At 36.0% G+C, this 72,089-nt stretch overlaps 2 protein-coding genes across 7 annotated transcripts in view; one reads left to right on the top strand and one right to left on the bottom strand.

The window, feature by feature from the left end:
- Positions 1-1,784: 1,784 nt before the first annotated feature.
- Positions 1,785-41,466, bottom strand: LOC138695039 (protein phosphatase 1 regulatory subunit 21). Of its 4 annotated transcripts, none has more exons than XM_069819370.1 (17): positions 41,393-41,466; positions 39,481-39,567; positions 39,180-39,374; positions 37,272-37,397; positions 35,581-35,703; positions 33,159-33,354; positions 29,804-29,991; positions 26,641-26,831; positions 22,667-22,803; positions 18,324-18,416; positions 15,462-15,589; positions 14,659-14,808; positions 12,172-12,357; positions 11,973-12,089; positions 6,387-6,533; positions 5,814-6,047; positions 1,785-2,785 (listed from the first exon to the last, which is right to left on the bottom strand). In XM_069819370.1, exons 2-17 carry the CDS (start codon positions 39,541-39,543, stop codon positions 2,759-2,761), a joined length of 2,301 nt encoding a protein of 766 aa, XP_069675471.1. In that variant the 5' UTR covers positions 39,544-39,567; positions 41,393-41,466; the 3' UTR covers positions 1,785-2,758. The 4 variants fall into 4 exon arrangements, with proteins under 4 accessions (XP_069675471.1, XP_069675468.1, XP_069675469.1 ...); XM_069819367.1 differs by lacking the exon at positions 41,393-41,466 and adding an exon at positions 41,230-41,357; XM_069819368.1 differs by lacking the exon at positions 41,393-41,466 and adding an exon at positions 41,180-41,306.
- Positions 41,467-49,621: 8,155 nt separating this feature from the next.
- Klp98A (kinesin-like protein 98A) overlaps positions 49,622-72,089 on the top strand; it is a 150,963-nt gene continuing 128,495 nt past the window's right edge. For all 3 annotated transcript variants that reach the window (XM_069819371.1, XM_069819373.1, XM_069819374.1), the window contains exon 1: positions 49,622-49,758. In XM_069819371.1, the coding sequence (XP_069675472.1) occupies positions 49,691-49,758 (68 nt within the window). In that variant the 5' untranslated portion in view covers positions 49,622-49,690. The remainder of the gene's footprint in view (positions 49,759-72,089) is intronic.

Genomic DNA, 72,089 nt, shown 5'->3' on the forward strand with positions numbered 1-72,089 from the left:
TACCAGAAGGAATCCGCTAATTTCTTGGGGGGGGGTAAAGTGACTCTGACTGGTTATCCTGCTTAGAATTTCTCGTTGATTTAACAAACATCTGAATGATTTTAACAATGTACTATAAGGCAAAGATAATCAATTATGCTTGCAATACAATGAAATCATTTCAGGTAAGTTTAAGTTATTCAAGAGATAAAGTTTATTTGCAGACGACCGGATTATTATTGCAAGAACAGAATCCAAACTCCAACGTGCCCTACATAACTTAGAAAATATTGCTTCCAAATTTGATATGACAATCTCAACACAGAAAACGAAAGTAATTGCATTTTTTGGCACAGAACCAATTCAAAGTAAAATTTGTATAAATAATGTTTTAATAGAATGCGTTAATTCATTCAATTACGTTGGTTACAGTCTCTCATTTGCTGACGAAGATGATAAGAAAATTAAAATTTCCAAATTCGCCAAAATCCTAGGTGTAATCAATCAGATTCTTAAGCCTTCTCAAGTCCACTGACACACACTAGACTCACGGTATATGAAACTCTTGCTCGACCAGTTCTCACATATGGAAGCGAAGCCTGAACCATCAAAAAGGCTGACGAAAGGAGACTTACAACAGCCGAAATGCGATTTATAAGAAGAAGTGTTGCTTACTCTCTCCTTGACCATAAAAGAAATGAGGACATTCTTAAAAAATTAGAAGTAAATTCAATTACCCAGTACATAGAACAATACAGACTGAACTGAAAAGAACATGTTGCCAGGATGCCCTCCAACCGCTTGTCAAAATTGATCGTATGCTATACTCCAAGATGCCGAAGAAACTTGGGAAGACCTAAAAAGCGCTGGATAGAGATCGTAACAGACCCTTAGGTAAAATGGTTATGATCATGATGAAGAGAGAAATTTCTGTGAAAAATTGAGGGGAATTTTCCTACAGTCAATGATCTACAAATCCAATATAGGATGTAAGGGGTAGTGATGCGCCTCCTATAGCCTCTCCTACCCAATTCCCAACCTCAACCTGCCCGTGGTACACCCTGCTTTTAACAGATGAGGATCTGGAGACCGAGTCACAGCGGTGTAACTGTTTCATCTAAAATGGAGGAGATGCCATTTACATATGTGCTGGCCTATCACAGCACAACAGCGTCCCTCAGCGGCACATGAGGGAAAGGTCGGTGGATCTAAATAACATCTATTTAGTCCTCCCGGCTAGGTCCGAAGGACCCGTTGACCGACAGGTGCGGTCCCCCTTGCATAATGGGGGTTTATGTCGGGTGATGTAACTGCCACATTGTAAAAGGTGCCCGTTAAGAAAACAGTTACATGAAAGCCAAAAAGTGGATTACACTACTTTCCAACCCAGATATAATCCCCCAGAGACCAAGGAAAACAGCAGTTGCAGCCTTCAGACTATTGACAAATCATGACTGTCTAGCAAGTCATCTCTACAGAATAGGCATCTCAGCTTCACCAATATGTGTCCTGTGTAACGATCCAGCAGAAATGAATGAAGATCACTTGAAGACCTGTGAAGCATTAAGATCAGAAGAAACTACAGTTCACAAGTATTGGAAAGCACGACTGCTAATGGCTTCATTGCCAGATGCAAGGCACTAGACAACAACAACAACAAATCCAATATTTTGAAACATCTTTCAAAAGTTATTCTTTGTGGAAGATACTGAGGGAATTGAAGAACAATTCATTACAAAATTTGTAGATTTTATGAAAATGAAATTTGTGTATCGAGGAATTATCTTTGGCATAACATGTGGGACGTGATTATCATCCTTGTAGTTACTGGCCTTCCAAATAAAAAGTTTGGGCACCCCTGGGTTAGATGAATCTGCAGTGGACATAAGTGCCACACTTGGTGTATATTACTAGTGTCAGAAGTTCTGCAAGATATACACAATTATGACACAAGGATAGTATAATCATTTCACAAAACCAGATTTGTGCCAGAAAATTAATCTTAATTAGCTTCATCTAATTTCATTTCAAATGAAGCAAAGTAGACGCTCATTATATAATGATGTAGACAGAATCAATCCACTTTTCATTACCTTTTTTTGAACATATATTACATAAAATTCGCTATTGAGTGCATTGCAAAATGTCTGTATGAACTAACCTCGAAGATACAGTAATAGTAAATAGTAAAAGCTTCGTCCTTCCTTCTTGGTATGTGTATCTGATTTCTGTTAACAGATTTCACGAAAAATCTATGAAGAGAATATTATGATTACTCATGGCATCTACTCTACCATGATATCGCTTACAACCCATTTGAAGGATGTGCAAATTTCAGTTTCGCAATAATAGCGAATTATTTAGAATTTCTGAAATAATGTCGCATTTTTCACCAATGATATATGGTGTAGCTATGTGCCAACATACATAGTAATGTCTAGAAATGCAGCAATTAGTGATTTCATTGTAGTAACTACACAAGTAGCAGACATACGATCCAACGAGACACTAGGTCCAGATAACTTATTCAATGAAGAATAAATGGACTCAAGTTTTTTTTATCCCCTTGGCTTCGCATAACCCTCCCAAGCATAACAGTATTGCACATTTGGCGTTAGCAACAATCACCACTCTTCCCAAGTCCTTTGCATAGCCACAATTTTGAAATATAATTTAAAATTCAACTGTTTCTTGTGGACCCATTCACCGCACCCTGGAATGTCTGCAGTGGTTACTTGTTTACCTGAGTTGTTTTGACGCAGTTTTCTTGCTGTAGGCTCTATTTCTGCTTACCCTTCCGGGTAGACTGAAACAAAACAATACCACTGAGTATTACATAACATTCATCAATTATCGAAGGACAAAATGAAGCAGGAAGAAGTTCCTCACAATATAATACTTTAAGTATGTATTTAAAAAGAAGTCTGTACCATAAGTACGACACATTAACTATTGGATTTGTGCATAAGTTCGTAGCATAATTAAATACTTGGTTGCTATGGAAACATGGACAGCAGATGAATGAAAGTACAGAAAAACGCTACGAATTTATGCACCAATCCAACATCTATTAATAATGGAATTCCTCAAGGATCACTATTAGGTCCCCTACTTTTCCTAGTGTTCATAAATGATCTTGTCCCCTTAACAAAAAATGTAGGTCGTCCCATATTATTATTTGCAGGTGACATAAGTAATATAATAATAATAATAATAATAATAATTTTTATTTATTTTATTTATTTATTTATTTTTTATTTATTTATATTTAATGTGCTGTACAACAGCCAGTGGCCAATTACAGTTCAGCACAAATATAACAAAAAAATAATACAAAAATAATTATTACACATAAATACAATTACAATTAATTACAATAATGACGATGAATGGATAAATAATGGACGACTTTAAAATACATAACTAAGAATATTATGAGACAATGATAATTGAGTATTATACCTAAAAGAATACATAAATGATAAATCGTTGCCAAGAGCAAACTAAGTCTATACATTGAAGGGATCGAATTCGCAGCCATGCATGTTGGCAATTTTAATGCATCTGGAGACTGGTGAAAGAAATTTCGAATTTCTAATATAGAAAAGTTTGTGGGCTCTCATATCTTTTGTTGGAATACGTAAGATGATAATAATAATAATAATAATAATAATAATAATAATAATAATAATAATAATAATAATAATAATAATAACTGCCTCCCATTGGAGGTAGCCCAGAAGGACTCAGTATACTCTCCTACATGAATTTTACAATATTAAATGTTTACATAAATTTTGTAGAAAGAAAACTAAAATAAACAGCCAATAACTCCAACACATTCCAATCTTCAACAGAGGCAATTGTCCTCAAAATATGTGACTGGTTCTCAACCAACAAATTATTATTAAAATGTAACAAAACTAACATAATATGGTGTTTTTATTAACATTCTTATAAAATCTTCGAAACGTAATTTTTTCACAGCTATCCAATTTTTAACAAGCAACAAGTTAAATTTCATACTGTGTCGGCTTCATTTTGTTACCAGGTCGGTACTAGGTTGTAGGTCTCTCTATAATAAAGCTAGCATTGTTATAACTCGAAAGTGCCACAGCACCAAGCACAGAGATTATATTAATTCAGAGGTAGGAGTATTAAGCTTTATGTCAATGTAGATTTTGTTACTCTGACGGTGAAAAATTAGATAAGGGAAAACGATTATGGATAAAAAATACCCAAATATAAATATGTATTTTTTTTTTTTTTTTAAGTTCAAGGGGAGTTTCAAACCCAGTAACCCTGTCTTGCATACGCCTCTGAATTAGAATAATAATAGGTCCCAAATCTAGGAAATCATGTAGGACCATTTTCAAAAAACTACAAATAATGCCCATGGCTTGTCAGAATATTTTTTCATTAATAAACTTCCTTGTATGTAATCGTGGAAACTTTGTAACTATTCAACAGTTCACAGCATAAATAAGCGTCAAAAAATTACTTTCATACTCCATCAGCAAGTCTATCGTGTTATCGAAAAGAAGTGCGTTATATGGCAATAAAAATTTTTAATAACCTTCCTATGGACATAAAAAATCAAACTCAAAACATACGACTATTAAGGACCAAATTAAAAAAGTACCTAATTTCTCACGCCTTCTATTCTGTAGGTGAATTTATGACATTCAACAACGCTTCATGAATATTTTGGTCTTGTATTAAGTATTGATACTAAACCTTTGTGTTGTACTAGTAGAAACTCTTCAATATACATTTCAACTAGACTGTCACTATAATTAGACTTCATAGTACTATTAAGATTTTTTTTTTTACATATTCCATATTCTAGCTGTGAAGTGATGTATAAATACCATGGAATGTAAATAAATACAATACAATACAACTTGGTTTCTTACATGTTTTATTTGCAATAATTTCGTTCCTTTAACATACAGTAGAACCTCTATTATCCGTGGTAATGAATGGGGTGGATTGAACGGTTAATTGAAAAAATCAGATAATCCATACCATAAAAGATTTTCGTAAATTTAGTGAATAATATTTACATTTTCGTAATTTCGTCCATAATCTTCTATTTAACACGCTAGATAGTGGCTGAGAAGTTCACTAATTTAACTCTTGTTGTCAACGATGGGCTATAAGGGCCAACAAAACACCTTGTAATGATTGTCTCTGGAAATATATTAATAATGGAGGTCTCGTGTTGTAGATTTACATACTTTATACACTTCAATCTCGTATTCTGATGCGAGGTGAGCCACAGTTTCTCATTCCCCAAACCACTCCATTGTTTACACTGTTTTTTACTTTTTGACACCCGTACAAGACATTTTATATAGAAGTTATACAGTACGACAATTCGAACAGTAGACCATACTTTGTAAGGAAAAAGGCTTGTAATAACATTATATAGAAAAATTAACGTGCTAATACAATGTACAGTACTTAATATATTTCTGCAGAAAAAAAGCAAGAGAAAGACAGACGAATAATACACCAATCGGTTAATAGGGTGACGGATAATCGGGGTTCTGCTGTATTGTTAATAATATTCCTGCTTGAAGTTTACTTTCTTGAACTATCATTGAAAAGACAAACTCGTTTATTTTGCACCAAAATACTGTACTAAGACAGTGTCTCAAATAAAATCTCTCACCCGACTCTGATCATATGTGATAATGTGTTGTGAAATTGTGAACCAATCTGAATTACCAATAAAACAGAAGATGAGATCCTGGATGTAATATGAAAAGATGGAGAACTGAAGAGGGATCAGTTTAGTCTTTGATAGGTGATAATTGTGGCACACTTACTTTGTTAGTCAGCTGGTACTTGAGCTGGTCGATCTCGTCTCGCTGTACCGTCAGTTTCTCATTCATGTTGGCCAGGTGCTCCGACATGATGCTCAACTGGGTCTCGTAGTTGTGTGTGGTGGTTTGAAGGTCCTCCTGTAACTTGGCAGCGATGTCCTGCATCTGCTGCAAGCTGTTCTCTGCCTGTGTTTTGTTCTGAAGACACAGCTCTAGCCGATTTTGCAATACCTGACACTAAACACAAAAAATTTAAGTGTCAATTTACTAATCAGCTACAACTCTGATTCCTTCATTAAACAAACTGTACAGAAAAATGAACTATCAACATCAAGTTTCACTTTTCGAATAAAATTAGGACATTAGAAGAAATTAGGGACACTGGGACATTGTACCAAAAAAACAGGGCTGCTCCAGAAAAAACGGGATGAATGGGACCCTACAAGAACACCGAAATCTTGAAACTGTAAAACGAATTTTTCTTAAAAAATGAAGTCACTTTCATGGGATTGTAACCACAATGGGCATTACTTTTGTCTATGAACCTAAATTGACATAGTAATCGTATTTTCTTACCTCTGCTGAGAGGGTTCCAGCTCTAGTCTCTGCACACTGGGAAGTCGCCACCAGCTCATTGATGCGACCTGTCAGGTAATTCTTTATTTCTAGTTCACGAGTCTCCATTTCTGCTGACAATGTAAATGGAGTCTCCAGTCGACCAAGCTGTAAGCAGAGTGAATGTTTCAACGTGTGATTAAGAAGTTCATTGACTTTAAATCTGCAAGAAATTGAGAAATCTACTTAAATTGCTACCTTCCATATGAGTAGTCTATACGAGTGCAATTATCGCCATTTTTTAATTTTACTGAAATATAAATTCTTATGTGATTGTTAAAACTGATTGAAAAGTTATTTACCGCTAAAATTACAGAGTTTTTAATACTCTCCACTGTAGATTGAAGGGACATTTTCTCTCTAATATATTTTCTTTCGTCACTTGTTTACTCAATCAGATATTTTCCAAATATAAGTGTAGTACAGTTATAAACAGATAACGGATTTTTAGAAAAATAAATATTTTTTCTGCTTGTAAATAAATGACTGAAATTCGAAAAAATAAGCCGTAAGTTTATAATAATATGAAATGTTATTTCTTATAAAATCACATTTTTTACAACTTTTATGTAAATATATATTTTTAAATCCTGAAAATTAAATTTAAAAAATTCATTTCAAATACATAAATTAAAGTAAATACAATGTGGATGCATTTCGTAATGTATGAGTGTGTGAGTTCTCTGTCTGTTGCACCACATTCGTGGTGACCTTGAGTGCACATGGCTACTTTGGTATGTGGGTACTGTGAATGTCCTGTTGCATCATGTGGGACACATGTGGAATTTTTTCAGTCACTCATGTTGTGTTCATTAGTTGAGATGGTATCTACGAAAAATGAGTGCTGATGTTAAAAGTAAAGTCAAATTATAGTTTTCGTTTGCACGCATATGTTGCTGAGTTTAAAGAAATATTTACAAATGAAGGGAAAGTCCTATACTGTCAAAAATTGGGAAATGTATAACAGCAGATCAGAGATTTGAAGTCACACAGCATTTGCTAAAATAGGCAATACTGTCTTCCTCCTCCAGCTATGCATTGTTCCAGTGATAAGTGACATCGATTTGTGATGGAAAACTTGGAGAAAGTCCCCACTGTCCTCTGCAACAATGAAGTATTTTCACTCATCCATGTCTCATCATGACTGGTAATAGTTTTTACTTTACATTATTGTTATTGTATCTCCAATGGGGTTAGCCCTATTTTACATATGTAAGTTAGGGCTATAGTTTTACACAAAAAAGATAAGCATAAAGATACGCGATGTAAACAAAACATAAACAATCCATAAATTAGGCATTGCGATTGCAAAATAAACATCAGGCATCAATTTGAGACATACAAAAACATTAACAACACACATACGTAACACTTCTATAACACAAATATGCAGCTTTCTGTACCATACATCATAAATTAATACACAATGGTCACACAAACACAAACTATAATTACGACATTGCGACGACATCAAGCATCCCATAACTATGACTCACATACATAACAAATCAAGCATCCGTTACAACACATACACTTCAACATAGTAACCACACTTTTAAAAGTTACAAATTTGGCTCCAAGAAGAATAAATAGGATAATGCGTTAGCGTGGATGGACTCCTATCTTCGTGAACGCCAACAGTGCGTGTCTATTAATAATCGTTATTCCACTTGGCTTACCACGAAGACTGGCGTACCACAAGGCTCTGTCCTAGGACCTTTACTATTTTCTATTTATATTAATGATATTTCTTCTAATCTAACATCCTGCCGAAACCATATTTATGCTGACGACATACAAATCTATCTGCATACTCGACCTAACTACATAAATGACGCCATAACTAAAGTTAATGATGACTTGAATTCTATATCCATATGGTCGAAAACGCACGGACTTAATTTAAATGCAAGTAAATCGCAGGCAATCTTAATAGAACATCAAAGATCGAAGTGTGACAAACAAAATTTGCCACCGATAATTGTAAATAATACTACTATTCCATACAGTACGACTGTGAAGAACCTTGGTATTTATATGGATTGTCACCTGGAATGGAATGAACAAGTGAATCACACTTCCAAAAAAATATTTTCCATTATTCACTCATTAAAGCGACTGAAGCACTTTCTTCCTGATAAATTAAAATTAATCCTTGTACAAACACTCGTGATGCCACACTTTGACTACTGCGATATTATATTAAGTAACCTAAATGCAAATTTGAGCAGCAGGCTACAACGTGTGCATAATGCGTGCGTCTGTTATATTTGTAATATTCGTAACTATGATCATGTTTCCCCGTCTTTCCAAACTCTGTCTTGGCTAAGGCTAAGCGATCGACGAGCCCTGCATTCTCTTGTTCTCTTATTTCAAATTCTGCGCACCGCTACCCCAATATATTTGGCTTCTCGTTTTCTAAATTTATCCGCATATCATCAGCTAAGTACAAGATCTCATTATAACAATTTACTCATTATACCCTACCACAAGACATCTTTATATTCTTCATCCTATACAGTTTCCGTTGCTAGAAATTGGAACTCGCTTCCGAGTGATATAAGGGGTTGTTGGACAATTGCTTCATTTAGGTCAAAATTACATAAATTCTTACTTAACAGATGAATTGCTGATTAATATTTGTTACTTATAATGAAACTAACATCTGTCCATTCTTATTATTATTATCTTTAATTTCTCTAAATAGATTTACAAAACCTCTAATGCCAATTACATTAATATTCTCATTATTGAAATAGAAATATATATATTCTCCCTGTAACATAGTCCTAGTAAGCTTATATTAAATTAATTTTCATCATTTTACTAGCTATCTCAAATATTAAATTAATTATAATTCATTGAATTAAATTAGCTCATAAATTAAGTTACTACTTTACCTTATAGATTTATCTAAATTTAAATAAATGTGTAGTGAAGATTATTGCTGGAGAACCTTTTAAGTGTAGTGAAAATATTTGTAATTTAAATTTATATATTGTATTGATTAAGGCTGGTTGAGTGGAAGAGAAGGCCTTATGGCCTTAACTCTGCCAGCGAAAATAAAACATTATTATTATTATTATTATTATTATTATTATTATAGGACACTGTTACCAATTACTATTCTTCTACAAGATCTTAAATACATCTGTAATAAATCTGTGAAATTCCTTTAAGCAACATTGCTTCAGAAAAACTTTTGTTAATGGTGGTAAGAAAGTTGTATCGCACATGCTAAGATGGGTTTCTAGCCGGTTTCTCTTGCGTTCTCTTAGCGGACACTCGAATAGCAGGTGGTCGACTGTTTGTGTGGGGTGTTCACAGGAACATGAAGAGCCGTTTGGGTTGTCAATTTTGAAACGTTCGAAATATGAATTAAATTTTCCGTGTCCAGTCATAAATTGCGTGGATATGTATGATGGTTCATAATTCTTTGCATAATTCTTAGTCTATCTTTAACTGTGGGAAAATATAGTAATTTTGTGATTTGGCCATTTGAACTATTTAACCACATTGCATTCCAGTCATTTAACATATTAACCTTCATTTCCATTTTAACGTAAGAGAGGGGTTGTTTAGAGTACGTGTGTTCCGTTCCCGAATTCGTGGCCACCTTGGCTAGATGATCTGCTTACTTTACATTAAAAATTATTTTTATTATTTAACAAAGAATAAGAATATTTTTAAATTTTTAATAAGTAATTTTCTATTTTTAATACATAAAAAATAAATATTTTAAAGTTTTCTAGCACTTAAAACTCCATTCCCTGGTTATAAGTTTTGTTCTTAGTGCTATTTTCACTAAGGTACACAACTATGTTATGGGTTGCAAGGAGTAGTAAAGTGCTTTCCATAACCTCTCCAACTTAAACCCCATCCTCACCTTCCCATGGTGCAACCTGTTTTTAACAAATGAGGTTTTGGGGACTAAGTCTCAGTGGTATAACTGTTCCATCAAAAATGGAGGAAATGCCATTTCAATATGCTGACCTGCCATGGCATGCATAAATGTCCCCTAAGTGGTGAGGAGAGGATAAGGATGGTGGAATTATCAGACAATCCTCCCAGCTAGGTAATATGGTCCCACTAACCAATGGCAGGTGTGGTGCTCCGAACAGTTTGGGGGTTGTGTGTAGGTGATATAACCACCTTACTTACTTATGGCTTTTAAGGAACGCAGAGGTTCATTGCCACCCTCACAGGAGAAAGTATATAATGATTAGAAGAAATAAAGTACTTTAATACAATAAAATAGATATTAATTGACTTATTAAAATTCTATTTCATTAATGTTACCTTCACCAAAACGTCTGAACGAAGCCGCCATTTTCAGTTGACTATCTATGCGGGAAATAAATGACGATCGCAAAGCATGTTTTATAATACCGTAAAGAATTTTCAGTTTGAAGTGTTGGCAAATAAAAACAAATGCTAGGGAAGTGATAAAAATAAATGCTAGGAAAGTGATAAAATTGTGCGATAAGCAGCCATTATTGGTTGAAAGACGTCCTTTCGTACAATTTTATTGGTCAAAAATAGTATGACGTAGTAAAAGTGTAATAGGGTCATTCCATGAAAATAGTAACCTGAGTTACCATACAAAATTAATTTATATTATTAAATTTACGCTGTAATTACATAAATTTAAAACTTGTAAAATTGGAAAAGTCATTGAAATGTTATAAAAATCTTGTAAATATCAGAACTTAATTACTTGTAGAAAAACTGATAAATACCGTAAAGAATTTTCAGTCTGAAGTGTTGGCAAACAAAAACAAATGCTACGGAAGTGATAAAAATGAACAAATGCTAGGAAAGTGATAAAATTGTGCGATAAGCAGCCATTATTGATTGAAAGACATCCTTTCGTACAGTTTTATTGGTCAAAAATAGTATGACGTAGTAAAAGTGTAATAGGGTCATTCCATGAAAATAGTAACCTGAGTTACCATACAAAATTAATTTATATTATTAAATTTACGCTGTAATTACATAAATTTAAAACTTGTAAAATTGGAAAAGTCATTGAAATGTTATAAAAATCTTGTAAATATCAGAACTTAATTACTTGTAGAAAAACTGATAAATACCGTAAAGAATTTTCAGTCTGAAGTGTTGGCAAACAAAAACAAATGCTACGGAAGTGATAAAAATGAACAAATGCTAGGAAAGTGATAAAATTGTGCGATAAGCAGCCATTATTGATTGAAAGACATCCTTTCGTACAGTTTTATTGGTCAAAAATAGTATGACGTAGTAAAAGTGTAATAGGGTCATTCCATGAAAATAGTAACCTGAGTTACCATACAAAATTAATTTATATTATTAAATTTACGCTGTAATTACATAAATTTAAAACTTATAAAATTGGAAAAGTCACTGAAATGTTATAAAAAATGTTATAAATATCTTGTAAATATCAGAACTTAATTACTTATAGAAAAACTGATATTTTGAGAATAAAATTCACTGCATGTAACCTGAGTTACCATGGAATGGCCCAATAACATAATAAATTAATCAAGCTCTTCATAACCAACTTACAAGATTCGTAACTACTGCAGGATCCATGGGAGTCACTTTGTCAGCCTGTGAGTCATCGCTGTGAGGAGTGGTGCTGCCACTCAGCGACTGGATCTGACCCTCCAAATCCTTCACCCTCTGTAACACAGAAAAGCACACCAGGTTTCACCAGAACGTTTCTCACAGATGAGCTCCTTCCATCTAGTGGCTGTCAACTCACCTTGCAATGCCGCAGCTGCAGCAGTTGGTACTCGAGTCGCCAGTGTTCTTTGTCCTGCTCCAGCTTCGTGGCTCGCTGTCTGCAACTCACAAGCTGCTCGTTCAGTGAGTCACAGCTCAGTGCATTGCTCTTCACTTCCTCATGATCACGCAACGCTTCTTCATAAGGAACAGATGGAGATTCTTCCTGCAATACATTGCATAACAGTGAGCCTCAAGGATGAAAGATCTTTTTTTTTAACAGGTTATTTTACGACACTTTATGAACAGCTATGGTTATCTAGCATCTAAAAGAGATGAAGGTGATAATGCCAGCGAAATAAGACCAGGGTCCAGCACCAAAAGGTACCCAGCATTTGCTCTTAATGAGTTGAGGGAAAACCCCGGAAAAAAACCTCAATCAAGTAATTTGTCCCAATCAGAATTTGAACCCAGGCCCGCTGGTTTCAGGATCAGGCATGCTAACCATTATACATTTATTAATTTGTCCTACAGAATAATATCTGTAATATTGACAATTAATATCTGAGGAGAAAAATTCGCTCCGGCGTAGCTCAGTGGTCAGAGCGCTTGGTACATAGAACCAAGGACCCAGGTCCAATCCCTGGCGCCAGAGCGAATTTTTCTCCTCAAATATATATTGTCAATATTACAGATATTATTCTGTAGAACAAATTAATAAACGTATAATATTCTCATAGCTGCAGTGCATATATTTGTACAGATTACTGTGCACTTAACTGCGGAATCCCGGCCAAACAAGTCACTCAACTGAGTGCGCTCCTAGTATAATGGCAGTTGACATTGGACATATACGTCAACATATATGCCGAACTTGGAGTCAGGCCATAAAGGGAAACATTGAAGGAGGAAGATCCGATCAGGTGCTGTGGACTGAATTCGGCGTAGCTCAGTGGTCAGAGAGCTTGGTACATAGAACCAAGGATCCGGGTTCGATCCCCGGCGCTGGAGCGAATTTTTCTCCTCAAATATTAATGCTAACCATTACTTCACAAAGGTGAACTGAAATGTCTACAGCTAGAATAATAATAATAATAATAATAATAATAATAATAATAATAATAATGATAATAATAATAATAGTAATAATAATAATAATAATAATAATAATAATAAGACAAAATTTAAAATATCGACAACAAAAAGTTCTAAAAAAATTTAATGACGACATCCCCATTGACATAATTCTGCGTATGTCATTGTTCATCATCATCATCATCATCATCATCATCATCCAAAACATAGGCTATATTAGACCAGGTGGTCTGCAGCAACGGCGGTGGTGGGGGGGGGGAGGAGGTGGTGGTGGTGGTGGTGGTGATTGTAACAACAACAAAATTAGGTAGCCTATTATATTGTGTGTGGATAAGCTTCAGGGCTTCTACCGCGTTGTCTTGGTGTTATTGGCTGACGTTTCGACTGCTGTGTTGTGGCCATCTTCAGAGCATCGAGACTACTATATATATAAGTACTGGCAGACTATTTCCTTATCCAACAACTGCTCTGAAGATGGCCACAACACAGCGGTCGAAACGTCAGCCAATAACACCAAGACAACGCGGTAGAAGCCCTGAAGCTTATCCACACACCATGTACACCAGCCGCGGAAGCCTACGCGAACACTTAGCCTATTATATTGTTTATCACCCACATTTTTTTACTGTAGAAAGACTCATCATGCTAGGTTTACAGTTTTCTTGAGAAAGATAAAGAAAGTAGTAGCTTTCCGTTGCTTTCTGCAAACAATCTTCCTTTCGCATTTTAAAAGACCACAGGGGGCCCCAGAGTGAAGGTGAGGAGAGTGAATTTGACTAATTAGGCCCTCCGAACTTCACTGAAATTCACCGCAAGGGTTAAATATCAGTTTTATCAGAGTTTTGACCCAATCAGAGATGGGGAAATCTTAATCAGCCATTGTCTCCAATAAGTAATCTTTATATGAAACAACGAGCTGAAAGGATAGGAGAAGAAATGCCTGAGGGAAGTAGAATAGGGAGAGGAATACGACAAGGATGCCCTTATCACCTACCCTGTTCAACATCTACTTGGAGGATTTAGTGAAGAACTGTTTTCGGAACATGGGAAGGGTAATAGTAGGAGGAGGAAGAATAAAGTGCGTGATGATGATATGGTGTTGTTAGCAGAAGAGGAGATGATGCTAAGAGATATGCTACTGGATCTAATTGACAGCTGTCAGTAGTATGGGATGAAAATAAATGCAAACAAGACAAAGTCCATGGTTATCAGAAGAAAAATAAAGGAGGTAAACGTGAGAATTCGAAATGAGGCAGTAGAGCAAGTGGACAGCTTCAAATACTTGGGGTGCACTATAAGCAGTAACATGAACTGCTGCCAGGAAGTCAAACGGAGGATAGCAATGACAAAGAAAGTTTTTAATAAGAAGAGGAGCATCTTCTGCGTATCTTTGCAAAAAGAACATCACTGTGTACAAATAAGTGTTTACTACCTGATCGAGACAAGTGACATACTGAGCTGCTCTCTTTTTGAAACCAGACACTACTGGATGCATGCTTCCTGCAATGGGCCCTGCTGACAGGGCTGCCACTCCCGTCACTTTGCAAAGTTCTGCTCGACTGTCAGCCAGCATTGTTGCCAACTGAAAAAAGTCATCTGTTACAATGGTCATAATAAAGACATTCTAAGAAGATTTTAAGAAAATAAAAATTGATAACAGACTTACATACCGAAATATAAAATATTAGAGGAAATGGGTTCGAAACTTGTCAAATTTAATATTCATCATTTTGAAATGTTCTATGTACAAATACCATTGAAAATGCATAATGACCTGATTTCAACAAAACCAGTGTATATGTCATTTTATTTTTACCGAAATCACTCACAAACGTACTGCCAGGTGACTGGATTTTCTTCAATTGTTGTGACACTCATAACAACTAATGGGTACAAACAAATGTTGATGCATATAGCACATATATCAGTTACTTCCCCTAATGTGACAATGATAATGTAAATAAAGTTGTGTTGCTGTGTAAGAGACAGTTTTAGTCTTACTGATGTTCTAAATTTGCGAAAGAATTAACAAGAGTAAAACTCGCTTTCAATATTTGTAATTTACATACACTACACAGACAGAATAAAAGGAGAGTATATGGTGTATACTGCAGTATATCTTAGACTATAATTTTGGCTCTTGTAATGGAAAACATGAATAGCTAGATATCAAAATTGTCTTAACTTCTAGTCTTAGTGTAAACTGATTTTTCAACAAGAGGAAGTCCTGCTAACCTTTCCTGTCGCTGAAACCATGGCTCCCAGGGACTTCACCAAACATTCATCTGTAGTTTGGAGTCGTTCAGTTGAAGTAGCCATTTCATGTTCCAACTTGCTCTTTTGGTTATAAGCCCGAAATAAATCTGAAACATTAAAGTAAACATATTCCGTGGTAAGAATAAACATGAGTATATAGTATAAGCTTATACTGGACTTTTTTTAGTATATACTCTTGTTAGTAAGAATAAAAACATTTGAGTATCTACTCATTTTTGATTACATATAACATGGAAGCATAGTAGAATATATTCAGGTGTCCATCTTGTACAGAATATACTCATGCTTGATAAGAATAAAAGCTAGTATATTCTCATATTCATAAGTTCGTTCTCATGTTATTCTGAGTTTGTAGCAGGCTCAATTCTGAATATTTGTTGATTTGTGTTCAGTTTAAAGTTAAATAAAAAAAAAGGCAGAATTTATGAACGCTGTAGTACCTCATGGAAAAATGTAGAAAAAGTCGTGAACTTCAGAAGCCTTTAACGCTTCACAAAAGTGAATGTGAAGAAGGTTAAACACGTATTTGTTATTCATAAAAAACATAACCTATAAAAATATGAATGGCTATCAAATTATAAGGTTAGATTGTATTGTTAAATATAATTAACAATTAGTTTATTTTGTAAAATTTGAATTGCAAAATGCAATTACTTGTAACTTTAAATTATATATATAACTCTCCATAATAAAAAATGGAATTAGCATAACTGGAATTCTAGAAATGGATTGTAATCTCTATCCAACATCCCGTAATGACGATTTCCCAGTACTATTTTCTTGTTTCCTGTTTATTAACGTCACTTATCTGATTCACTCTCTCTTTCATGTCTGTCTGTCTGTCCATTTATTTATTTATAAAAAGCAAAACACAAACCACTACAGCATGCGGATAGCATGTGAAAGTCTATAAAAAAACTGAGCATCACGATGCAATGTGGTGAAAGAGGATAGATAACACGCGTACATACTAACTTTTAAACGATCAAGAAGACTGTAGAGATAAGTATATATTCGCGTTAGGTAGAATGTCTTTATTCTTACGAATATGAGTATGTTCTAGTGGTTACGAGTACAGGAAGTGCTCATACTCAAAAGTACCTTGAGAAAGCACTTAAGCTTTATTCTTACTACCCATTAAGTTCCTAATTATTAGTAATTGATTTCCATACTGCTGATGAACCTAAAGAAAACATCAATGACAATCTGATATATCAGGATATTGTAGAGTTGTGTATTATTTTAAATAAACTTCTTCTTCTGCTCCTTCCTTTCAAGTATTAGGCCAGCGGTGCATATTCAGGCCCATACAGGCTGAAGCATGCATTGGGCAGATTGCTCTGGGGTTAATTTTCTTCCCCTACAAGAATGCACCAAAAGAGAGGTAGCAGTGCAAAGGTTGTCCATGCATATGTTAAGTAGAGCAGCGATGTATAGAAAAGGAGGCGACATACTGTCCTTAATCTGTGGAAAACACTGCATTATTTAGAAATGCAATATACAGAGACGCTAAATGGAAATTATTCAACACAAATTAAAGTTCTTCTGTCACCCGGATTCCGCAAATCCAGGAAATTTGCCTCCAGAGTTGCAGCTAAAATTGATTGATTTTTCACATACTGTACTGTTGAAATGTACGTATAATGACAGCGACTTCTTTAGCTTTTACAATTCCTTAAACTATGAACTGTGTCAGAGCCTAGATTAAAAGCCTTGATAAGCATCAAAATAAAACCCAAACTGGTAACTTGTTTCAAGCAGGATTTGAAACCGGGCCTGCTCGTTTCATGGTCAGGCAAACTAATTGTTACTCCACAACAGTGGACATTGTAGATGTTATAGAATGCACTTCCTATCTCCTACAATCCTAATTTTCAGAAAATTCTGTGGAAATAACGAAATTTCAACATTTTTCAATGAGAATAAAATATACAATTAGTCGTACAATTTCCTTCCACTCAGCTAAGAGATTGATTAAAAACAGTATGACAATCCATTTACAAGAACCCTTACAACTTGCCGGTGCAGGAAATCATGGCAGAATATAGCATTAAAACTGTCAAATTTTTAGACCCCCCCCCCCATGCAGTGAAGCTGTAGCCCTCTTTCGGTTGCATGTAGAACATGATTGTTTGACAGCCCATTTCCATAAACTATCCATATTTAGATCTTCACATTGTATTCTATGCAACAACACAGACCTAATTCAGAACTGTTCATGATATTACTATTGCTAGTATGTTAGAGAAGTCTCTAATATGGCCTTAACTCTGCCAGGTTAAATAAAACCATTACCAGTATTATTAGTATTAATAATAGTAATACTAAACTGCCCCCCATTGAGGGTAGCCCTTACGGACTCAGTATATCCTCAAAAAAATTATTATACATATGTAAACATAGGTATTAAATTAAAAAAAAAGGGAAACAAAGAAAAGAGCGTGAAACATTACAATTGCTATTATTGTTGTTGTTATTATTATTATTATTATTATTATTATTATTATTATTACATATTATTATTTCATTATTTATTTATTCAAATGACATGAACATAAGAAACAGAGGTTATAGAATCATTTTACTTCTGGCTTCCCAATATCTGCTAGTTACAGTGTTTTTTGACAAAGCAGGACAGTGCACCAGATGGTTTTTGTCACAGACTTCTTGTTGTTCACACAACGTACATTAAGGGCTTGGTGCAATTCCGAAGTGATTATGTATTTTTATTATTATTTAAAGTTTCAGCACATTCAATTGTTGATATAAATTCAGCATGAACAGACTAATGCAAGACTGAAAATTCGTAGACAGACTCACCTTTCATACATTCATGTAATGCTTTCAGGCCTTCAGTTAACTCCAGCAGAAACCTTCTCTGTGAGGCTGGTGGATGCTGACATGCACGCTTACCTGTACAAATAGAACGGATTATTCCTAAAACATCAACATATGAAAAAATGGATAAAAGTTTTATTAAAAATTGGGTTACGGCAGTCAGCAAACTGTAAACGCGATGTTTTATGTACTACATATGTTGATGTGCTCTCGATTTCATTTCATTTATTGTATTCCATAGATCTTACACCAGCATTGTTGCTTCGAGATGTGTAACAAGTAAAAAATTATACAATAAGCAAATTAATTCAATTTACAACCATAAACAATTCATCAGCTGAGTACGAGGTATGAATATGCAGAAATTTCGTTAATTCTGTTGTAAACTTTTTCATTTTGTCCTTCAAAGCTTTAAAATAATTAGACAGTGCATTGAAGACTATAATACATGAAGAGTGAACTCTGATTTTGTAACAACTGAGACTAACAGAGGGTAGATGAAGATCTAATTTGGGTCTAGTATTAAAGTTATGAATGTTTTGATCAATATTGAATGTATCTTGGTTTTAAACAAGACATCTCCAGGGAAAGATGGATACTCACAAAATAAGGTCAATATTTTTAATTTTGGAAAATCTTTTTATGCACATCTGTAGTTATCCTTATAGCTTTCTCTTGTAAAGAAAATGTTTAGCATCAGATGAGTTATCTCAGAATATTAACTCATATTTCATTATAGCATGAAGCACGCAAAGTATGTCATTTCTCGGGTGTTTATATCGTCAATGGAAGATAAATATCTTAATGTATAACAGGCAGAGTTCAATTTAGGAATGATATCGACGTGGCAGTTCATAAAGAAAACAACTCAAAATTTAAAGTTTTGATAAACCTGCATTCTAAAGCTTCATGTTGCCGTGAAAAATCCAAGGATCATTGAAATTACTCCAAATTCTGTTAATGATGTTTTATATGTACTATAAGTTTCAATACTTTTTTCACTAAATGTACGTGACCCTGAAGAACGATTTAAAAGGCTCTCTATAACACAGTCACAATCACCGATACTTTTCCAAATTTATATTAATGACCTACCTTTTAATCAAAATTTCAACAATAGCATTCTAGCGCTATACGCAGACGATTCGGCATTTCTCATGGCATCATGGAAGCCTACTGTTGCCATTAATAGGCTACAAGGCCACCTACATGACATTGAACCCATGGCTCCTCAGATGGAGAATTAAATTAAATATATCAAAAACACAAGCCATATTATTTAGCAGGAGAAATAAATTCAATAGACCGGGCATAAATCACACAAAATTAGCCATAAATGGATCACAAATCGAGTGGAAAACTTCAGCAAAATATCTCGGAGTAACACTAGACAGACGGCTCAATTTCTCCGAACATATACTACAAAAACTCAGACTAGCCAATGCTAGAATGGTGGAGCTTTATCCAATATTAAATAAAAGTAGACATCTAAACATACACACAGCTCTAACTTTGTATAAAACATTAATTAGGTCAGTAATACTATATGCTTGTCCTAATTGGGGACATGCACCTATTACAGTCCGTAAAAAATTACAAGTTTTCCAAAACAAAATTTGAAGATTCATCACAGGACTTCCTAGAGTAACTCCTGTTAGATTGATTCATGAAGAACTAGAAATTTCGACAATTCAAGAATATATTTCAAATCAAGCCTTCTGCACGTACACCAAGTCGTACAGCAGCACAAACCCACTAATTTCTTCACTAGGAAATTACAACTCTGCATTAGATAAACATAAAAGACCTAAGAGTGTACTCCACCCTCTAGCTTGGAACGACAACGTACAAGACGAATACCAACTTGAGCACTAAATAACCACTTGACTCTACACACAGACAAGTCTATTAATGCACTAATGTTATTTCTCTGTTTCAGGGTCATCACGTTATTGGCAGCATAGATACACTGTTCTTATTGTAAATATTTTTATGTACCTTTAATGTATTTGTACTTTGAATAATGATTAGAACCAAAACCTCCCACCTCAACATATTCCGACCCCACTATAGCCAATTGGCTTGTCGTCAGCACGACATCTCATCCTGCTCTAGGTTTTTCCGTGGTTTCCCTTGAGAAATAAGACAAATGTCGGGATGAGCCCTAAAAGAAATGGGCCACGGACCACTTCCCTTCCCCCACTCTTTCTCTTCTACTATCACAAAGAACTTGCTAATTTCCTAGATAAAACCTGTATTATGATAATAGGGGAAAATAAATATATTGTAAGTTCACAGGGCTAATATCCTGGGTACCTGGTTCTAATGAAGTGCACTGGTAGCAATTTAAAACATGGGGGCATGAGATAGTTACTCTGCCTGCCATTAAAATTCACTTCACTAAATCCCCAAGGTTAAAAAAAAAAAAAAAGTCACAATCATACAAGAACACATTACCAGTAAATTTATAAGCCATACTTGGGGAATGGAGGGGAAGGAAGACTAACATACATTTGTCTTTATGTACAGTATAACTGGCAAATAATCGCACCATTGCACTGAAGGTCACTGATACTCAGCCTTGATGAGTTTGCCGTTGATGCGCTGCACTCAACATGTGGCGTAAATCGGAAACACTGAAGTGTTGTGTAAGTATCAGTTCAATTTTTCGGCGCTAGATAGCAACCGTATCGTTTCTGACATGTGTTACACGAAACTGGTGGATTTAGATTGTTGATAGAAAACACAAATTAAGAACTTATATAATAAGGAATATACCGGTACTATACTGAAGAAATACTGAAATCAGAAGTAAACACTGAAATACTGAAACAATTGTCTTTAGAGACAATTAATATTAGGTACCCTCCACAAAACTGGCTTCATTTATACACTGACGGATCCTTGATCTCCAGAGAACAAGGTGCCGGTGCAGGTGTTACGTGCTGTCTCTTCTCACTTTATAGATCTCTTGGATATGGAACAACAAGCTTTGATGGTGAAATCATTGCAATAAGTGAATGTCTCAGGAACCTTCTATGCCACATCAATAAATTTAGGAATGCAGTTATATTGTCAGACTCCAAAGCAGCTATTCTATCAATCGTCTCTAAACACACACCTTCATCTCAAACATCAGAAATAACTAAAATGCTCTCTCAATTAATATCACTCAATAAAAGAATTGTATTCCAATGGATACCATCCCATTGTGGAATCCTGGGAAACGAGAATGCAGATGCTTTAGCAAAGAAGGGCAGCACTGCTACTTACAGACCTGTTACTAAATCTACGTATTACTCTGTGAAGAGATTTATTAAATCTACATACTTAGACTTCAACAAACAAAATTTGATAACACAATCCCAAGGGAAAAAATGGAACTCCCTGCATCAAAATCCACAGTTAATTCCCGATTTACCACGAAAATCGTCTGTAGCTGCATTTAGATTGGCAACAGGCCATGATTGTCTGGCCAAACACCTGCATAGAATTGGAATATATCAGTCCCCTAACTGCCCATTGTGCAACTCAAACCCTAGATCATATATGTAACAGATAGGTCGGCCTTATAGGCTTTGACGTTAACAACTTTTGTCAGGTTTACTACGCTGCCATCTAGTTGTTACATAAGGAGTCACGTCATAATTCCCATTTGAATTGTATTAGCGACTGTACTGCCATCTCGTGTTCGTTTACGGCGGACGGGTGGTGATCCTGGCGGTTGTTCTCTTCAAAGTGCTGCCGATTTTAACATAGCGATGAGTTATCTGTTACATATATGATCTAGGCTCAAACCAAGAAATGGATTCGGAACACCTCAAAATCTGTGCTTCAGTGGCTGGTTATGATAATATCTTTCAAAAATATTGGAGTGCAAGAGGTCAAATGACTTTATTGTCAAACGCCTGGCATTAGAAAACAACAACAACATATACCGGTACTTAATTTCTATTTTTTGTATGTTGCCAGCAGCAACACTGGTAATGTAGATGCTACACCCTTGATATATTTACTCAACAGTTATTTTGTATACGATAAAAACACTTTACATAGCATGAAAATCCATGGAAACAATCAAATATATTGAAATATATGTAATTTTCTTTTCAAAGTTCAAGGAGGGGGATCAAACCCGGTAACACCCTTGTGTACACCCCTGCACTGATATAGTCAACATTAAGAGCTAGATTATTTGCACTTCAGTCATTCATTAGATTTAACGATGTATTAGAAGTATATGAAATCCTACTCATAATTTCGAATTAGTATTCTAAATGCAACTTCAGACTCATATTTTATAGATATGAATAGTGAGTACTCACTCTGAACAGCCAGAAGCTTCACGTATGTGTTCAGCTTGATGAAGTGGGCCGTGAGCTGTAATATGTGGTGCAGCACCTCTCCATTGCACTGCCGAAGAGCCTCCGTGCAGCTTGACAGGGAACTCTCCTCTTCAAAGCTGAGGCATTAAAATCCAAATACATTTTTAAATGCATTGATGTAGCCCAAGTATGAAAGGAAACAGATACGTGAGAACAATAATATAATACTGTTAAGCAGTGGCGGCTTCTCAAGGAGGTTGCAGGTTTGTACACCCCCCAGTAATGTTCCTAATCTCCTGGCTTTGTTACTATTAAAAAAATATATATATTTTTTTTACAATTTCATTCATGACTATCTGCAGCTGGCGTCTTGTTTTGTACGTCTGCAGGAGCCTTCAAGCCTCTTGGTTTGCAAATATGTTGAAAACCTATGAAAGGTAGTTTATAGAGATGTTCGGCTAATGCGGGGGACAGGGGGATTAGAGGCTTTGTCTACTGCTTTCCTCATTGAGAACGGTTTGTCGCACTCCCTGACATGGACACCAATGTCAGTGCAGAAGAAACTAAATTCACTGGGAAAATATGTTTCAACTAGACATTTGTCCAAAGTAATAAGCATGAAAAATGTATTCATTCGGCTTGTGCAACGAACAGTCGCATATTTCGCATATTACTTTCTCAATCTACATGCACACAAACGGCTCAATACATAAAGAAGCTTGTATTTTGCTTTAAAGTTATAAGAGTTGTCGTTCTGACAATAAGTGCTGCTATCTCCCGACAGCCTACGAAAGCTGCATTTGAATTTTAAGAACGAAAATGTTGCACTTGGTACTTGGTAGCATTCTGATGACGATTCTGTGCTCAAATGTTTTTTATGAGGGTAAATCACAATATAGAAAGCTCTGCCCACGACCCCTTCCACTTTTGGACTTTCTGTATAAATAGGTATGCTTGTATTTAGTCATTTTACTTATTAATTACATATAAATAAGCCTTATATGTATACCCCCTCTCAGGTATACACGGTTTTATACTTTAAAGTAAAGTATGTTTAACTCCTCTTCGATATCCATTGTGCACCACCGTATTTTCAAACCACCAGCCGCCACTGCTGTTAAGACAAGACTAGTATAGAAGAAAAATACAATTTTAGGCAGAGAAAATTGTACGAGGCCTGTCTAAAAAGTATTCGACCTTTAGCCAGAAAAATATTTCAAATACCTGACGGGGTTGGGACCCTAATCCCCTTCAAAGTAGGCCCCTTGTGCTTGCACACACTTAGCCCACCGATCCTTCCACTGCCGGAAACACCTCTGGAAGTCTTCTTTTGGAATGGTGTTCAGCTCCATCGTCGCGTTCCGCATTATCTCTTCTCTACTCTCAAAACGGGATCCTTTCAGTGGTGTCTTCAATTTTGGAAACAACCAGAAGTCGCAAGGAGCCAGGTCTGGATAGTAGGGAGGTTGGCGAATGGTTGTAATTCCATGTTTGGACAAGAAAGTGTGGATCAATTGGGATGAATGTGCGGGGGCGTTGTCGTGATGCAAGTGCCAGTTGTTCGCCGTCCACATGTCTGGTCTTTTGCGCCAAACTGCATCACGGAGTCGCCGGAGAACATCGTGATAGTACTCCTTTGTCACCGTTTGTCCTTCCGGTGCATATTCGTGATGCACAATTCCACGGACATCAAAGAAAACAGTCAGCATCACCTTGATTTTGCTTCGCACTTGCCGCGCTCGGGATGCTTCCATTGCGACGACTGTCTTTTTGTTTCTGGGTCGTACCTGTACACCCATGACTCATCTCCAGTTATCACGGTGTTCAGAAACCCAGGATCAGTGTTGGCGGTGTCCAGAAGGTCCTGTGCAACGTCACGACGGAGGTCTTTTTGTTCCGGGGACAACAACTTGGGCACGAATTTCGCAGTCATTCGGTTCATGTTCAAATCATCACTCAAAATTGCATGTGTAGAATCTTTACTCACTCCAACCTCTTCGGCAATCTCCCGCACGGTCAAACGACGATCTGCCATCACCAAATTTCGCACCCTCTCAACAACAGCTGCACTCCGAGCAGTTTGGGGCCTGCCACAACGCTGCTCACTCTCCGCTGATGTGCGGCCATCTTTGAATCGGTTGAACCACTCCTTAATTTGTGTTACACCCATCGCATCTTCCCCAATACCTGCTGAATCTTACGAATTGTTTGACTTTAAGAATCACCAAGCTTTTGACAAAATTTGATGCAGTATCTTTGCTCAATTTGTTCAGTCATCTTGCGAGAAAACTAAATCCGACAAACACTTAGAACAGCACCTTACTTGGCGACCACCAGCCAGTGACTGGCACAAGCGAATGCGGTGAAAAAATTCAAGCATGCGCATTACGGTTCCTCCTTCCACCGTGCACAGTGGCGCCGCCTTAGAATCACTACTTTGCGCGGGAAAATTTAAGGTCGGATACATTTTAGACAGGCCTCGTATATACATTGTAAATCTGTAAATAAATAAAAAAATTAATAAAACACAAATAAATAAAATAAATCAATCAATCAATCTTCTTAATGTATCCAGCCGTTTGCTAACAACATAAAGTCCACTACAGTCCACTGTAGTCTTTTCAGTTCTTGTTTTTTGTGAGAAATGAGGGGTATTTTGATCGGTGTTCATTACAGATGCCTGTTGCTAGTTGCCAGAGTTGGGGTGTAGTCAATATATACTGCAGAGCTGTGACGTATTTGTGACCTATCCATAATTGTTCCTGGGTAGCTCAGTCGGTAGAGCATTTGTGTGCTAAGCGAAGAATTCCAGGATTGATACCCGGTCCCAGAACAATTTTTCCCCTGAAATTATTCAAGTCTGCTTCACAGGGAGCTTTACCTGAAAGCCAGATTTGCATTTTATATATATATATATATATATATATATATATGTAGGTACGTTAAGAGAAAACCACAATTCAAGTCAGAGTTTGTGTGCACTCAAAGTTGGGTTTCTAGTGCCTTGTCAGCCCACTTGAGCTGTGTGGATATAAAGGGAAAAATTGGGACGGTGTCAGGTAAAGTTCCTGGGTAGCTCAGTCGGTAGAGCATTCGTGTGCTAAGCAAAGGGTCCTGGGATTGATACCCTCCTGGAACAATTTTCCCTTAAAATTATTCAAGTCTGCTTCACAGGGAGCTTTACCTGAAAGCCAGATTTGCATAATATATACGTCACTGTAGGTATGTTAACAGAAAACCACAATTCAATTCAAGTCACACAGAGTTTGTGTGCACTCAAAGTTGGGTTTCTGGCATCTTTTCAGCCCATTTGAGTTGTGTGGATATAAAAGAAAAAATTGGAAGGTTGTTGAGTGTAGTTCCTGGGTAGCTCAGTCAGTGGAGCATTCGTGTGCTAATTAAAGGGTCCCGGGATCGATACCTGGCCCCAGAAAAATTTTTCCTTGAAATTATTCAAGTCTGCTTCACAGGGAGCTTTACCTGAAAGCCAGATTTGCATAATTATTAAATTACCAAATATTCACCAATATAAATAATTCTACAGTTTCATACAGATCTGAATCTATTTAATGAATGATAAAAATTTGGAAGCATTGGTACCAGCAGTTTACAGTAGTGTGTACCTAAGTAATGGCATGTTTCAGCAAGTCCTTGGAAAATTACTCGACTTAAAAAGAAAATTCACACCAAACTAGTAATCTAAATCCAATGAAATGCAATTAATTTGACTTCATACAGTAAAATTTATAAAATTCTGTTTCCAATATTTTGGTAGTTAGAGTGATAAATGTTAGCTGTAGATTCTGCATCATTTCACTGCATCCTCGTGACTATCTGCTCTTAAATAATTAATTGCAGGAGAGCAAATGACATCGTTAATTGCTCAACATTTGACACTAGCCAAGCGACATGGCTAACACTTATAATATAACTATATCAGTATGAAAATATGGCAGAATAAAATATAGTAATACCTGAGGCACTGGTAGGGTAACAGACGATGCAAGTACATGGTGTATGCTGCCAAATGATCCGAGAGTTTGTGAAGTGAAGGCATAGTCTCCAGGCTCACAGAGTTTTCACTTTCAAGTCCTGCTTGAAAGCTAGAGTACCCCTGCTCAAGGGCTCGAAGAAAGCGAGCATTCTCTTTAAGGTGGCTGGAAAACTGAACAAGTAAACATAATTACAATGACAGAAAGAAATAAAATACACTAAAACTTCATTTATAGGTCTTATGAGGGTCTGAAGAAAAAAACGCGTGAGAAAAACGTACAACAGAAATGGCATTTAATAACGTCTGAAATAGCATTTGAAGATTGTAAAGTCGCCCTTGGTAGCGCAGTTGGTATTGCACTGACCTTCTATGCTCGAGGTTGAGGGTTCGATCCCGGCCGAGGTCGATGGCATTTAAGTGTGTTTAAATGCGACAGGCTCATGTCAGTATATTTACTGGCATGTGAAAAAATTCCGGCACACCGCCAATGCTGATATAACCTCTGCAGTTGCGAGCATCATTAAATAAACTATCACTTAAATTTTTTAAGGTTATATAGGAAGAATAAGTTAAGTCAATTTAGTAAAATTTTCACAGGAGAAATTTAGAACTTCACAATTAAGCCATCTTTGAGTCTATAATACAGTACTCAAATTTACATTTACAAACGATGATGCTTCTTAGGCCTATATTACACTATCAAATTTCTGTGTCACAGAACATGACAACATTTTTGATCAAATGTCAGATTTTGAGTATATTACACCACAGTCTAGTATATACAGTCGCGAAGCTCAATACGTAGTAAATATGCAAACATTAGATAGTTGCTCACCAACAGGATCGCTAATATCGCCTCATTACAGACAATGCAAAATAGTACCATCACAGTCTATTGTTTCTAGCACCCTCAAAACTCAAGCTTCGTGACTGTATATCAGTGGTTGCCAAACATCACGAAATTGTGACGTAATAGAAATGCAACCCGCACACCACTGTCGCAGGGAGAGGGGTGGATTGAGTATCTCCTCAGGTAATGCAGCGAATAACAGTGCAGAGACGGACTGTGACTAAAAAACAAAAACAATATAATATTCTTCTACTTATTAACTACACACACTTTTTTCCATGTTATCTTTTATCCTCCTATTCATTATTTTTGTATCATTATTAAAATAAAATATATTTTCTTATTTACCATAAAAAGAACGTGTACTTCACATCAGCAGATATTTGAAATTAGAAAAACGCACCAGGCTGGTCACGAAGTCGTAAATTACACTACACACTTCAAAAAAGTCGAAGTATTTTACCCCGATGAAGACATAAAAGCCGATAATTTTTAATTGTTTGTTTATTAATGAAATATTCAAATTACATACATACGTCGAAAAAAAAAACGTCGAAGTATTTTACCCCGATTAAGACATAGAAGCCGATATTTTTTTTTATTTTTGATTTATTAATGAAATATTCAAGTTACAGGTAAGGGCGTGGTAGTGTTTATATCAAGAAGAATAATGACAACGTACATTGTTCTTTTATACTTCATTTAAAATTTTACAACAAATTAAGTATCTCATATTTTTGCCATCTGCACAAGAGAAATACTTTTGCTCCCATGCTCCTTAAAATTAAGTTTTTACATATTATCTGTTTACTGTTTTGGAAAAGATATCGAAACATAATATTATCCTACACACTTGTAACATTACATGTATACGTCCGCTGCTGATAAATGTCTTGTCTTATATCGAAGTGAAGGCAGTAAACGGAGGGTGGAGGTATGATGCCATGGTTACGCTTGAGTGGAGACAGGGGCATGTGTCGCGACACAGCTTTTGGCGATCACTGCTGTATATAGTAGACTGTGATTACACTATATCAAAGCTTTTATCATATCTTTCTTTCATTACAGTTCTAATAATCAATCTACGACAATTCTATGTATGTTGCAACTGTAAGTGCAGTAATGGTTATTGCATTAATACTGAAGAAGAAATAAAAGAAAAAAACGTAGACCTATCTGGTTAGAGATTGGGCAGGAAGAAAAGATACAAAAGGAATCCATCAAACTCTATCGAGAGAACTTCAGTGTGAAGATGTGAAATATTATACTCAGTATTTAAGAATGGATGATGAAACACTTCATGTGGCTCATAATGTGATGTTAAAAGTCGTGTAGTTTTCACAGACCATATGTACTTCTGTGCCCGGTAGGAAAAAGGTCTCAAGTCAATTTTTTGTGAAAATGAGATTTTTATATATTCTGAAAGCAGAAACAACTCTCTACAAGCTGGTAAAACGGCTAAAGTCAAATAAGACTCCAGACTGGATTTATAGAGTGTTACCAAATGTCCTAAGTACTTTTTGAATCGAACACACACAGAATAAAGGACTTAAGAATATTTAATACTTTATTCTTTACAGACCATCACATGCTTACTTCCCATACTTCCCTATTAAAAAGGTCGAACTTGTATTTTAGCCATTTTATCACATACTGATGCCCTTTCCTTTTAAAACTTTAAGAACCAGGGTAAACAGTCCTATAATTATTTAAGACCCATTTTACATTTCTAATAATTTACATTTCTCATTTATTTTGACATGAGAAAGGTCTTATGTTTAATAGTCCCTTCTACTCAGTTTGGCTTCTAGTTTTAAAAGGGCTTAAGTGCGGCTATTTTTGGAAGTAACAAAGAAGATTGTTAAATGAGCAACATTACCTATTTTAGAAGAAATATAAACAAATAATATCCAGGAAAAAACTCTTACTTAAAAAACTCTATAATTGACACAAATTTCAATCTTTCTACTGCTCTCTTGAAAAGCATAAAATTTTTACTTAAGACCAGCCACTCCCAGCCACAGACTTAATGTCCGCCATTTTCTTTCTTACTAGTCACAGATTTTATCAAAGGTATGATGATGACCATAACTTTAATCACAGAACTATGTCACAGCTAGATGTGATCAAAGATGCTATATTACACTGTAAAAGATTTTATCATATGTATTTTATCAAACTTCTGTGACACAGAAATTTGATTGTGTAATATAGGCCAAACATAAATGTATCGAATTTGTAAGGATATATACAAGGATATATTTTGTATTGCTGTTGACTGTAACCGACTCACCCTGCTAGTTGCCGGACTCAAGGAGGGGAACAGAGCGTTGAGTCGCTGCTCGCTGTAAGTGTGGTAGTCTGACAGAGCAGCGGTCAGGTCGTGTAAATGCAGGCCTGCTTGAGAGATCACGTGGAGGGCGTAGATCTGCTGCTTGCGGTCATGTCGTGGAATGTTCAGCTCATTCAAGTCTCCACATTCTGCACAGTAAAGCGGACTACTAATTACTGCTCCAACTTATTCAGATCTTTTAAGAGTATCCAATTCAGTAAATTATTGCTATTTTTCAATTTACAACAGAAAGGAGGTTATGGTTCTGAAGACTGATAAAACTAAGTAAAGTTAAATATTTAGCTTTTGTGTGCTGTAAAACCCTGGGCTTAACACACAGCACTGTGAAGGAAATATCCATTAGTGCCCTCAAAGGATCGGTTTAGACATTGAGAAATCACTTGTATGGGAATGATAATGGAAATTTCAAGTTATCTTAACCAATGGCTATTGCATCACATATTCATTATATGAGGTCTCGCCACCCTCATTGAATATTACACAACTACTATGAAGTAAATGTAGTAGTCTACAGTGCCAGTTGAACTACTCTCATTGTACTGTTCGACCGGCACCGTGGATCGTGTCCCGGCATAGCTCAGTTGGAAAGAGCGCTCAGCACGCATAGCTGAGAGGTCCCGGGTTCGATTCCCGATGCCGGAACGAATTTTTCTCAATTTAAAGGAGACAATGGTTATTGATTGATTTAGATATGAATGTCAATTTTTCTCGTGATATATGACATTCAAATCATTCTAACATATCTGATGATACTACTATGCCTTGCTTAACTGCAAATGAGCATATACGCTACTTAGGTGTAAATTTTTCTGACGTTTTTGTATACTGTATGGCGGCTGGGTAGCTCAGTTGGTAGAGCAGCTGGCTACGGACTGGAAGGTCCAGGGTTCGATCCCAGGTGGTGACAGGATTTTTTTCTCGTTGCCAAACTTTCAGAATGGCTCCGAGGTTCACTCAGCCTCCTATAAAATTGAGTACCGGGTCTTTCCCGGGGGTAAAAGGCGGTCAGAGCGTGGTGCTGACCACACCACCTCATTCTAGTGCCGAGGTCATGGAAAGCATGGGGCTCTACCTCCATGCCCCCCAAGTGCCTTCATGGCATGTTATGGGGATACCTTTACTTTTTTTTTTCCTTTGTATACAGTATATTCGATTCCCTAATCTTTTCAAATGTAAATCATTTTACCTTTTAAGTGTGTTTCTAATTATATATAATATGCTTTGTCAAATCTGGCAACCTTTTCACAAGGGAAGCTTAATTTATATTTATATAAATTGTAACACACTATTATCAGTTACTTTATACGCGGAAATGTAAACATAATTGTCAAAAAACATATCTTCACGTTTTGTAATTAAATTTTAACTAATTACTCTAATTATAACAAAAAAAGTCACATTTAAAAAAAAATGAGCATTAAGCCTTTTACCTAAACACCATCGATATTTTCCAATAGAAGTATAATGAATGTATAACAATTCTGATATGGTCATGCGATTTAATTAAATATAAATAAATTAATTAATAAATAAGTAAAAAATAATGAATTAATTAATAAAAATAAATAAATAAATAGAAAGTACATACGTAAATAAATATTTTCCAACACAAACCATTCAAACTATCACTTGTTCAACTCCATTCATTCATATTTTTCAATTAAAAATAAATGAAATAAATGAAAAATTAAAAAAATATATATATGAATCAATGAGCAAACAAATAAACGAACGAATGTACAGTCTTAGAAAAAAGTTTTGTCACACAGACACTTCATAAATACCAGAAAGGAGGCAGTGCGCATAATCAGACATATAACGAAACAAAACTAATTTTATTACTTCAGCTAGTCCTCCTCTTGTGAACCAGGTCGCTCATCCTCTGATCATGCATACTGCCTCCTTTTTGGGACTTACAAAGTATCTGAGTCCACACCTGTGGAGCAACGGTCAGCACGTCTGGCCGCGAAACCAGGTGGCCTGGGTTCGAATCCCAGTCAGGACAAGTTACCTGGTTGAGGTTTTTTCTGGGGTTTTCCCTCAACCCAATACGAGCAAATGCTGGGTAACTTTCGGTGGTGGACCCCGGACTCATTTCACCGGCATTATCACCTTCATTTCATTCAGACGCTAAATAACCTAGATGTTGATACAGCGTCGTAAAATAACCCAATAAAATAAAAAAAAAAAACAAAGTATCTGTGCGACAAAACCTTTTTCTAAGACTGTACGAAGACGTACGAAAGAACAAACAAACAAATAAATAAATAAATAAATAAATAAATAAATAAATAAATAAATAATAGTAATTTATACTATAAGAGAGTAAAATTTGATTTTATGCGCGAGTAGAAAGTTTAGCGCAAAGCTGAGGGTGATAATTTCCACGAGAGCATAAAATCTGTTTACTTTTGTGCTATACAATATTATATCCATTGCTGGTATCTAAATTTCATTACTGGTATCTAAATTCAATTTATAATAATTATAGTAAACTGCCCCCCATTGAGGGTAGCCCTTACGGACTCAGTATATCCTCAAAAAAAATTATTATACATATGTAAACATAGATATTAAATTTTAAAGATGGGAAACAAAGAAAAGGGCGTGAAAAATTACAATTGCTATTAATGTGGCACCATGTGACTAATTAGGATTTGGCAGGATTTTTTTAACACAATTATCACAATGTCATCCCTCAGAGATGTTGGCACAGCAAACTGCCGTCGAAATTCTTCGAAAAAAGCTGGTATAGTCCCTCGAGCACCTATGAGCAAGCCGAATACCTCAACGTGAATTAAGGCATATTTCAGCTTGAAATAGTTGACTGTAGGCTCATAGATCGACTTCTTCTCAAGGTGGACCTCGGCTGACGGATTACATTCTACTTCAAAACGTATCGTGGGGTCCACAATGATGCCCTGTTTAGTGTCAGCATTGTACGCTAAAATATCTACTTGTCTCGTTGACTTATACTCTTTTTTCTTTGTCATGTGTTGTTTGTGAAGAAGTTATAAATGAATGGATTTTATGGTTGCTAGTGTGTTGGTTGTCATGGAGATAAAGATTTAATTCACTCCTGTGAATAAAGTCATTATTTAGAATACTAAGGACGATGGTGAAATAAAGACCAATTTAGATACCAGTTATGGATAAATAAATAAATATTTTCCAATGCAAACCATTCAAACTAGCACTAGTTCCAGTCTATTCATCGATATTTTTCAATTTTGTCTGCATTTCTTGTGATCATATATTACCACGTATCAATATCTTTGCTCAAAGAACTGCTTACTGGAATCAACAAAAGGAAGATGCTGAGCTATTGTAGCTGTGGCAGACTGCAGCTGCGTTCCGAGATCCATCTGTATCTGCGACTTCTGTTCTGTCAGTGTATTTAATTCAGAACTGCAATGCTCTAGAGCCTTATCCTTTATCTCGACCATTCGTCTTAATGTATTCTTTTCCTCTTCTAAACGTTCAACGACAGTCTACAACAGACAAACATAGTGATAAGGCCTATACCAGAATAAACACTTGCTAAACAAAGCAAATAATTTACCAAATTAAGGTATCTAAATGTGAAACAGAAATTAGTTACTATTTCGTTACCACAACTTAATAATTTCTCATAAGCACGATGAAAAAACATTGATCACATTTCAGTCATCGTACGATCTGTCATAGTAATTTTGCATTTCCATACGGTGAAGAATCGGTAGAAGGGAGAAAAATTCTCTCCAGCACCGCGACTCGAACCCGGGTTTATAGCTTTACATACTGGTGCTTTAGCCACTAAGCCACACCGGATTCAAGTTCCGATGCTGGATTGAATCCCTCTCATTTTAAATTCTACTTACTGTGTTCCTCTTTGTCGGCCTACCCTTGTGTACTATGACACAGTATGTGTGACAGTAGACACAACATCCAACCACAAGTACAGAGGTGCAATCATTACTCATTCTTCACCATATGGAAATGCACAATTAATGCAGTGAAACTCCATATGCACTTCGGTATATCATAGTAATATGATAAAGGGTAAAGGTACGGTCACACGTCGCTACTTTTGCTGTGCAACTTTTGTACTGCAGCTGCAAAAGTTGCGTGTCGTGTTCACATGTAAGCCAAAAGTAGCGTGCTGCATGCTACTTTTCGTGCTGCAGAACCCGAGTGCTGCAAAAGTTGCAACTGGAGGTTGTGAGTCTGTTCACACACAAGGCACTACTTTTGCAGCTGCAGGTTTCCATCTCCGTGTTGACTTCTCAATATACATTTTGTGGTTATGTTCGCATTATTAAGAAACTCATGCGAAAGCTTCCTTATCTATTATTTACTTTTCTGTCGTATCTAGTATTCAGAAATTGACATTATTTTTACTATAAAGCTTTTTAAAAACGCCTATATACTTAAATGATAACCAACAGTATATTCACATAATCAATGTTGGCAACCCTCCTGTTTGGAACTACGCTACGGAAAATTAAAAAAATGAATTATATTGTAAGAAATTATGCTCAGACTGTGTTGTGTATTTAATAACTGTTACAAATAATTTATTTTCATCACATTTAACATTAAAATATATCCAAACAATAACAGTATCATTGGCACATTTGGGTGGTAACACTGGTTGCAACTGCAGCAAAAGTTTCAACAAAACCAATATCAAAAATGCTACGGCTGTAACCCTGAGAACTCCGTTCACACGTCGCTACTTTTAAGCTGCACGCAGCATGGAAAAGTAGCGGGCAGCAGGTTTGGCAGCCGCTACTTTTCGGGTTGCACCGTTGTTCACGCGTCGCAGTACAAGAGTTGCGCAGTTTTTTGCACTGCAGCACTGTAAAAGTAGCGACGTGTGACCGTACCTTAAGTAATCACTTTGTGATTCAAGACGGCACCATGTTCCATCGAATTCCGGCCATTTAGTCACTCATAATTAGTGATAATGCTTCGAGTTATCGAAAATTCGAAATATAGATTCCAATAGCATAGATTATTATTGACGACAGATATTACTGATATTGCTTAATTTTCAACAAAGAGACGTCAAGATTGTCCATAGACTGCTTCTTTGCTTTACAGGACGCCAATTTTAGCAATTCATAACTAGGTTTGAGAAGAATAATGTTAAAGACATACCATTATGTTCTCGCAGTGGTCCTCATGGTGTTATAATGTTACAGTACATACACGTGCCTGTAGTGATTGACAGGGGTAGGGTTAGTACTAAGGGGTTGATTCCTGAAGGGCACTTTCAAAAAAAGGAAAATAGTAATGTACAATGCCTGTTAAAGTAATGGTAGTTTATCACATCCATTCAATTTAACTTACACATGTGTACATAACTTCCATTTTCACCTTAAAATCGAGTTGAAGAATGTGTGAAAAATATTCGAGATATAGAAAAGATCGAGTATTACAGGGTAGGCAAAATAAAACTGGCCTGGAAAATCTGTAATATTTACATGTATCTCCGAGAATCATCTTGTGTACATACAATAGTTTAACTCACTGTTTGTGTACAAAGAGCGTTTTCCTATTAAGCAACCACTCATCTAAAAGACCAATATTACATGGAACTATGGAACTATCAGTGGTTTAATATATGCCTCATTGCATTCCATCATTCCAACCTCACGTCGTCCCATGAAAGTAATCGTCAGAATTTCTGCAAAACAAGCCAAAGATTCTAAAATGATGGAGGGTGTAATTACTTTATACTTGAGTTCCACGTCGTTGTTGACTTGGCGATACTGCTGTAGTTCATGTTCAAGCTTCTCAATGCGTTGTGACAGCATTGAAACCTCTTGTTCATGAGCAGAATCTTTATCCTGTAACTGTGAAACAAAAAAGTCAGATGAATTTTAGAGCTTTGGGACAATTAATTGTTAATACGAGGCGCATCCAGAAAGTAAGTTTCCCTATTTAAAAAAAAAAAGAACACACACTTTCAGGAAAACATTTATTGGCAACAGGTACAGCAATGTTTCAGCTATTTTTCAACATAGCCACCATCAGAACTGAGACACTTGTCATATCGTGGGATCAACTTTTGTATCCCTCTGTCGTAGAACTCTGCCTCCTGTGAATGGAACCAGCGTGTGACAGATGTCTTCAGCTCTTCGTCATTGCCAAAACGCTCACCGGAGGACAGAAATTTCTTGAGGTGCAAGAAAACGTGAAAATCGCTGGGAGCAAGATCAAACAACTCCCAGCCAAATTCCGTCAAAACAGCTGCTGTGCGCCGAGCCGTATGTGGACGAGCATTGTCATGGAGGAGCACAACACCTGCAGTAAGCATTCCACTCCTCTTGTTTTGAACGGCACATCGCAATTTTCGCAGTGTTTCACAGTAACGGTCAGCGTTCACTGTTTCACCTCTTGGAAGGAAGTCAATGAGCAGAATGCCCTTCCTGTCCCAGAACACCATGCACATCACTTTCCGTACCGACAGCGTCTGTTTGAATTTCGTCCTGACCGGAGATCCACTATGCTGCCAATGCATTGACTGCTGCTTGATTTCCGGGGTGAAGTGCGAAATCCAAGTCTCATCACCCATGACGATCCTGTCGAGGAACTCGTCGCCGTCATCGTGATACCGTTGCAGAAATGTCAGTGCTGCTCCTAAACGTTGAATTTTGTGTTCGGGTGTCAGGTTTTTTGGCACCCACCTGGCACACACTTTTTTGAACAGCAGGTGCTTAGTGACAATCTCATGCAACAAGGATCGCGATATCTGTGGAAAATGGCTGCTCAGCTCCGTAATCGTGAAGCGACGGTTCTCCATGATGCACTGCCGCACCAACTCAACACGATCATCATTGATGAGGGACAGTCGCCCACTGTGCTCTTCATCATGGACACTTTGACGACCTTCGAAAACTGCCTACACCAGCGACGCACCATCTGCTTACTCATGATGTTACAGAGCTGCTGATGAATTTAAACTGGTGCAATGCTTTGTGCATTAAAGAACTTTATCACCAACCGAACCTCGCAGGCGGCAGGAGAAGGAATAAGAGTTTCCATTTCGGACCACTGCTGCCACGCTACTGGCACCAGGCAGGACCTGTCCGGCTGGCATATGATTGATACGTCATAGATCTGTTACGCATGCGCAATTGACACGGTTAATTACGTTTACTTTCAAGGGGAAAAAATCGGGAAACTTACTTTCTGGATGCGCCTCGTAGCTAGCTAACATATTGGAGACCAGAGTTCGAGTTCTGATACTGGTGCTATGTCCGAATGTGTAGAAAGTTTTCAGATGATTACCTTGTGTACTTTTGTAAGAGCAGAACAAAATTTACCATAAAATTTACAGTGTTAAATCATCTCTTGACTAACTGTACAAAACTAACATGACTTGTGGGTCCACGACAATCACAATCAAAGAGACACTCACCAATGACAACAAACTGGCGTTCTCAGCAATCTTCTTCTGCAGTTCCTCATCTAGCACATGGTTTGTCAGATCTGTACCAGGCGGTGCTCCTGCACCCTTTGCTCTTCCCTTCCTATACCTCGCTGTCTAAAATAAGGTTTAAGAGTTTCTGATAAATATGTTGAAGTATTTCAAACTCATATGACATTAGCAGTAAAACAACCACGTTCAGTAATTCTGAGTGGGATTAATTTATTTTTTTATACTGGATAGACCTATATTGCTATTTGCAGATGAAACAGTACTCCTTGCATATTCAGTGAATTGTTTACATTTTGTTTACAGATTACTACTCATACTTCTAAAAAAGAAATATAATACAGTACAAACATTTCAATATCTAAACTGAAAGACTGTATTTAAACGACATGAATCTGTTATTAGAAAAATATGTATTTATAATAAAACTACTATCCAAGAATCTGTGTTCAAATATTCTACATTACGATACCAGTAAATGTGAATTAATTATTAAATATTCAAATCCTCACATGGTCTAGGAAACATACAAGAATCAAAGTCTACAAAACCTTTACAATACCAATGCTGTCAGATAGCAGCAAAGCCTGGAATGTAAGAAAATGAGACTGAAAAAGAATCATGGCTATGAAATGAAATTGTCAAGGATGACTGTTGGATATACAAAATTAGATAAAAATAGGAAATATGGATATTCTGCAAGAATTAAAAATAGAACCAATTACACACATCGATAATAATTAGAGACTTTAACTGGCAATATATACTACGTGTGCACAGAGCATATCTACCTCGACAGTTCCTGAATTATCAACTAAGATTTGGAGAGACCTCAAAACACTGGTATCAGGCCATCAGGTCTAATATTTTCAAGATAGATTATATCAACATCATCAACATCATCATCATCATCATCATCATCATAGTTTAACATAAGTCATATCGCATGTGTAGGATTTTTTTTTGTGTATATGAGTAAGCTGTGAATTATTGTTGAGATTCTGTTTCTATTATCGTATTATATGGCTTGATTTTATGTAACTGACTTCAGTTTTATTTTTAGTTTTGCATGGTGTATTATTTAATCAGTGCGTATTTAATAAATGTGGTTCAGTTGTTAACAATAACATTATTTACAAGCCAAAAAAGGATCTGTGTTAATAAGAAAAAGAAAAAAGGTAAAACAGTGTTAGTGTCTGAACTTGGGGATCGTGTTGCACCGTGTTTTACCCTCCACTGACGTATATTTCCGTAAATATTGCGAGTTTAAGATTAGGTTAGGTTAGGTTAGGTTAGATGAAGAGATAGGTAAGTGACTTGAGGCTGAGGGATGTGACAAGGTTAGCGTTGATTATATGAAGGATAGCTAAATGACAGGTTGTTGTAGATTGTAAAACAGTGCTTTCCACAGATGTTGAGTATTTTTTTGCGCTGGAAATGTTACAATTTGCAATATCTTATCGAATTTAAAACTCCATTCTATTTAATTTTTGATGTTGAAGTGAAAATTATTGCTTTCTGCTCAATTTTTGTAGTTTGTATGCATTTCCCTAGTGAAATAAAGGAGTTTTTAATTTTTATTTTAGAAAATGGGCCATAAGGTAAACAATAAAATTACTCAAGTTATAAATTCAGAGTGGCCACTGTAGCAGTTACTACAAAAACTAAAAAAAAAATTATTATTTGCTACATCATGTTAATCACAATAGACATACTGTAATTTATTTCCCTGAAGATGCTACAATTAACATCTCACACAATACAGTACTGGAGAGTGCAGATTCTCGAAGGTGTGTGTCATCTATGAAATACAATATCTTTTTAACTTACAGTATGCATCCTGAAAGTAGACTGCTTACAACTTTACAAAATAAGAAAGTAAGGTTGCACCTGCATAACATCCAATTCATCCTGAAGAATTGTGACCCTCTTTGTTAGCTGCTGATTACGAAAGGTCAAACTGTCCATCTCTTGCTCAGCTTTACGCAGGATTTGTTCCTTCTCTTTAAGTGTGTCTCGCAATTCCGAATTACGGGTCTGCTCCTCTACAACTGCTTTCTTCAATACTGAAGCCTGTGCGCGAAGCTACAAGGAATAAAAAAAAAGTTAGTAAAATACCAGTATACAAACTAGCCTATAACCAGTACCGGTATATTAAAACTAAAACATTGTATGTAATAAAATGCACAACCTTTGAATATTCTGCAGCAATTTTCTGGTATTTTGCTTGCAAATCTCCTGGTACTCCTTCCATGGTTATAAGTAAAAATCCTCAAACCTGTAAATAAATACATTTTTTGTTAGGTTAAGTGCTTGCATTCACCTTTCCTCTTTTCAAGGATGGACCAATTTCTGCATATTTTTCATATGCAAAAAGAATAATGTGGGAAGTTAAAATGATAGCATAAAAGTATGTGTGGTAACATAAAATATTTTTTTAGTTTGTTATTTAACGACGCTATATTAACTACGAGGTTATTTAGCATCGATTAGATTGATGATAGCGAGATGAAGCCGAGGATTCGCCATAGATTACCTGCATTTACTTTACGGTTGGGAAAAATCTCTGAAAAAACCCAACCAGGTAATCAGCCCAAGCGGGGATCGAACCCGCACCCGAGCACAACTTCAGATGGCAGGCAAGCGTCTTAACCAACTGAGCCACGCCGGTGGCAACATACAATATCTGAAGAATGACTGAGTTGGTAATTATGTAGTAAGCATTTGCCAGGCCACCATTTTCCACAATACAGGTCCAGACTTTTCTATCAGAGTGTAATGAAACTGACAATCATAAGAAAATGTTGAAAATTTAATTAAGATACTGTACATGTAGGCCTATATATTACTTAGTAATGTATATGCTCTGGACGTCTACTGTGGGAAGATGGCCTGGCCGATGCTTCCTACATAATTGGCGAATTGTTTTTATTAGGTTTATTTTTGTTTATTAGGTCTACTGAGCGGAAGTGTTTATTGTACAATGACAACATACTGAGCAAAGGATCTATGCACACTATATGGCAACAACGTGTCTACTTATCTTTGATGTCGTAAAGGAATGTAACGAGTTCAGTTTCTATTGCTTGGCCTAAGCATTTAGCAAGTAGAGGGGGGTTCGAAAACAGACATTAAGCAGCAGTCAGAAGTCGGTTCTTTGGCTGCAACAGGTGTAATAAATATCCATGCCTATGCAGGGATTAGAAGCAATGAACATACCGGTATAGTGTTTTACTTTTCAGTTTCAAAGCTGCATCTTAACCATTGAGTAATATAAATTATGCTTCATCGTTGTTTAGGCTAAATAGATTTCTATGTTGGGCTCTGTATTTATGAATACATCATCGAAAATAAAATTGTGTGAATTAATACATTATGTACATTTCTTCACGGCAAGTTGGTAATGCTTTCATGAACAAAAACACTTGTAAACAATAAAAAATCAATATTGTTTTCTTTAAGTCTTATGCCTCAATTGTTACTGCAATAACAACACAATTTATCGAACAAGAGAACAAAGCCTTGTACTATTTTAAAATAAAACTTTATTTAATCGTTATTATGTTATCAATAGATGCCCTCTTTATAAAAATTATTATCACCAATATCGGCAGATGGGGCGCAAACAAATATATGCAGTAATTGTTTAAAACGGATTTAATACTTCTAGGTATTAATCCCTAAAAGTTTATCACACACAATCTTTAAAGAAAACAATGATTCTGGAGCACTACTAACAATATGTGGTACAAACAAAGGATGACGAAAAGGATTAAAATTTAATTCATAGATTTTGAACCCAACTTCGAAGCAAATATTTCTATGTGTATCATATTTAAGAGAATTTTCACTTTTGAAATCTAAATTAAATATAAAAAAAACTAACATACAAGATCCTTCTTGTAGAATAAGCTACAAATTGCCGGTAACTTCTCCTTACGTCAAAACTTCCACTTGTCTGTAGATTATTCACATCCGATTGTTTTTTGGCAGCACTGAGTGTCAATTTAATATTACATATGCTGAAGTCATTACTACGAGCTTATCACTTGAACAGTTAAAGTTATTATTATTATTAATGTTTTATCTCTCAGCGTAATTACTTGTATTATGCCGCACCCTTTCCGATATCAGATCTTCAGAGTCATAAATATAAGTTCACATTAATAAGTATGCACAGAATAATATAAACTATGTGTAACAACTATCTCAACGAATGTTTAAACCAGCACATTTCAATCGATTCGAATTGAACGGTAATGTTATCCACCCACTTTCTGCTCTAGTGACAGCACACGATGGCACATTCACACGGGCATACACAACAGCTGACACAGTTGGTATTGCCAACCTTGTCAAAAACATACTGAATTTGATTCGAAACAGTAAAAGTTCAGTGTAAGTTTTTTATACAAAGAGCTAAAATACAAGTCACAATTCTATTTATTAACTATTTATTTCATATAGAAACGCTGCAAACATGTATAATTCGCGTTTTCTCAGGATGAATGAAATGATCATATACCGGTAGTACAATAATTGGTATGACATGAATAAAGTTGGTTCAGGCCCCCTCCCACCGACCATTTAAATTTTTTTGCGATTTTTCATTTTAATAATTATAGGTCCTATCAAAAGTTATTATAACATTGGACTCTCTCTGAACGAATATGTGAATATCACCGGCGTGAATAACTGATGCCTTAAGTCCTTATGTGCCCTGTTCATACTCTTGCTTTTTGTTATTGTTTCTAAGCGCCAGTTGCCTGCAATTGTTTGAGGGGCCCCGAAGGCTTTTTTTTCTCTTGTACGGAGGAGGGACTCGAAGGCTTGTACTGTAGCCTGAGGCTTATTGTGCTTACATTCCTATTCTTTGCAGGGGCGATTTCTCAGGGCATGCTATGCTTGCTGTGCAAGCCCAATATTTTCGTAGAATGTGTATTTCTCAAAACGGGATTACGTACATTAAAATTTATTTTGATTTTTGGAATACTGTATAGGCGTAATACCATCCGCAGGTTGCACACCGCAAGTATCGCAACGCTTGCTCGTTTCTCGGAGCTACAGGAAAGACGTAGAAATAGCGAGAATATGATGTGCGCGCAAGTGCCTTCTTCCTTCGTCCGTCCTAGGCACACATGCTTCTGTTATATGTTGTTTGAAACTCTGGTCCGAGAGCTACACCAACGACTATTTAACGTTACACAGAGCAGTATTGACAGCGGGAATGTGCTTGCAATGTAATTGTATGAGAGGAATGCATGTGTTAGCTGCTGCATGTATTATTAATTCTTAAACATTAATTTGAAGTATTGCAATGAGTTCGGAATTGTGTGTTATTGAAACCTTATTATTAAATCCATTTTCCCGAAAGACTATTCAAGGGAAGACAGATAGAGAATATGTGCAGCTCAAATACAACAATATGCATTGGTTGGCAGGGTCGAAAAAACTAAATAAACTGTTTTGTTGGCCATGTTTGTTATATTATATCGAACTTCTACATCTGATAAGCGAATATGATCCATGACTCACAATGATTTCATAATTATAAAATAAATTATTTATGTGGGTCTGATTATTTTTTATTAATTTTGAATTATTATATCCTCCCATCTTCCCCTATGAATAGAAGAGCAAGCCTAACTTTCGTGACTAGCATTCGCCCCTGATTCTTTGAATGATTGGGTAGCCGAACAGCCACACTCTTGTACAGGTACAGCATGCCGCACTGTGAATTTAACCCAGGCTACTGTATGGATGATGATGATGATGATGATGATGATGATGATGATGATGATATGTGAATCAAAGATGGCGAAATAAGTCAGGGGTCCAATGCCGAAAGTTACCCATTGCATTAGTTTGATTCACTAACATTATCGAAAAAAAGAATGGCAGCCCCGAACCTCATGCCTTCGAGCCCAAGTGATAGCTAAGCATCAGTTGTTTTATTAGCACTAAACTCCTGACGTTTGTATCTTAATCAGTCACTTTTCCCCCTCAGCACAGCATAAGAATTTGTGACAAATAAAACACTGAAATACCGGTAGTGTTCTAATTTGCATAATATGTATCAGTGCATTATAAATTTAATGTGAAAAAAAACTCCTCGAATCTCCCATTAAATGTATCCTCCCTTTTCAAACATCAAACAGTGTTTACCACTATGGAGTAAGGATCTTGGTTGGGACAACTTACATGGTTGGGATTCTTTCCGAGGGTTTCCCTCAACGAATTGAATTTTAATTGCTGGATAACTTTTGGTGTTGGACCTCGGACTCATTTCGCCACAATTTTTTCACATGACATTGTCATCATTACTATAACACAGCCCAGGTTAAGTTCATAGTGCAGCATGCTTTATTTTGTACAAGAGCGTGACCGTTCAGTAACAAATATAATTTAGAAAACAAAACACAATAACACAAAATATAATAGACTCAAAGAACTTACCGTAAGAAGATTTAAAAAAAGAGGCAAAGACATTTTTTTAACATATATTATGCCATTTTGCACAAATGAATATCTAAATTTAGACCAGCCTTACAGGCTAGTGGTCAGAGCTTCTGGCTATAGTTCCTAGGTTCGATTCCCAGTTAGGGCACAGGAATTTTTCCTTAAAGGGGATTATTCCTGTATTCGTCCATGGTCTGAATTTAGGTTAAGTTTAGATTTAAAACCTCTCCTGACACCACATTATCATAATCATCCTGTCATATCACTGGGGTAATGTAACTCCGTATTCCAGGTGCTCCAACCTCAGATGTGGGTTACAATTAAGCCACTGTCAGCAGAGAAGACCAGAAATGTCGAAAAGACAACCTGGTGGCATTGGATTTAAAAAAAAGAAATTAATTTAAAATTTTAGTACTGGTGGTTAACATTCTCTCCTTGATACTGCCCTTTATTTTATGTTCCAGGTAACCCAGAGTTGAATGAAGACAAGACAGGGAAAATTAAACAGACAAGAGACTGGATGAAAAAGTGGAGACTGAAGATCGAGCTTAGCTATATATTTAAGAATTTTTTTTGCATGTCATTTAGTATTAATTTGTTAAGCTTATTTAGATTTAAGTTTATTTGTATTAACTTATATTGTATGTTATGTCATTTTTCTTGTGTAGGCCTACTGACGATGCCATGGATGCTTTTAATCCTATCAGCTAATAAAGATCTGATCTGATCTGATAGATGGAGCATTTTACAACACTGATAAGTAGGCCTACCGTATTTAAGATTTCTTTTAAATTTTTTTAGTTTTAATTTGAAATAGAGACTTCCGTCATGTTATTGCAATTTATTTGCTAATAGACAATAATAAAATATCAATATCAATACCGATATCAATATAATTAGAATATCTGCTACACTCTCAATTAAAATGATAAGTACTGATCACATGTATTATCTTTAAGTTTGTTCGATTCCCGGTTGAGGTTTTTTCCAGGGTTTTCCCTCAGCTCAATATGAGCAAATGCTGGGTAACTTTCGGTGTTGGACCCCAAACTCATTTCATCAGCATTATCACCTTCATCTCATTCAGATGGTGAATAATCTAAGATGTTGATAAAGCATCGTAAAATAATCTACTAAAATAAAAAAATAAAAATCTTTAAGTTTTAGTGTGTGGTACACATACAGCAATCTTTTTTACCTGTCAATTGTTAGCCTGTTCCTTGAGGGACTGTGAACGTAAGATCAATTACTGAAAATTCTCTCTAATTGTGCAGAAGAAGCGGGAACATACAGCAACCTATATACAAGCTTGGCCAAAGTAGAATGTCTGCGATTAGTAAGATTCCATAAAGCAGATGGAGTATTAACTTCTTTCAGAATTAGGCTTTTGGGTATAGGTATTCCATCATGTCCTGGAATTTAACATTTGTAACATTTCGGAACTACATACAGGTACCAACATTGGAGCAGATAGATATGATGTATGACCATACTCTGTTGGGCTCGTTAGGTGCCGGTACTGGTATATCTGGCTACTCAGGCTGTCACCTATTCATCCAGGTTGACCAGTGTACTGTTCTGAGTGGTCAGTGCCTCTGATTGGCCTTTCACTGTCTAATAAAATAAAATAGTAATTATGCCATTTGCTGCATTAAGTATTGAATATATTCTGGAACTCCTTCTTTAAATCAAGAAAAATCTTTATGGCTTCACCAGTAGGATGGATAAACATGAGTATAATACTCGGAATAAAGAAAAACTGGACATACCATTTTGCAGACTATCCAAAGTTAAAAGTAGTCCTAACATGTTGGGCTGTAGAATGTTCAACATGTTACCACAGGAAGCACAGGAAGTGTCACTTGACATATTCAAAGTCAAAGTGAAAACATGGCTTCTTAGAAACCCATTCTATTCTGTGCAAGAATATTTTGAATTAGAAAATCAAGCTATAGATATTTTTTAGGTTTCTTTCTCTGAATTGTATTATTATTTTGTAATATATTAGGAAATTCTCATAAATTGTTAAGTTAATTCTTGTTTTATTGTATATAAATGGAGCAAATCAAATAATATTTGTGATCAGTGTGTTACAATTTTCATCTAGATATTAGCCTATATTTGATAATCTTGACTCTCAATTGTAAACTCTAAGGAGTATTTGTGATCATTTTGTTTTATGTTTAATGTTGTAATAGAATAATTTTAATTTTTGCACGATAATTTCAAACGTGTCATTTGACAATGTCATTAGCTTTTGCTATAACGACAGCTAATAAATACTACACTACTATACTATGGTATAGGCACTAAGTCATGATATTCAAATAAATTAGTTAGGTAAACATTATCCTCCTCACAATGTATTACTGTACTATTACACAAACAAATTTTAATTCTAGCTATAATTTTCTACATAAGTTATATATTCTAGAACATTTTCTACATGTATATAGAAAAACAATATTTTATGTCTGATGACCCGACTTTGTTGCCCTTTTTCTACAGCTTTCTATAAGTAATAATTACTTCAATTGTATTTAATCTCATCCATGTGTCGAGAAGTGCATGAAATATCTCGAATTAAAATAAGAATCGAAACGTCCAACTTGAGGATGAATGTTTCTCCCTTTGAAGTGTTGAGATGAGAAAATTTACCAGAGAGAATTCTCTTGTCCCTTGTTGTAGTTATAAAAATTATTTCCATATCCTGTAAAAATTTATTATGCATTATAATTTCCAGCTAGACAAACATCTTACTTCTGATGTATATTTAACATTTCCTGTAATTCATATTCTATACAAAGACACTTTCAATTATGTTATGAGACTTAAAACATTAATAAGGCAACTTATTAAATCCTAATTTCTAGTCCATTAACTGAGCTTTTTTAATGTTGATGCCTAACATTTTAAAGAAATACATTCACCAACAAAAATGTATAGGTAGGCTTTATTAGGGAAATACAATTCAGAGATTTCGTTTCTGAACCTGGTACTGCTGCATTTTCTTATCAAAATTGGTAAAATTTTAAGTGGTCTCTGTAACTCAATGAATGTGTAGAAGTCAAGGAAAACTAGAGTCCATCTCAAAATATCAAATTATCATGAAAATTCTTAAGAAAAGTAACATACATAATTATTCAGGGTGAAAGAAAGCCTAGCTGGGTTAGGTGGCTATATGATCTTAGGCATGTTCTCCTTAGGTGACATGATCTGAAGGTTCATGGGTTTGAATCCCGTCTCGACATGCATGGATGTCCCTACGCTCTGCTGGCTCTAGGCTAGGATGAGCCCACAAATGTATCTATGTCTATTGTGGGTGTCCATGTGTGTCCACAGAATTGTCCCTTCAGGTCAGGCATTGGTAGAGCCTGATTGCAAACTCGTGGCACCAACATGCACAAGATTCTTTCTGAGGCTTTGGAGTGGGGGGTTCTGTGTGTGCAGGCGACTGCTTACTCATAGAGCGTAGCCCTACTGTTCAAACCCCCCCCCCCCCCGGCCCAGCAAGGATCTTGGGCGAGTCCATGTAAGAAGATGCCATTTTCGTCTTTCAGCCACAAGTTTGCAGTCGGGCTCTATAGTATGTAAGACCCAGAGCCACCGAGAAGGGGGGGGGCAAAGGGGGCGAATGCATATGGGCCTAACGGTGAAAGACGGAGGAATTTCTGTATTTATAGCTAAAATGGCTTTTGGAAATCGTTTAGGAGTTTTTATCCGTTCTGGAAATCCTTTATTTGAGATCAGCATAGGTTCATTAATTATAGAATCTACTTCTTCTCTTTCAGAAGATTTCATTTTGATAGGAGAAGGGCCCGTCAGATTAAGTGAGTCTGATTACTTTTTATTATCATGAATAATTATTCGTAGATACATACGGGTACTATACGATTTTGTAAGGACATTTGTTACATAAATTTGACATATTAATTCAACAATAGTAGAATTAATACAAATTACCACTTCATGTAAATATTTTACTTTTCTATATTCCAGTAGAGATTTCTATTTTTGTGAATTACTGGTATGTATGATCTGTGTAATCAGAATCTTAAATTTTTATTCAGAAAAAATAGGTGTGTTTGGTGAACAATGTAAAATTGTATGTCATTTTCAAGTCTTTCTATCAAAACGGAATTGTCCCCGAACACGAGCTTTGCTCTTTCGGGGTACTTTCATGTACCGGTAGCGTTTTTTATGTATATGTTATTATTAAATAAATTAATAAAAATAAAATAAATATAATAGAATATCGGTTTCATGCATTAACGTTCACCGACACGACACTTGAGGGCCCCGGCATTTGACTGAACTATGTTTCCGTGTGTATCGAACATGTTCAATTATTATTTTATTGGCTTGTTCTTTTTAACTACCAACACAATATGCTAGTGGACTCTCTCAAACCGAAGTCGCAGGATCACGTTTCCTTTTCAGTACATTGTATGTTTCGCGTCGAAACTTTCGTCTTTTTGTTGTCGTTTGTCTAGTAAATTTTGTTCATTAGTGTTACTGGTTATAGTTTAACTGCACAATGGACAAGTACAGGCGTAAGTCGGGAGCTGAGAAACACAGGGAGAGACAGAAAAAATTGGAAGATATTAATATGGTGCTAGACTACGTGAAAAATATTATGAAGACATTAACAAAGAGATCAGTGATGAGCAGAAATTTTAAAAATCAATTCATGTCTCTAATTTAAGACCAACCCCATTGAAACCTATGAATCTCCTAAATAGTCTGAGGGAATTAAAACAGGACAGTTTATTTCCAAATATTTGTATAGGCATTAGAATACAGGGGCGTATTTTGCGGGCTACCGGGGCTACCGGCGGTAGCCCAAGGAAATTACAAAAGAAAAAGTTTATAATATAACATAATGTAATAATTTTGTATTATTAGTTTTACCATAGTAATTAAAATTAAAGTAATTGTTAGATATATTTTGTGTAATAATAGGATCAGCGGTAGCCCAAACCCTTTAACCAGTATACGCCACTGTTAGAATATGCTATACAATTCCTGTGACAATTGTTGATGCTGAAAGATCCTTCAGCAAAGTGAAGAAAATAAAAAATGTATTCAGATATACAATGTGTCAAGAACGACTGAGTAACCTTAGCTTCCTTAGTCTGGAGTGCGATCTTGCTAGGTCTTTAAATTTTGATGATATAATTGATGATTTTGCATCCATGAAGTCAAGGAGAGTTGTTTGTTGATGTTGGACTGCAAGTCAGAAATTACAGGTGTTTAGGAATAATATTTTATGAATATAATATATTGTGCTTTAAGTTCGTATCTGTGTATAGGGTTATCACTTATTTATTTTAAAAATAATTATTATGGTTAGAATAACTGGTAACTTGTAATTGTTACTTTTTTCATCGGGGGTCCGAGTACAGTATTGCATAGGGACCCATAAATTCTGTTGGCGGCCCTGGTAAGACCTATAACATAGGAGGTTAAAAGGCCAATTAAAAAGTAATAATAGACTAATGTGAAGAAATCATTATAGACCAATTTGATGTATGCCTATGATTCATGTAAATATTTCACTTTAAAGTGAAGTGCAATATATTTTGTTCATAAACATTTACTTTTATCTTGATGTCACTTTACTTAATGCAGGTGGTAAAGAGTAGGGCCCATAGTAGGGATAATGTAAGTACAATAATAAAAGTATGAATTTAAATTCAGAGTAGAAAGCAATAGCATTATAAATGTTTTATGAACTAAACTGTAAAATTTACTGTTGCTTTCTAGGCTTTGTGAAGAAAACGTTTTCTTGCTCGTTTTGTCCACTGTTGGCTATACTGACAATTATTTCCAAAACCCTGTGTGCATGTATTGAAACGTCATAGTACGTACAATGGCTGTTGTAGGTGAATGTGCGGAGCATTGTCGCAGAGGATATTTTAGTGCTCAATCCGTATGACTTAATGATAGTAACTTTAAATATAATGGCTTCAGTTAAAGTGGCTGTGCGAGTGCGTCCGTTTAACCAGAGGTATGTACTTTATTTAATTTCTATTGATGTCTTTCATCTCCCGCTGTCAATCATGGAATAACCTTAAATATGTAATAGTGGTAGTGATGTATCCGAATACGATTTCACTTTCAGTATAAGAGCGGTACGTATGAAATGTAAACTGTAGAGTGTAAAATATTTAGTTGTGATTCTGTAGGCGTAACTAAAAGGATTAGTAAACTAATACAAATAGGTAGGCCTACTACTCAAGTTTTGCACAATGGTGTAGATCAGTAGAACAATGTAGGATTCCAAATTTCTTAGATTTCAGTCTTCTTGAAGTATGTTTATAATAATTCGAGATCCAGACGAACGTATCCATTTACGTGATAATAATCTACGGAGTCATACCCTCTTCAGTTCTTCTTAAGTGAAAAACTCTAATTTTGTATAGGCCTACAAATTCCTAGACATGACATGAAACTGTAACACCACTTTTCGAACCATCTGGATTTAACCTCATGTTAATGTAGGTTGCTGACCAAGTCTCACCACAGAATATTCCAGTTTATTGATTGTGATAGAAAGAAAGTTATATTCCATCATTTATGGATTAGCCAATGTCAGACAATTAGTAGCACGTTAGAAATAAAATTTTCCTCATGGCTCTTCTTTCTTTTCAGCCCAGTTATATAGTTTTGTTTATTAAATCGAGAGTAGGTTATAAAGTTAAATTAAAACCTTAAAAGCAATAAGCAAGCTGATAATAATTTATAGATAGAAAATTGAAGTCCAAAAAATTCTAGGTAGATTTAAAATTGGAACATGAGTGTGATTCTGCAGACAGTAGCTATTGCGAGAAGTCTTTCATCAAATTTTGAAACTCATTTTGATATTCATTACATGGATATTTATGTTTGTTTTTATAATGTTTTTCTGTCTTAATATTGCGTTAAACTACTTTCAGTATTGTGATACCTAGTTTCATTGAAGTTGGAATATACTAACATTATACTTTAATACTGTACGCCTGCATTTATTTGCATAAATTTGTGGGTACCATTATTTAGTTTCAGAAGGAAACGTATTTTGTATAAAGTTGTTTGGAAGTAAACAATCCAACCTGTGAACGTATTTCGTATAAACATATATCATTATACAGGGTGCAAGGGGTATAAGTGCCGTCCTTTTAACAGTCGATGGGGACGGTCTACAGGATCAAAAACGTCCGTACAACACAGGGTCAAAACTTGATAGTTTTCCCAGAAAAAAATTATTTATTTTCTTATTTTATTTGCGTTATACTGCTTTTATCGTTAGTAAAATTACGAAAACAATTATATCAGTAGATATATCTAGCAAAGAGTTAATACTAGTTGAAATAAATATTTGTGTGTTCTATTACGTTTTCGTGAAATTAAATAAAAATGAATGCTTAAATTTGTTAATATTCTGGCGTGAGAGACGTTGCAACGTTCAGCGAGCAGTACTCTGCACAGACGTAAGTACGAGTTAGCTGAGTTCAAGCTCCCTGTCCATAGCTCTCCTGCCGAGCGGATGGCAGTTCAGTACAGGGTATTCGATAAACAAATTACAATGTCATTCACAGTTTAGGAATATCATGTTATTAATTTATGGAGATGTGTCCAAGATTGAAGCAGGAACTGCGATTGTGTTAAGGGTAGTTGCCTCAGCACGTAGTCGTGAGAAAGTAAATAATAATAAAAAATAAATAAGTAAATACATTAATAAATATATAAATAAATTAGTGGGTTATTCCTTTCAATTAAATCGAAGCTCTTAGTCCCCTCAACATGTAGTCATAAAGAAGTAAATAATAAAAAATAAAGAAGTAAATAAATTAATGAGTTAGTAGTTTCGATTAAATCGATAGGTCTACGAAGAAACGCTCTGTCCAAAATGTGAAGCAGGCAATCCCTCTCGTCTTTCTGTTATTTCTCTGAGCATGTAGTCAGCATGTAGTTCCCATTGCGCTTCTCGTGGCGCTTATGCGGCGAATTAAAATTTTGGTCATTAACGCCACACAAAATACACCTGGCGTCTATATTTGTCTCTCGTGGCGCTATTGCGGCGAATTAAAATTTAGGCCGTTAACGCTGTTTAAAATATACCTAGCGGATGTCTGCGTCCCCCTTCGTGCTTGTGCGGGAATTAAAATTTTGGCCGTCAATGCTCCTCATAATACACCTAGCGGCTGTATTCGCCTCTCGTGGCGCTAGTGCGACGAATTATAATTTAGACAATTATTGCTCCTCAAAATACACCTAGCGGCTGTATTCGCCTCTCGTGGCGCTAGTACGACGAATTATAATTTAGACAATTATTGCTCCTCATAATACACCTAGCGGCTGTATTCGCCTCTCGTGGCGCTAGTGCGACGAATTATAATTTAGACAATTATTGCTCCTCATAATACACCTAGCGGCTGTATTCGCCTCTCGTGGCGCTAGTGCGTCGAATTATAATTTAGACAATTATTGCGCCTCAAAATACACCTAGCACCTGTATTCGCCTCTCGTGGCGCTAGTGCGTCGAATTATAATTTAGACAATTATTGCTCCTCATAATACACCTAGCGCCTGTATTCGCCTCTCGTGGCGCTAGTGCGGCGAATTATAATTTAGACAATTATTGCGCCTCAAAATACACCTAGCGCCTGTATTCGCCTCTCGTGGCGCTAGTGCGGCGAACTATAATTTAGACAATTATTGCGCCTCAAAATATACCTAGCGGTTATATTCGCCTCTCGTGGCGCTAGTGCGACGAACTAAAATTTAGGCCATTAACGCTCCTCAAAACACAAGTAGCGGCTGTATTTGCCTCTCGTGGCGGTAGTGCGTCGAATTATAATTTAGACAGTTATTGCGCCTCAAAATATACCTAGCGGCTGTATTCGCCTCTCGTGGCGCTAGTGCGGCGAACTCAAATTTAGGCCATTAACGCTCCTCAAAACACAAGTAGCGGCTGTATTTGGCTCTCGTGGCGCTAGTGCGACGAATTAAAATTTAGTCCATTAACACTGCTCAAAATATACCAAGCGGCTGTATTCGGCCCTCGTGGTGCTACTGTGTCGAATTAATATATGAAGAAAATAATTAGTCGTTTCGATTAAATCGATAGCTCTACGAAGAATCGCTGTGTTCAAGATTGAAGCAGGCAACTGCGATCGTCTTAAGGGTAGTTGCGTGAGCACGTAGTCCTAAAGACGTAAATAATAATTAAAAATAAATAAAAATGTAAATTTATAAATAAATTAATAAGTTAGTCGTTTCGATTAAATCGATAGCTCTACGAAGAATCGCTGTGTCCAAGATTTGAAGCAAGGAATTCCGCTGTTCTTTAAGTTAGTTACCTCAGCACGTAGTCATATAGAAGTAAATAATAAATATAAATAAATAAGTAAATAAATGAAATAAATTATAAATATATTAATGTTTTAGTAGTTTCGATTAAATCGAAAGTTCTACAAAGAATCGCTCTGTGCAAGATTTGACGCAAATAACTCCACTCGTCTTTAGGTTGGTTCCCTCAGCACGTAATCATAAAGAAGTAAATAATAAATAAAAATAAATAAATAAATAAATTAATACATTTATAAATAAATTTTATCCGTCAACATATTTACTGAATGCTCCTTAGGCAAGAGTGGAAATCAGCAGGGATTAATAAAATAATTAACACAGCAATTTTATATTAAAGCCATTAATTGTCGTCTTTAGTGTTACTTTCATCTAACGTCGAAAGTTTCTATTAACACGATAAAAATAACAAAGCGAAAAAATATTCTAAGTGTAAAAAATGACGAAAACCTGTTATATTTTCATTAGCGCATTTAAAAGCCAACAAAAAGAAAATTTAGTAACTCCACGAAGATATGAACTTGCAACCTCATGATCTCTCAGCTAACACTCTACCAACTACGCTAAGAGTTTTACTGCAGTCAAAATGGTATTGTAACGAGCTATGGTCATACTGCACTTGAGAACCTGTTATACAGTATATAGTGTTCGTGTTACAATGTTCAGTGTTTTAAACACTCTGAACGGTCTGTCTGTTTTAAATCTCGTATATGAATTATTTTCTCGGAAGATTTTAGTAATTAATAGTTGTGTTCCCCATTATAACTAATAGAAGAATATAATAATAATAATAATAATAATAATAATAATAATAATAATGATTTATTTTAGCTGGCAGAGTTAAGGCCGTAAGGCCTTCTCTTCCACTCAACCAGCAATCTTTTGAACAAAGCCTGGCTGTCCCGAGCGCTCACGGAAATACGCGATTCGAACTTACAAGGAGAGGACACGCTCTGTCTATCACCGAATGGAATAAGATTGTGTGAGATGAAAGTACAAGACGTACTGTTTAAAGTCATATCTGGTATGGGTGGCCAATGACCCCTCGTTTTGAAAATATTGGCTATTGTTTGTGACATACTTCCGTTAGGTGCTTAATAGGGAAGCATTAGACTGTGTAACAGCGTAGCCCATATGGTTGGATGCTGAGTTGTCAGGCAACTTAAGTTCCAATCTTAAGCGGTCCTATTTTTTTTCTTTTAATAATGGTTAATATTGTGATCACAGTAATCTATTTACATATATCATATTTCTCAATGTATTGAACGCTTCATCATGTTTTAAACAAATTAGCTAACTTTGTATTGTAAAGGATAAACAATCAAATAGTGCTCATGTAGGCAGGTAAGATGTGTCACTGGTGTCTGTTCTGTTTCTGTAGCAGCTATTCCACTTCATTGTGTCCCGTTTCATTATGATAAATGTCATAAAAACACACAAAACATACATATTTCCTGCACCATGCACAGCAAATGAAAGAAGGTTGTCCACAGTCACACAAATTTTTCCGCACTTCTACTGCGAAACAGATATCATTCACATTCACAAACACTTCTCATTCGTTTATTAATTTTGAGCATACCACGCATATTTCAACATGGCTTTGAATATAGGAGCTGACAACTGAAAGTGAATTAAAAAAATTAATAATAATAATAATAATAATAATAATAATAATAATAATAATGGGGAATATGAGCTTTAAAAAATGAGAAGGCATTAGGATTCGAACTCAAGTTGCCTGGATGACAACTCAACATCCAATCATATGAGCTACGCCGTTACACAGTCTAATATTTTCCTATTAGACACCTAACGGAAGTATGTCACAAACAATAACCAATATTTTCAAAACGAGGGGTCATTGGCCACCCATACCAGGTATGACTTTAAACAGTACGTCTTATACTTTCATGTCACAAAATCTTATTTAATTCTGTGATATACAGAGCGTGTCCTCTCCTTGTGAGTCTCTCAGACGCCGGCCACTGTCATTTTGACCAAGTGTACAATCTGTCTTACCTATATATTATTCTTATTTTAACTATGGTAACTTTGATGGGGATATGCTGTAAATATTAGCAGAGTCTTTATTGCTCAGAGACGAGTTATTAGAACAATTTTGTTTTTCTTTTAGTAGGTTATTTTACGACGCTGTATCAACATCTCAGGTTATTTACCGTCTGAATGAGATAAAGGTGACAATGCCGATGAATTGAGTCCAGGGTCCAGCACCGAAAGTTACCCTGCATTTGATCAAATTGGGTTGAGGGAAAAGCCCCGGAAGAAACCTCAACCGGGATTTGAAACCGTGCCACCTAGTTTCGCGGCCAGACGCGTCACTGTCCAGATAGGAACGCAGCGCGGTTGGGTTACGAGGTTCGGTTGCAAGTTTGGACGCGGCTTTACCGTAATGTTTACGATGTAAGAAATAATAGTTTTTCTTTTGTGCGTAGAATAACAAATTCGTTCAGGGTTTTCGGGTTCCGCGTTATGCAGTCCAATGATTGTTGTTTTGTTATTTCTGCCTGCTGTGGCAATTCCTCCTTGCCCTATATTCCTCGTCTTGGCACCAATTCCCAGCAGTGTCTTGTGTTTTTACGTCCTTTGTTTCAGTATAGAGCAGATAACCGGCCTTATGTGACTCAGCTGACTTCCCACTAACGTATCAAATATTCGATCCCTTGAGAGTCGTGAATAGAGCGCTTGTGGCTTCTTCTGCCATTGTTATTCCATAATTTATTCATTATTGCCATTTCATCTTTGAATAACATTATTTCTATAATAGTAGTAGGTATAGTCGCGACGCTGTTATTCCCGGCGTGACTCCTCCTCTTTGCTTACGTCTTAGGATGTGAAGGCTCTATAAAGTCTAGGTAGCTAGTATCGTTCGCCATTTTTGTTCTTTCGTTGCCGAGCTACCATACGAGGAATCTATTTGCCACACCGTTAAACATTATCATGTTGTAGATCCTGTGATAATAAATCAAACGCACTGTAATTAAGCAAATAATTGAGCGGCAAATAACGTCTTCGTGTGCTTTCTGCGAACGCCAACGAAAGAGTCAAAATGGCGGGCGATTATATTAAGTATTTATCGAGCCTTAAGAAATGAATAAAGTCTTCATCAGCGAATCACAAGACGCACACGTTTAAATGTAGCCGACCTGCAACGCGATTGGCTGCCGGAAATTAGAGCGACGGGACTTTTTTATAGCAATAATGCGGCGACCAAGTGGCTGAGTTGGTAGAGCATCTGGTTGCGGGGTGGAAGGTCCTGGGTTTCATTCCGGATGGTGACGGGATTTTCACGTTGTCAAAATCCAGGACGACCCCTGGGTCTACTCAGCCACCTTATTCTGTTGCCGAGGTCTTCAAAAGCTAGAGATAATAATAATAATAATAATAATAATAATAATAATAATAATAATAATAATACTCGCGGCGTGACAACCCATGAAGCGCCATGGTCGACCCGCAGGCTAGTGGCCTCACGTCCACATGCTGCAGCAGGGGTGAACGATCATCCACCCAGAACGGGGATAGCGTGATTAGCACTATGATTCTCCCCAAACCTGATTTCGCTGCTCACTGTAGCTTCCCAGTTCATCACGATGCTATGGGCGCCTGCCCCATACGCGATCGAAATTTCATGAGAAAATTTCGTCGCCATTAGGACATCTTAGACCACGCAACAACGGATTTAAAGGGAATACTTTTACCTTTTTTGTTATAGTAATAAACTAATAACAATGCCACCGGCGTAGCTCAGGTGATAGGCGCGTTTGCCTGCTGATCCAGAGCTGCACTCGGACTTGGGTTCCATATCTGCTTGGGTTTTCCCCAATTGTAAGACGATCGCATGGTGAATATTCAGACTCATTTCGATATATTCTGCAGCTGGCTACGGACTGAAAGGTCCGGGGTTCGATCCCAGGTGGTGACAGGATTTTTTCTCGTTGCCAAACTTTCAGAACGGCCCCAAGGTTCACTCAGCCTTCTATAAAATTGAGTACCGGGTCTTTCCCGGGGGTAAAAGGCGGTCAGAGCGTGGTGCCGACCACACCACCTCATTCTAGTGCCGAGGTCATGGAAAGCATGGGGCTCTACCTCCATGTCCCCCAAGTGCCTTCATGGCATGTTACGGGGATACCTTTACCCTTTTACCTTCGATATATTCTAGTAGTTGATACTGCGTTGTTAAATAACCAACTAAAAGAATAAAACTTTAATAAGGATAATGATAATAATAATAATAGTAATAATAATAATAATAATAATAGTAGTAGTAGTAGTAGTAGTAGTAGTAGTAGTAGTAGTAGTAGTAGTAGTAGTAGTAGTAGTAGTAGTGGGGAATATGAGGAAAAATGGCGCTTAGGAAAATTTAAGTAGCTTGTAATGTCAACAATGGCAATTATGAAAATAATTTCGAGATTTCATGTTGTCGCGACGCTGTTATTCCCGGCGTTACTCCTCCTCTTTGCTTACGTCTTAGGACGTCAAGGCTCTATAAAGTATAGGTAGATAGTACCGTTCGTCATTTTTGTTCTTTCGTTGCCGAGCTACCAGACGAGGGATCTATTTGCCACACCGTTAAACATTATCATGTCGTAGCTCCTATGATAATAAATCAAACGCACTGTAATTCAGCAAATAACGTCCTCGTGTGCTTTCTGCGAACGCCAACGAAAGAGCCAAAATGGCGGGCGATTATATTAAGTATTTATTCAGCCTTAGGAAATGAGTAACGTCTTCATCAGCGAATCACAAGACGCACACGTTTAAATGTAACCGACCTGCAACGCGATTGGCTGCCGGAAATTAGAGCGACGGGACTATAATTTTCCTTACTTTGGTTTTCGTTCAAAACGAAGAGTGTGAGTTTGCAATTATCCACATTAAATTTCAAGAACTTCATTTGGTTGTGTATACCACAGACCTCTTTCTTTGTCATGTTACGCCTCCTTTCCTACCGACTTTGAATTCGGTGCGGTGTATGGGAGGGTATATCTTTTGACCAAGACATGGTTAAAGGGTTTGGGCTACCGCTGACCCTATTATTACACAAAATATATCTAACAATTACTTTAATTTTAATTACTATGGTAAAACTAATAATACAAAATTATTACATTATGTTATATTATAAACTTTTTCTTTTGTAATTTCCTTGGGGTACCGCCGGTAGCCCCGGTAGCCCGCAAAATACGCCCCTGAGACAGGCGTATATTGCGTGCCTCGCTGGTTGTGTGGTCAGCACGGCACACTGGACAGCGGAGACAGCACAAATTAGCGCATGACAGAGACAAACACTTCAGTTCCCACGCTGGGAATCGAAGCACGGACTGCTTGGTTAGAGCGGACTAGTACCTATATTCGTACAACTTTGAGTTATAAAATATGCGATTACCTTTAAATTTTTTTAGCAAGACAGTAATGTTACTAGATTTTAGCAGCTGAATTAACGGTTATAAACAATGCATGACAAATTTATTACCTACGCACTTAGATGAAGTCCTACGATTCCACCCGAGAATATTAAATAATTTATTTGAGCTGAATTTGATTTTAAATTCGTTCGGTAATTTTGATTAAAATATTATAATTTATTTTTAGGATAATAATTATATAATTTCTCGCGACGAAGTTGGCAACGTTGGTTTATACTTAGTCACTGTGATGTAATGGACAACTATTTAACGTTAATTATCGAATAATTATTTTTCCACAATGCATCATTGTTTTCATAATGTGTCATATTTATTTGTACTGTGTTTCATCACATGTATTAAAAGCTGTCAACAGAAGAAAATCAAGTAAGCTTTATTAAGGTTTAAGAGATTTTGTCCACCTTTGTGGAGTAACGTTTGGCATGTGTGGCCGTGAAACGAGAGGGCCCGGGTTCTAATCCTAGTTGGGGACAAGTTATCTGGTTGAGGTTTACCCTCAACCCAATACGAGCAAATGCTGGATAATATCGGCGTTGGACTCTTGACTCATTTTGCTGGAATTATCACCTTCATCTCATTCAGACGCTATACCGTATAGCCATAGGAGTTGGAAAGACGTCCTTACTTATAATAGTGTTCTTTCTTCATTCACTATATTGACATAATTTCAAATCTGAGAGGTTGAACATCAAAACAACATCGGCGACAATAGTACTTACTTACAAATGGCTTTTAAGGAACACGCAGGTTCATTGCCGCCCTCACATAAGCCCGCCATCGGTCCCTATCCTGAGCAAGATTAATCCAGTCTCTGTCATCATATCCCACCTCCCTCAAATCCATTTTAATATTATCCTCTCACTTACGTCTCGGCGTCCTCAAAGGTATTTTTCCCTCCGGTCTCCCAACTAACACTCTATATGCATTCCTGGATTCGCCCGTACGTGCTACATGCCCTGCCCATCTCAAACGTCTGAATTTAATGTTCCTAATTATGTTAGGTGAAGAATACAATGCGTGCAGCTCTGCGTTGTGTAACTTTCTCCATTCTCCTGTAACTTCACCCCTCTTAGCCTCAAATATTTTCCTAAGAACCTTATTCTCGAACACCCTTAATCTCTGTTTCTCTCTCAAAGTGAGAGTCCAAGTTACACAACCATATAGAAGAACCGGTAATATAACTGTTTTATAAATTATAATTTTCAGTGTTTTTGAGAGCAGACTGGTTGACAATAGGAAGGTCAAATAAACCTTGTAATGCTTGGTTATAATTATTTTCTAGGCGTCCATGGTGCTTCTCAAGCGAATAATAACAGGCATTTCCCTTTATTTATTCTGCGTTTAATTTCATCTCGAGTGTCATTTATATTTGTTACTTTTCCTTCAAGATATTTGAATTTTTCCACCTCTTCGAAGGATAAATTTACAATTTTTATATTTCCATTTCGTGCTATGTTCTGGTCACGAGACATAATCATATACTTTGTCTTTTCGGGATTTACTTCCAAACCTGTCTCTTTACTTGCTTCAAGTAACATTTCCGTGTTTTTCCAAATAATTTGTGGATTTTCTCCTAACATATTTACGTCATCCGCATAAACAAGCAGCTTCAATAATAATAATAATAATAATAATAATAATAATAATAATAATAATAATAATAATATAACAGTAGAGTTTTTAAAACGAAATTGAAATATATGCTTTTTAGCATAAACTTATACAGTACAGGACTATATTGAATTTCCATAATTTTAACTGATTTATTGGAATTTTATATTATTTAACGGCTTTTAAGTAAACTAAACTAACTAAACAATAAAACTAATAAATTCAGTAATCTTACTGTTATTTTATATTATTAACAGCTTTTAAGTAAACTAAACTAACTAAACAATAAAACTAATAAATTGAGTAATCTTATTGTTATTTTATATTATTTAAAAGCTTTTAAGTAAACTAAACTAACTAAACAACAAAACTAATAAATTGAGTAATCTTATTGTTATTTTATATTATTTGACAGCTTTTAAGTAGACTAAATTAACTAAACAATAAAACTAATAAATTGAGTAATCTTATTGTTATTTTATATTATTTAACAGCTTTTAAGTAAACTAAACTAACTAAACAATAAAACTAATAAATTGAGTAATCTTATTGTTATTTTATATTATTTAAAAGCTTTTAAGTAAACTAAACTAACTAAACAATAAAACTAAGAAATTGAGTAATCTTATTGTTATTTTATATTATTTAAAAGCTTTTAAGTAAACTAAACTAACTAAACAATAAAACTAATAAATTGAGTAATCTTATTGTTATTTTATATTATTTAACAGCTTTTAAGTAAACTAAACTAACAAAACAATAAAACTAATACATTAACTAATCTTATTGTTATTTTATATATTATTTAACAGCTTTTAAATAAACTAAACTAACTAAATAATAAAACGAATAAATTGAGTAATCTTATTGTTATTTTATATTATTTAACAGCTTTTAAGTAAACTAAACTAACAAAACAATAAAACTAATACATTAACTAATCTTATTGTTATTTTATATATTATTTAACAGCTTTTAAATAAACTAAACTAACTAAATAATAAAACTAATAAATTAATGGCACAAAGATTTGCAATCAGCATAAAAATTAATCTCACAGACATGTCTGATTACATCTCGAGCAGTGCACAATAATTTAGTTCATTCGCTATTATGCGAATGGAACTATTATTTATTTCTTGATTTGTGATTTAAAACACATACTCCAATGAAATAAGTTAATGTGCACCCAAATAAGATGAACTTTTGTTTTCTGGATTACACACAAAACACATTTTCTGTGAACCCAAAATTAACACATTTGACTTCGTTCACAAATTGTTTATTTTAAGTGCATTGTATATAAATTTTCAATAGAATTGAAATGTTTTGAAGTTTCATAAAAGTATGGACCGTTATGAAACTGAGAGGATTTTTTTCTAAGATCCTTTTGGTTACCACTCGTGAGAGTTGCATCCTTTGTTGTGAGCCATAGACTAAATGATCGACATCCGTCGTTCTAACAGCAGGAAAGTTAAAAACTCAACTATAGCAGGGAAGTTGGTGGCACTTTTATGGGATAAGGAGGTTTAAATGTTGGTTCATTTCACACATAAAGGTAGAACAGTAAACAGTGAAAGCTACTGTGAACTATTGCGGCAACTGAAGCCGAAAATCAAGTCCAAGAGCCCTGGGAAAGTTTCGAAAGATGTACTTCTGCTCCAAGACAATGCCAGATCTCACATGGCAAACAAAACAAAGCATGTTTACGTCTCTTGGTCTACCTAGTTTATAGAGTAATCACTATTTAATGCAAATTGATTTTAATTTGTTTCGTCCATTAGAAGAAAAATTGAGAGGAAAGTTTAACTGAGATGATAGTGTATAAATTGATACGGTGAAAAAGTGACTGCGTAATAAAACGAAAAAGATTCTTCCAGGATGAAATGCAGTAGTTCAGTAAACGCTGTGGCTTAACTGTATACAAGTCGCAATCCATCGTCACCTGTCCAGGGAGCTGTCGAAGATTTCATAGCGTTCGTTGTCATTTGCGATTGTAATGGACTGACGACAAGCGAACGTCGCGCACACAACGCACGTGTCGACATCTATCCTTCATTTGTTATTCGTCTGTATTGTTTTACAAGTCTATACCTTTTTCGGCCTCAATTTCTGGAAAGATAATCTCAATTTCGAAAATGGTTAATTCATATTCAGAAAAAAAATAATTTTAATTTCGGAAAAGCTAACCTCGATTTCGAAAATGGTTGATTAATATTCAGAAACGGTTGCTAAGGTAACAAATTGCTGTATTTGTTAAAAAAAGTAATGAGTTAAGGCCCATTCACAATGAAAATTAAACATAACCGTAACATAAACTTAGAAGTTTGCGCCCGGGCTACCAAATGAGATCATTCACAATTATTCACATAAGCGTTGACATAAAAATTACCGTAAGACGTTAACATGAAAGTTTGCAAACTCCAAACTTTCATGCTTATGCTTACGTGATTTGCAAACAGAACACAATCGTAGAGCGCTGAAGTATACGACAGAATATGAGGAAATGGCGTCGTTGTTATGTTTCCATGGTTACCAAGTATGTTTGCGGTTATGTTTATGTTCCCATCGCGAATGATGGTATGACTTCTTGATTTTACCATAACGTTCATATTCTTAAATTAACGCTTACGTTATGTTTAATTTTCATTGTGAATGAGCCTTTAGTCTCACATTCTTTCGTATATTAAAACGTACCGACCTCTCAGCTGTACTGCAATCCAAATTGTGATTTATAAGGATATAAAATTACATTACATTGAAGTCGCGTATATTAATTTCGCACACAGTAAATCAGGCCGTGAGTCATGAGTTTGCGCGTGATTTTATTTTTACTCGACTATTTAACGAAGTTATATTAAGTACGCTATTATCTCGTAGCATCAATGGAATTGGTAATGAAATAGTATTTTGACTAAATGAGTCCGAGGGTTCGCCATGTTTTACGATTACCTGACATCAGGGGCGTACGCAAGGGGGTTTGAACCCCCCCTTGAACTTGTTGAAAAAATCACATATTTAGGTTTGAGTATTTTTTTTTAACCATAATCGTTTTTCCTTCTCTGATTTTTCACTGCCAGAGTAACGAAAGTCCACACCTGTGGAGTAACTGCTAGCACGTCTGGCCGCGAAACCAGGTGGCCAGGGTTCGATTCCCGGTTGGGGAAAGTTACCTGGTTGAGGTTTTTTTCCGGGGTTTTCCCTCAACCCAATATGAGCAAATGCTGGGTAATTATCGGTGCTGGACCCCGGACTCATTTCACCGACATTATCACCTTCATTTCATTCAGACGCTAAATAACCTGAGATGTTGATACAGCGTCGTAAAATAATCTACTGAAAGAAAGAGTAACAAAATCTACATCGACATAAGGCATAGTCCTCCTACCTCTCATTCAATATTAATCCCAGTGCTTGATGCTGCGGCATGTTCATTTTAACAATGCTATCTTTATTATAGAGAGTCCACAAATGTGGAGTAACGGTCAGCGCGTCTGGCCGCGAAACCAGGTGGCCCGGGTTCGAATCCCGGTCGGGGCAAGTTACCTGGTTGAGGTTTTTTCCGGGGTTTTTCCTCAACCCAATACGAGCAAATGCTGGGTAACTTTCGGTGCTGAACTCCGGACTCATTTCACCAGCATTATCACCTTCATTTCATTCAGACGCTAAATAACTTAGATGTTGATACAGCGTCGTAAAATAACCCAATAAAATAAAAAAATATATTATAGAGAGACCTACCGCCTAGTACCGACCTTGTAATAAAATGAAGCTGACACAATATGAAATTTAACTTGTTGTGAAACATACCGAAAAATTGTTTTGACAGTTCTGCAGTGCAGATGTTGTTAAAAATTGTGCATTGTCGATTTTAAACTCATTTTAAGAGCGGAATTCACCCGTTCGTTAGTTTGAGTACTGACTTTATTGTGAAACCTTCATTTAACGTTTGTGCATTTGACAATTCATATTTTAAATATAAACTTCACATTATCGTACCGGGTTCTTTGATATACTGGGTGTTCATTTCAAAGTGTGTCATGACGTCACTGTTGTTGGGTCACCGATTTGAAGCGAGTTTCAGTTTATATGTTAGAGAAGTTGCCTATTATTTAAGGCGTTCTTCAATCTGAACTTGAGAACGTGTACGGTATAACTTGAACGTCGTAGCAACAGATGGCGGTCTGTACGGTCTGTGTGCTACCATAACCTCTTTCGAACTGTTTTGCGCCGGCAAGTCGTACCCAGGGTATTTGTTATCATCGGTTGCGTACGGTAACATTCCACAACACAAATCAAATGCTCCGTGTCCATGTTGACCGTCGAAGTTAATGTCAACAAATACGTAAGTAATCGTCTTAAGTCTTAACCCTCTCCCCATATCCCGACAGTACGTATTTCCAAACAGTTCACATTCCTGCCACTACCGGCGTTACCGTACGTATCGGCACGTACTCTTCAGAATGAACGCCGTACTTGCTAGCCAACTTCTCTGCCTCTTAGATTATACACCTGAGCTGCGGAAGTGTAGGAAGATTGAATTCTCTAGGCTCATCAGCTAGCCACATGACGGCATACAGCGAGCCAAGACACATTTTGAACTGAACACCCAGTATATAAGCAACAGCAAAACTCAATTTTACAATTTTTAGCAAAAAGTCATGTAGTGATTCTCGCGAGGTTAGTGAAAATTTCACAGTGTTAAATGTCTTCGCAGCCGCAGCCGAATATCGTCGTTGTTCCTGTAATAACTCCTATGTGACATATTTATCGATTTTCAGATTTTTTCTCTATTAAATAACTTAAATGTAATACAGCAAATAATAAAATCTCCTGTATGTAATTATATTTCTTTGTTTCGAAAATGTAAGAATTCATAGTCTCCTATGTACGGCTGCCATAGAATGAGTAAATCTGTTTTTCCTTCCTACTGAACATTTTTATATTTTGCACATAGGAGTTATTGCAGGAACGACGACGATACGTTGTCGTGAACATTCTTCCAGGAACTAGTTTCACATCCCCCTGTGAAAACTGAGTTAATAATAATAATAATAATAATAATAATAATAATAATAATAATAATACACGAAATTTTATATACGGATAATGTAAATTGTAAACAGTTTTAATAATGACAAAATTCTGCGTACACCACTGCCTGACATTCATTATACAGTAGGTGAAAAATCTCGGAATAACCCAAGCGAGATTTGAACTGACATCCGAGTGCAACCTTGGAACACGAGTCTCGCTCGCTATTCCTAAACCACGCCGGTAGTAGGTGGTTGTTGACGCAAACATCTGCAACATTGTGTCCTCCACTGCAGAGTAGAAACATCAGTCACTGTAGCATTACCTCTCGCGTCACCTCTATTTTTACTCATGCACTTGCACATTGTTCCACTTTGATAGACATGAGGACATCACTATAGCGTGGTCCCCGTGAACGCCACAGGACTTTGCTACCTTGCCGTGATGTTGTCCAAGTAGTGGTTTCCAAACTTTTCGAAGGCGCGACTCACTCCACTGCCGTACTTGTAGGACTACTTAACCCCAATCGAAAAAATACATATCCCTGTAGAATAGAAAACAACGATAATTTACTGAAAACCAGTGGATACCTCTCAACTTCTAATGTACCAGTATGTGCAAGACAAGAAATCGGATTATGCAAATGCAACTGCCCCAAGCACAAAAATTCGCTCTTTTGGGTGCAAATTTTATTATTTTAAATATGTAAAACTGTAAGTAATGTCATTAATTTCAGGGGGTATTCTTTGAAATGTGACGAGTATATTGTACGAAATGGAAATATAAAAATTGGAAATTCATCTTTTGAAGAGGTGGAGAAATTCAAATATCTGGGAGCAACAATAACAAATATAAATTATACTCGGGAAGAAATTAAACACAGAATAAATATGGGAAATGCCTGTTATTATTCGGTTGAGAAGCTTTTATCATCCAGTCTGCTGTCAAAAAATCTGAAAGTTAGAATTTATAAAACAGTTATATTACCGGTTGTTCTTTATGGTTGTGAAACTTGGACTCTCACTTTGAGAGAGGAACATAGGTTAAGGGTGTTTGAGAATAAGGTGCTTAGGAAAATATTTGGGGCTAAGAGGGATGAAGTTACAGGAGAATGGAGAAAGTTACACAACACAGAACTGCACGCATTGTATTCTTCACCTGACATAATTAGGAATATTAAATCCAGACGTTTGAGATGGGCAGGGCATGTAGCACGTATGGGCGAATCCAGAAATGCATATAGAGTGTTAGTTGGGAGGCCGGAGGGAAAAATACCTTTGGGGAGGCCGAGACGTAGATGGGAAGATAATATTAAAATGGATTTGAGGGAGGTGGGATATGATGATAGAGACTGGATTAATCTTGCTCAGGATAGGGACCAATGGCGGGCTTATGTGAGGGCGGCAATGAACCTCCGGGTTCCTTAAAAGCCAGTAAGTAAGTAAGTATTCTTTGAAATATTTGAAACAAAAAAGTTTAATACAGTTTTCTCGTTTTTGCTTCCTTTTCGAGATAAAAATGGTTTTATACGACATTTCATTGCTTGTGTTGGGAAAGGTTTGATTTAATTTCCAATTTCAGTCAGTTTAAGAGAGCAGTGTATTATGATAATACATGATTGAAAGAATTTTAGTTTCGTCTTTAAATGTGCAGAAATTTGATCTGCAGAATATCTTGAATTGAATTGAATTGAATTTAAGAGGGGAGGGCTATAACAGCCCTAGCACTGCGACCTAAAAGATCTATTGCGCATCCCCGTCATAATATCCGATCAGTACAATAGTTTGATGATATTAATGAACTGAACCAAACTACGGACTGGGACAGTTGATACCTCATCAAGCTTTGGAAAATGTTTTCCAAAGATGAGAGCTCTTTGATGAGCGAGTGCGGCAATATATCTTACTTGACGATAATGTGTCAGAAGAAGAGCAATTGTTTGTATACATCTGAAGTCTGACTAGTGTACTATGTAGCTAATCGACGATGTATGCAACGGAGGGGGAAAAGAACTGGTCACCCTATCCCATTATCTCCTGGCCTAGCTGCCTCATAAGTCTTGTCTTTTTGGTATCACTTGTGAGGTTCAGACCTGTCTTCAGACAATTGACTAAACAACGATTACACTGAACTAGACTAATTCGATCTTTTAAGTCAAAACCATTTTAAAATACAGTCAACGATAGTGATTTAAAAATTAAATAAGAATTAAATTTACTTTTGACATATTATAAACAAAACCTTTTACTATGTTAACCAAAACAAATGAGTGTGATAAATGAACAAATCCCGTTGTTAGAGACATACAAATGTGCTACTATTTTGTAATGCTGTCGATCGATCAAAATGTTTAATCGATTAACTATTTGAATTTAATCTATTAATCGATAGATTAATCGAGTTTTGATGGAGTTAAAAAATATTTTAATATACTGTAATACACAATTATTGTTAAATTTAACTTGTGTTTGGTGATAAGCATTAGTATTAAATACTGTACATCTGTATATATTGTATCGTTATATTACAAAACAACTATTTTAATTATTTACTAACATATTTATTATGAGGCTTGTAATTTATTGTGTCAATTTCTCCGGGAATTTTTGAGACAAACATAAATAACAAAAAGTATGAAGACTCACCTAGTTAATACTGCTTCATCCATGATTTTAAACATGTGAGTGCATTCACATGCTCCGAATTAAGTGCCGGTCTACGTTTAGTAACAATGTTTGCTGCATCACTGAACACGAAAAAAACTTTTTTTCTGTCAAGTAGGCCTACTTCTCCACGATCGTTCAATTTAAATCCAAACGTTTCACCGAGTTTATCTCTCAAATTCTCATATGACACAATGGAGTTTACACTTTTCACAGACCACAGAAAACTGATTTTTTTTATCAAACTAAACACACAACCGTCATATAGAAACTCAGTACGGAAACTGCAACTGCAAAAGTACAGCGGTCGAAACAGAAGACTGGCCCCTATTGTAATCCGAATTACCAGATTTTAGAAAAAAGTTACGCTCTCACTTGCACACAGTGTAGACATGGCTATTTTATAAAGAGTGAGGGGGACGAATCCTAGAAAAGTATATATTTCATATGCTAGGAAGATGAGCTGACAACAAGGTGGAAGTTTTCTTGGAAAACCATAAAACTTAATAAGGGTTTTGCATTGTGTTTCAACTTTCAATATCTCCATCTCTTTCTGAAGTGTTTGTGCAAAGATTTTCCCTACGCTACCTGGTTTAGGCTACAGTTAGAAAATAACAGTACTATTGTGCTTTTAAGTAAGCAATTTCCGAGAGAGAAATATTGTCGGAATTTTTAGTATGAGTTTGTATTAACAAAATAATAATTAATATCAGCTACAACCGATTAATTTTAATCGACTCGATTATTCGATTAAATATTTTTGATCCATTTATCTTACAACAAAAATTGATTAAATCCCACAACACTACTATTTTGTGTATACGTTAATTTTTAAATATGTTATATCTATTTCAAAATGTAACTTACTTGTGAATAACCGTATAAATAAGTATATGAATAAATAAGCAATAATTAATTATTGAACAGTGAACAGAAAGTACCTTTAATAAAACAGTAAATATAGTTAATGTAGAGTACATTTATATAAGTAAAATAATGAAAAAAAAATTATAAAACGATCAGTCATAGTAGAAATACGTTTATATAGGGGAATCATAAGTAAAAGAATGAATAGTGAGGTATGAAGCATGCAATTAATGTGGGATATGTTTAAGTTTCCGCGTTGTTAGGTACGCATGAAACGACCCATTTGGTAAGTAGCGTGTTGAGTGGCAGCGGTGTCCAATCCCCGGAGACGCACCAGAAGTGGACTTGATGCATGAATCGCAGTCACCCTTGGTTGGTTTAGGTTCTCTCCTGGCAGTTTATTCGGAAGACGGTGCCTCTTACAAAACATTAGCAGGTAGTAATTACAAGTGCATTAGAGCACATGGAAAATAAACAACCAGGAAGATGGAGATGGAGATGGAGATAATGTTTCTGCTCTGACGGAGGAAGTCGGCGAGTTTTTAGCATCTCTTTCAACAGGAAGACGTTCGGTCTGTCTACTGTTACTCTGTTATGGATGGAGAAAGTATTGTGATATTATTGAGATAGAGTTAAGATATTTACAGACGAATTAGTTTCCAGTATTGATTTACATCGGAAAATAAGTGAAAAAGAAATTTGTTTCAACATGATAGTTTCTTCATCGTCCGTACGTTTGGTGCTTATCCATTCTGTCTTGTTTCTATCAGCCTGATCGCAAGTCTGTTCGACCACTCATCTGAGCTCGTGATGCGTTTCGGGTGTTTTTCATTTGTGTAAAAATTGATATGGAGCGACATTTCATTACGGTACCTCAAAAACGCGGGCAATATTTTTGTCTAAATGGTATAGTTCCAGCGTTCAATTAATACCCAGCCGGTGTCAAAGGCGAAACTTTCCTGTGAAGAGATAATATTGAATTAGTGCGCAAGTTCGTAGCGTTTTTCTGTACTTTCATTCATCTGTTGTCCATGTTTCCATAGCAACCAAATATTTATTTACGCATATCATTACGGTACCTCAAAAACGCGGGCAATATTTTTGTCTAAATGGTATAGTTCCAGCGTTCAATTAATACCCAGCCGGTTTCAAAGGCGAAACTTTCCTGTGAAGAGATAATATTGAATTAGTGCGTAAGTTCGTAGCGTTTTTCTGTACTTTCATTCATCTGTTGTCCATGTTTCCATAGCAACCAAATATTTATTTACGCTAGAACTTATGCACCAATCTAATATAAGAGTTTGTTTATCGATTAGGCGTACTCAGATACCGCTCCAATCACAATACCGCTCCATCGCTCCGGTCGCGTCGAAAACTGTAGAAGTGTCTTAATGAACATTACATGAGATTTACATAAACTGTTTTTCTACGAGTTGTAGTAAGGTTAGACAAAAATTAATTCATGCATTCATTAAAAATTAAAATTAATGTTTAGATACTTAATTCTTTATATTGACAATATGGAAGTATGAATAAGTTTTTAGATAGTGGGAAACAAAACAGTGATGTTTGAGACAGTGGGCAAAAAAAAAAATGCAAGTGATTCTTTATTTGCAGTTCCTATAGGTACGAAAATAAATGATATCACAGTTCCTTTGTAAGTTTTAACGTTAACTGAAATATAACAATTATTGAATAATCTGATTCAAGCAGAAAATTATGTAGTTTTGTAGTTATTTTCATTTTAATTGAGTTTACTACACTTTTGCAGTTTAATCAAAACATTTAACATCTCGAAATCAATAGTATTTGTAGAAATAAGAAATTTGTATCGAAATGATAACCTGTATCGAAATGAATATCGTTTCGGTACAGATGATCATTGCATAATAACTTCATCATCATCAGTGACTGCTCTACTTCCAGTTTTTTTTTTAATTTCCTCTTACATCTGCTGATCCAAAGATGTGTGTATTCTGTTTTTTTCCGTAATGAATCAAAGTTCACTCTTGTCCATAAAATCTTGTCTTCTTTTTGAAAGTCCATAGGGCCTGTTTCATTATTATGAAGTACGATGGGAAGGGCTAGTGTATTATGTAGATTGTAAAAGATTTTCTTGGCTAAATTGGTTTCGTTGTTCAGTATTTCTAAAATGTTTGTGATTTTTCCTTTAATTTTAAGAACATGCTATTTTTCATTTTATAGTGTCTTACATCCTGAAATTTGTGTCTTATTGGACCCTGTGCCAAAATGCCATTTTGGATTTATTCGTTGTATACCCGAAGGCCAAGAAAGAGACATTTTGAATAGTTTTGTCAGATCTAATACGCACTTACATTGAATGAGACTTCAGTGGTGTAATCCTTGTGAATGGCGGTAAGTTGCCCTGGTTACGGGCGAGAATTTGGTATTTGTGCATATTAAAGGAGGTGACTACATATCTAAAATTACATTCCGGTTTCCAAACTTTGATGTAGCGAGGTAATTATATGGGTAACATTGGTGTACTCAATTATCTGGCCTGGTTAATCCCTGTAATTAACCTGCACGTAACTGAGGAACATGGCGTAATTACACTAATCAAGCCCACGAGTACGAGGGACGAACAAAAACGAGTCTGAATTGAATCACATATGAATATAATGGAAGTAGTATGAGTAAAGGCGGGAAGTGTTTTCGTAATTGTAATTTCTTTAAAGTGGGTGTTATTAAATAATATATTTTTTATTGTAAGTATAGCGCAGTAATTAAAATAACCACAATCGTAAGTAAATGTTTGTTAAATTATCCACAATCGTTTTGCGAAGTTACAACATTTTTGCTGTCGAAGTGCCCTACTTACTTACTTACTTACTTCCTGGCTTTTAAGGAACCCGGAGGTTCATTGCCGCCCTCACATAAGTACGCCATTGGTCCCTATCCTAAGCAAGATTAATCTAGTCTCTATCATCATATCCCACTTCCCTCAAATCCATTTTAATATTATCTTTCCATCTACGTCTCGGCCTCCCCAAAGGTCTTTTTCCCTCCGCCCTCCCAACTAACATTCTATATGCATTTCTGGATTCGCCCATACGTGCTACATGCCCTGCTCATCTCAAACGTCTGGATTTAATGTTCCTAATTATGTTAGGTGAAGAATACAATGTGTGCAGTTCTGTGTTGTGTAACTTTCTCCATTCTCCTGTAACTTCATCCCGCTTAGCCCCAAATATTTTCCTAAGCACCTTATTCTCAAACACCCTTAACCTGTGTTCCTCCCTCAAAGTGAAAGTCCAAGTTTCACAACCATAAAGAACAACCGGTAATATAACTGTTTTATAAATTCTAACTTTCAGATTTTTTGACAGCAGACTGGATGATAA

The sequence above is a fragment of the Periplaneta americana genome, chromosome 2 (assembly GCF_040183065.1).
Source record: "Periplaneta americana isolate PAMFEO1 chromosome 2, P.americana_PAMFEO1_priV1, whole genome shotgun sequence".
Lineage (NCBI taxonomy): Eukaryota > Metazoa > Arthropoda > Insecta > Blattodea > Blattidae > Periplaneta > Periplaneta americana.

Excerpts from the sequence above, each read along its gene's own strand:
- LOC138695039 (XM_069819370.1), bottom strand. The coding sequence starts at position 39,543 with ATGGAAGGAGTACCAGGAGATTTGCAAGCAAAATACCAGAAAATTGCT. Across the intron at positions 33,355-35,580 it reads ACGTGGAACTCAAGTATAAA|ACTGTCGTTGAACGTTTAGA; the intron begins GTAATTACACCC and ends TGTCTGTTGTAG. Across the intron at positions 26,832-29,803 it reads TGAGTCCGGCAACTAGCAGG|TTTTCCAGCCACCTTAAAGA; the intron begins GTGAGTCGGTTA and ends TTACTTGTTCAG.